We start from the raw sequence: 72,089 nt of genomic DNA on the forward strand, positions 1-72,089 counted from the left end.
ACCAGAATTCCCCTGGAATTCCTTTCCACCTCCTTTTCCTAAACACACTCTTCAAAACTTCCCTCTTTAACTGAGCTTGCTTTATTTCCTTTTCCATTACTGGGAGATTCTACAGGGATTTATAGGTTTATACAGCACCAAGACAGGCTTGTCTGCCCATCACCTCCATGCTGACCAAGATGCCTGGTTACCCTCATCCCATTTACCTACATTCGGCCCAGACCCCTCTCAACCTTTCTGATCCATTTACCTAACTTCATGTATTTTAATGATTATTATGTTTCTGTCTCTGGCACCCCTTACATCCCACCCCACCATCGTTACTAAAAAAAAACTCCCCTCAAGTCCACTTTAAATCTTTCCACTCTCACTTTATACCCTTTATACCTTCTAAATGTAATCTCCTCTACCCAGGGAAATTGGCTGACTATCTGTCCCTGGTGATTTTATAAACCTCTATAAGTCATGCCTCAGCCTCCTCCTGAATCTTTTGTGCAGCCTCTCTAGCTTAACCTTTCCTCTGGTGTGACGACCAGAACCACACAGTTGAGCTGGATCAATGAACTGTAAGATGTAACGTGACATCCCAGCTCTTCTACTCGATGTGCTGGCCAAGGAAGGCGTGTCTACCTGTGTCGGAACTTCCTCATTCTGTTGTTATGTTTAAATGTAGCTTTTTACTGAGTAAATAGACGGCTGATCACAACACCCTTATTTTCCAGTTGAATGTGGCCAGTGGAGACTAGGTGCATGATGAACATTCATTGTATAAGCTCAATCCCATCCTCCAACAGCAATGTGGTCTTGAAGCAGGAACTTCCATCTTCTCTTGAGATAGTGATGTCACTTGTTAAGGGCCTTGTGATATCTCGTTGCATTCAGGGTGCTATGTCAGCGCTGTAAATCTGACCATTATCAAGTTTTGCTTCTGCATCTGGCTTATTTGTATAAGACCGTAAGACATAGGGGCTGAATTAGGCCATTCAGCCCATCAAGTCTGCTCTACCATACAGTCACGGCTGAGTTATTATCCCTCACAACCCCCTTCTCCTGCCTTCTCCCCATGACTTTTGACACCCTGAAATCAAGAAGCTATCAACCTTTGCTTGAAATAAACCCGGTAACCTGGCCGCAGCAGTGAAGGCTCGTCAGTCATCATATGACTAGACTCTGACCGCAGTCTGCAAGGGCTATGCGGTGGCTGCTCGTGCATCACCCTTCCCATGTTGAGACAATCTGGCAACCCCTTCGGACCACATCATATTCGACTCCAGTGACCTTTGGTCTGTGGTTTTTGAATGACTTGTGTTGTAGTTTCACACAAAGCCCATTTCAAGGCACAACACCAGAGTGTCCCTGTGAATCCAAGAATCAATCATCAGCTGGATTCAAAAGCACTGACTCATTCAACACTGAACAGCCTATGTTTATTATTAGTGAAAAATTAAAATGATATGTTCCATCTTCGGTAAAGCCCTTCCTGACCAGTACAAAATGATTGGGAACTTCCCATACCACTCATTGAGTCCACAGTTCTGTCAGACTCTGACTGAGTTTATGTACTTAAATTCCATTGTGTATTTAAGTACGTGCTGACTCAAATATGAATCCTGCTGTTATCGGGAGACCTTGCTGTAGTTTTGTTCTTGGCAGGGGCAGGGGCCCTGCTGAGGCAGAAAATGTTGCCCATTTTCTCTGCTTAAGCAAACTCCATCAAGCAAATATATTGCCTTCTGTGCGAATCCTGCCCTCATTTTACAACATGGTTACGTCAATTTTCACTCATGACAGAAACTTGCAGGATCTCTTTGTCCTGTGAGATGGGAATGTGTTACTGATTGGCAAAGCCAATTGATTTTGTTTCCCATTGTGTTACTTGGCAACAGAGCCAGCTCTGCATGTTGAGGCTTGTATGAGTGACATATGCAAGCGCTAAGGACTAAGTCTGGGATCACTTCCTCAATTGCAGTTCCCATCCGGGTGACAGGAAACCTGCTGTTCGTACGCAATTGTGCTGTTACAAGGTACCCGCGTCCAGTGAAGCTTCCCTGCCATGTCCTGCTCCTGCCAGTCTGGCACAAGACATTTGCTCACTTTGTCAGTGATGGTACAGATGAGGGATTTGTTAATGAACAACCTCCACTGGAGGGGCACATTTGGCAGAGAATAAGGAGGGGGATATGGGTAAAAGGGGAGAGGAGGTCTCCTCTTAAGCTTAAACCCACTCCTCGTCTCTCACTCACTCCCACACACTTCCCCTCCTTCCTTTCTTTCCCTTCACACTCCCATTTCTCTATTCGCTCTGCTCTCTTTCTCTCCCTTCATTCTTCCTCCATATCTCACCTCTCATCCTCCCCCTCTCCTCTGTTTCTTCCCTCCTCAGTCTCCCGTCCTCCATCTCTCACTCCCTCCATTTTCTCTTCCTCACTCTGTTTCATTCTGTTCACCCCTTCACTCCCACTTCCTCCCCTCTCCTTCCCATTGCTCTCTCTCTCTATCTCCCCTTTCCCTCCTTCCTTTGCTCTCACCTTCCCTCCCCACATCTCTCTTACACACATACACACACACACGTGACCTCCCGCTATCGCAGATATTGCCTTTGGCCTATCTATCTCTCCCCCCACTTCTCTGAAAAGTAAGACCAATTTTCTTTTCCTTTCTTTTTGATGCATGTTCTTCCAGAAACACTGATGCAGTTTCTTTCCGCAGAGACCCTGCCTCCTGCTGAGTGTTTCCCACACATTCTGCTTGTTTGCGATTCAGCAGCCTGCAGGACTTTTGGTCTTCAGAGACAGAATGTTCTGTGGTGAATGTCTCACCTCCTGATCTGCCAAGGCCTTTCCACCATACAGGTGTCGGGGGGTGAGATGGGAGCCCGAGAACAGGATGGAAACGCCACTTGCCTGATTTAGTATGGCCCAGCATCTCTAATGAAGTTCAATTTTTATTCCGCCTCCACAGCAGAGAATTCCAAAGAGGCCAGATTGCAACATCCCCCCCCCCCCCCAACCTCACTACATTTCTCCGGCTCTGTCTGAAACAGACAACCTCTTATTCTGAAACCAGTTAGTTCTCTTGTTCACGGATCCAGCGAACTGGGTTCGATCCTGATCTTGGGCACTGCCTGCGTGCAGTTTGCACGCTCTTCCTTTGCCTTCTCCGAAATTCTCCAGTTTCTGCCCACATGCCAGAGACGTGTGGTGTCAGTGTGCTAATTCTTGATTGAGGGGGGGGGCTGGCGAATTGGGAGAGAAATGACTGAGAATCAGAGAGGAAATGTGGGATTAATGTCAACAGATACTCGATTGTTGGCATGGTTGAGTCATCGAGGATGAGGCTCACCTGTGCACAACACATACATGTAGGAATTTGCTGGTTAGGTCACAGCATGCTATTCAAAACAACATTCAACAATACATTCATTCATTATGTGCTGTATTATATATCACTGTTCTTGGCAAATTTTTCTGAAGTGATTTGCCATTATCTCTTCTGGGCTGTGTCTTTACAAGAGGGTGACCCCCAGCCATTATCAATACTCTTCAGAAATTGTCTGCCTGGTGTCGGTGGTCGCATAACCAGGACTTGTGACAGGCACCTGCTTCCCATATCACCTGCTTCGATGGCATCACATGACCCTGATCGGTGGGGCCAGGCCAAGCAGGTACTACGCCTTGCCCAACGGTGACCTGCAGGCTAGTGGAGGGAAGGAGCGCCTTACACCTCCTGGGTGGAGATGTATCTCCACCCCGCCACTGCATTCAACAATTATAAAGAATAAAAAAGAATTACAGAACATAATAAAGATAGAGATTAAAGACAGATATGGAATAAAATGTGCATTGAGAACTAGGGCACAGAAACAGGCCCTTTGGCCCATCTAGTCTGTGCTAGCCTGGTCTTCTGCCTTATCCCATTTACCTGCACCTGGACATTATCCCTCCAACCCCTTCCCATGTACTTGTCCAAACTTCTCTAAATGTTACAACTGAACCCGCATCTGCCAATTCCACTAGCAGTTCCTTCTACACTCACACCGCCCTCTGAGCGAAGAAGTTCCCCCACAGATTTCCTCTTCAAATATTTCGTCTTTCACCCAAAGTCTATGATTTCCAGTTCTGGTCTCGCCCACCCTGAGGGGAAATAACCTGCGAACATTCACCCGATGCACTGCCGCCTGCTATGTGTGAGAGGGAGAATCACGTGTACCTCTGCTGTGTGAAGGTATGATTGATTTTGCCTTTCACAGTTAACATAGTAAGTTATTTTCACAGCAAGTTTTGTATAATGTATGTTAATTTGTTGATGTTAACTTACATTTGCAACGTACTATGCTCCAGCTCCCTCCCCGGCATCCAGGACACCTTCATAAGGGTGTACCAAATCCTCAGAAAGGTGGCATCCGTCATTACAGACCCCCATCACCCAGGACATGCCCTCTTCTCATTGCCACCATCAGGAAGGAGGTACAGGAGCCTGAAGGCACACACTCAACACTTCAGAAACAGCTTCTTCCTCTCTGCCACCAGATTGTTGAATGGCCATGATCACTTCCTCAGTAAGTTTTTCCCCTCTCTTTTTGCACCACTTATTTTATTTTATTTTATTTTTTATTTGCTGAAACTCATAGTTTTTGTTGTGAAGTATTGCATGGTACGGCTGCCACAAAACGACGAATTTCACAGCGTATGCCGGTGATAATAAACCCGATCCTGATTCCGAAATCTATTTTTCAGGGCATTTGCACCCCGCGTATGTATGCCCACGACATTGAACTTGAATGTCAACTTAAAGCGGCCCATGAGATGGCTTGGAACCCCCCCCCCCCCACCACGAGACTGTGGTATTCGGCAGCTACCACACATCGGGCCAGCCAATCAGCTGTTTCCACCAGCCGCAACAATGGGAGATGTGATTGGGTGCTTCCAGCTTCCTACTCCGTTCCTTCGTGCTAAACCCCACTCACCCCCTGCCCATGTCAGCTCCATGCCTGCCCCCTTCACTGATTCTCCAGGCTTCCCTCATTCTCTCTGTGACATTTGGTACAACAGCATCTTCTCCATCCCATGTCCAATGTACCCATTTGTCCAACTCTGCCCTTGGGCTCTAATCTGACAAGACCTCAGTTTTAAACCCCTTGTATCCAAATCACCACGAGATCTCCTCCACTCCATCTCTACTCCTCCCTTCCCCTCTTACTTCCTCCAAAGCTTCAACACTCTAAGACCCCCCATTCTCCTCCAAAACCGGCTCACCCACACCCTTACAGCATAATCACTCCACCCTAAGCCGAAATACCCTCCTGCAACCTCCACTTCTCCTGCGAGTCTGTTGCATTCCTACACTGTGTCTGGTGTTCCCAGTGTGGCCTCCTGTATATCAGTGAGACCTGACATAGATTGGGAGACCGCTTCACTGAGCATCAACGCTCCGTCCACCACAAAAAGCGGGATCTCCCAGTGGCCATCCATTTTAATTCCACTTCCCATTCCCATTCCAACACGTCAGTCCATGGCCTCCTCTACTGTTGCGATAAGGCCACACACAAATTGGAGGAGCAATATCTTATATTCCGTCTGGATTGCCTCCAACCTGATGGCATGAACATTAATTTTTCAAACATTTGGTAATGCCTCCACCCCTCCTTCACCAGTCCCCATCCCCTTTTCCCTCTCTCACCTTTTCTTCTTGCCAGCCCATCACCTCCTTCCGCTGCTCCTCCCCCCTTTCCTTTCTTCCATGTCCTTGTGTCCTCTTCTATTGGACTCCCCCTTCGGAAGCCCTGAATCTCTGTCACCAATCATAACAGGGATATCGAGGAGCAGATACGGAAACAGATTCTGGAAAGGTGTAATAATAGCAGAGTTGTTGTGATGGGAGATTTTAATTTCCCTAATATCAATTGGCATCTCCCTAGAGCAAGGGGTTTAGATGGGGTGGAGTTTGTTAGGTGTGTTCAGGAAGGTTTCCTGACACAATATGTAGATAATCCTACAAGAGGAGAGGCTGTACTTGATTTGGTATTGGGAAATGAACCTGGTCAGGTGTCAGATCTCTCAGGGGGAGAGCATTTTCGATATAGTGATCATAATTCTATCTCTTTTACAACAGCATTAGAGAGAGATAAGAACAGACAAGTTAGAAAAGCATTTAATTGGAGTAAGGGGAATTATGAGGCTATCAGGCAGAAAATTGGAAGCTTAAATTGGGAACAATTGTTCTCAGGGAAAAGTACAGAAGAAATGTGGCAAACGTTCAGGGGATATTTGTGTGGAGTTCTGCATCGGTACGTTCCAATGAAACAGAGAAGTTATGGTAGGGTACAGGAACCATGGTGTACAAAGGCTGTAATAAATCTAGTCAAGAAGAAATGAAAAGCTTACAAAAGGTTCAGAGAGCTAGGTAATGTTAGAGATCTAGAAGATTATAAGGCTAACAGGAAGGAGTTTAAAAAGGAAATTAGGAGAGCCAGAAGAGGCCATGAGAAGATCTTTGCAGGCAGGATTAAGGAAAACCCTAAGGTATTCTACAAGTATGTGAAGACAAGAGGATAGAATGTGAAAGAATAGGACCTATCAAGTGTGATGGTGGGAAAGTGTGTATGGAACCTGAGGAAATAGCTGAGGTACTTAATGAATACTTTACTTCAGTATTCACTATGGAAAAGGATCTTGGTGATTGTAATGATGACACAGCAGACTGTAAAGCTTGAGCATGTAGATATTAAGAAAGAGGATGTGCTGGAGCTTTTGGAAAGCATCAAGTTGGATAAGTCACTGGGACCAAATGATATGTACCCCAGGCTACTGTGGGAGGCGAGGGATGAGATTGCTGAGCCTCTGGCAATGATCTTTGAATCATCAATGGGGATGAGGAGGTTCCAGAGGATTGGAGGATTGAGGATATTGTTCCTTTATTCAAGAGAGGGAGTAGAGATAGCCCAGAAAATTATAGATCAGTGAGTCTTACTTCAGTGCTTGGTAAGCTGATGGAGAAGAACCTGACAGGCAAGATTTATGAAGATCTAGCGAGGTATAATATGATTAGGAATGCTCTTGACAACCTGATAGAATTTTTTGAGGACGTGACTAAACACATTGATGAAGGAAGAGCAGTAGATATAGTGTATATGGATTTCAGCAAGGCATTCGATAAGGTACCCCATGCAAGGCTTATTGAGAAAGTAAGGAGGCATGGGATCCAGGGGGACATTGCTTTGTGGATCCAGAACTGGCTTGCCCACAGAAGGCAAAGTGTGGTTGCAGACAGGTCATATTCTGCATGAAAGTCCGTGACCAGTGGTGTACCTCAGGGATTTGTTCTGGGATCCTTACTCTTCATGATTTTTATAAATGACCTGAATGAGGAAGCGGAGCAATGGGTTAGTAAATTTGCTGATGACACAAAGGTTGGGAATGTTGTGGATAGTGTGGAGTGCTGTCAATGGTTATAGCAGGATATTGATAGGATTACTGGGCTGAGAAGTGGCAGGTGGAATTCAACCCAGATAAGTGTGAGGTGGTTCATTTCAAATATCATGGCAGAATATAGTATTAATAGTAAGGCTCTTGGCAGTGTGAAGAATCAGAAGGATCTTGGGGTCTGAATCCATAGGACACTCAAAGCTGCTGTGCAGGTTGACTCTGTTAAGAAGGCATATGGTGTATTGGCCTTCATCAATCATAGAATTGAATTTAGGAGCCAAGAGGTAATGTTACAGCTATATAGGACCCTGGTCAGACCCCACTTGGAGTACTATATTCAGTTCTGGTCAGCTCACTGCAGGAAGGATGGGGAAGCCATAGAAAGAGTGCAGAGGAGATCTACAAGGATGTTGCCTGGATTGGGGAGCATGACTTATGAAAACAGTTTGAGTGAACTCAGCCTTTTCTCCTTGGAGCGACGGAGGATGAGAGGTGACCTGATAGAGGTGTATAAGATGATGAGAGGCATTGATCGTGTGGATAGTCAGAGGCTTTTTCCCTGGGCTGAAATGGTTGCCACAAGAGGACACAGGTTTAAGGGGCTGGGGAGTAGGTACAGAGGAGAAGTCAGGGGTATGCTGAGTGGTGAGCGCATGGAATGGGCTGCCAGCAACAGTGGTGGAGGTGGATACAATAGGGTCTTTTAAGAGACTCCTGGATAGGTACATGGAGCTTAGAAAAATAGAGGGCTATGGGTAAGCTTAAGTAATTTCTAAGGTAAAGACATATTTTGCTGTAGGTTTTCTGTTTCTTTTTTTCAACACTCCCCCTCCCAGTTTCACCCTTCACCTTGTGGTTCTCCCTCCCCTCCCCATACCTTTTAACTCTACTCCTCACTTCTTTTTTTTCCAGTCCTCATGAAGGGTCTCCGCCTGAAACGCTGACTATACTCTTTTCCTAGATGCTGCCTGGCCTGCTAAGTTCCTCCAGCATTTTGTGTGTGTTGCTTGGATTTCCAGCACCCACAGATTTTCACTTGTTTGTGATTGGACCACAACCTCCCTACCTCTTTTGACCTTTTACAAGTTCCTCAAAATCTACCCCTTCCCTTAATCTGTTAAGATATTGGAGTATTGTGGTCAGTTCTGATCACCTCGTGATAGGAAGGACACGGAGTCTTTAGAGAGGGTGCAGAGGAGATTTACCATGTGATGCTGCTTGACCTGCTGAGTATTTTCCCGCGTTTGATAGCACATCGAACAGTAAACCTCCAAGAGGACCACAACCTTGCCGTGGTTTGGGGGCTTGCAAGCCTCAGCGACCCGGACAGCTACATTGGCTGGAGTCAGGACTTTGCTTCAACTCTTGGTAGGGTCACCCATGCCAAACAGGTCAAAGGGTAGAGGACAGACTAAGAGTGGTCCACCAGTCCTCCAGGTTCAGGGGTTCAGCCCGGGGCGAACAACCCTGACTGTTAAAACAAAACTGCTGCGGAAACAGCAATGAGGAATCCTTCGACGTCTTGGTGTGACGGTGTTCCTGTGTCTCCACACGTGACCTGCATGGCCGACAGTAGTGAAAACTGAGAGGGAGCTGATGAAGGAAGCCCTGGACACCACCAGAGAAGGAGGATCTCCATTGCTGCCCTGAACACCAGCAGCGTAACAGGCAGTAGGAACAATGCAGTAGAGGAGCAGGCCTTTTGTGGTGAACACGATCCCAAATCAAAATAAATCTATTCTGCCTGCACGTGATCCATATCTGTCTATTCCCTGCATATTACCCGTCTAAAAGCTTCTTGAACACCACTATCTGCTTCCACCACGTCCCTTTCCAGGCACCCAGCAGCCTCTCTGTAAAAGTGCTTTGCACTCCACATCCTCTTTAAAATTACCCCTTCTCATCATAAAATGGTATCCTCTAGTACTGTGTCGTTATGGGCTGTGTCATGTGACATAGGCAATCACGGTACCATGACCGCGACTGTTCTTGGCAAATCTTCCTACGCAAGTGGTTTGCCATTGCCTTCTTCTGAGCAGTGCCTTTACAAGATGGTCACCCCAGCCATTATCAATAATCTTCAGAGATTGTCTGCCTGGTGTCAGTGGTCACATAACCAGGACAGCTGCTCATCCCAGCATACATCACCTGCTCCCACAGCTGCACCAGGGGCTAAGGAGGTGCCACACCTTGTCCAAGGGTGACCTGCAGTGGTGGCGAGGAGCACTTTACACGCCCTTTGTTGGAGACATATCTTCACTCTGCCGCCTTACTCGTACTTGGTATCTAGTAAAATTGGAGGAGTCTCGGACTAGAGGGCACAGCCTCAAAATACTAGGACGTCCCTTAAGAACGGAGATGAGGAGAAATTTCTTCAGGCAGAGAGTGGTAAATTTGTGGAATTCATTATCAGACAGATGTGAAGGACAAGGCATTGAGCATATATAAAACGGAGGTTGATAGGTTCTTGATTAGTAAGGGAAGTCAAAGGATATGGAAAAGGCAGGAGAACGGAGTTGAGAGGTATAATAAAACATTGAATGGTGGAGCAGATTCTGCTCCTGTGGTCTTATTGGGCATTTCTTCTCTGGGAGACGGCCTCCTGGATGTGGAAGTCAGGAGGGGGTATGACAGGCATCTCCAGACAGACAGTCCCCAAATGTTCTTTTCTAGCATTACATGTGACTTTGCTGAGCTCACACGGACTGTCTCCAGTTTCCATGTTGGGAAATTGTAAAAAACTCCACCTCCTGTAGATTTACAGTAATCTGCCTGTGCCATTTCCTCTTCTGCTGCTAAGGGCTTTCCTCCTGTTTCCCACAGAGCTTCCTCAAACCAGAATGGACTATTTGTTTCGATTGTCCTCAATGTCCCCTGCTGCTGTAGACTCTGTCTCTCCCCCACCACATTCTGCACTCTGAAATCATTCCACAACCTATGGACTTGCCTAAAAGCGCTCTACAACTCATTTTCTCAGTGTTAATTATTTATTCACTTACTTATTATTTGATTTTGTAATTGCACAGTTTGTCATCTTTTGCATATCGGTTGTTTGTCGGTCTTTGCTTGTGTGTAGTTTTTCATTGATTGTGTTGTATTTCTTGGGTTACTGTGAATGCCTGCAAGAAAATTAATCTCAGGGTTTACTTACTTTGATAATAAAGTCACTTTGGACTTTTGAACTTTAAATCCCTGCCCATTTTCCTACCAATCCCAATCCAGCCCTCCCTCAGCATCCACTTCCTAACGGTATTCCCGACATGAGTTGTAAGGAATCCTGCAAAGTGAGTCTGCGGGCCATAGAATCAGTTCAGAGACGTGGTGGTTGAAGTTATCCACACCTCAATAGCTTGATGGTTTTAGGGAATACCTATTCCTGAACCTGGCGGTGTGGGACCTCTTACCCAATGGTGGTAGCGAGAAGAGGGCACGGCCTGGGTGGTGGGGGTCTTCAACTTTTCTTGTGGCAGCACTCCACCCCTCTCTCAGTGCAGATCCTGGAGTGCGGCACATTTTTCCTCCGAGACACACTGACTACAACCTACCTGGTCCTCAGAGGGGAGGGCAAGGGTCTGCCCACTTCTGATTAGAGCCCTCCGCCCATTCCTGGCATTCTACCTTACACGTTAACAGGCACAGGAACTGATGGAGCTCCCAGAACAGCTAGGGTTTCTGCACAGTTGCTAACAGCTTTGTTATGATTTACCACTGATTTGATGTTCAAAATAAATTTGCTACACTGGACAACAAAGATGTTGCTTCCTGAATACTTTTGTTATACCCTACAGATTATGGGCTGCCCATCATGAAATTAACCATGAGATTTCTCTATCGTGCACCATTTTTTGTATTTGCCTATATTTGTTGTTTCAATTCATTATTCAAGTCAATTAAAATGTGGCCCACAATGTAAGCTGAAAAGTTTTCTATTTTGTCCAGGCATGCCTGGGCATGCTTAGGCAGGATGGATGGTGCATGGCCGGGCAGGTTTCAGAAAAACAGAACATGTTGTCTAGAGGATGCAGGTGAAGATGCCGTGATGCACGAGACAGGACTGGAACATGACTCTGATTATGATACAGGTTTTGAACTCTTTATGATGAGCGAGCCTCATATGATAACTCAATCTGAGCTAAATAACCTGGTCAGAGACTTGGGTTTGTTAAAGGCAAAAGCAGAATTACTGGGAACAAGACTGCAAGGATGGAATCTGCTGTCACCAGGCACAAAAATTTCCACGAAGGATGTTTCACAGAATAACTGATGGCAAGATTAAAGATGGCATTTTTGTTGGTCCACAAGTAAACAAGTCAACGATGACAGGCAATTTGAAGAACTTCTAGTGGGACCGGAGAAAATCGCATGGGGGTTATTCAGGATGTTGTTGGGAAAATTTTCTAGGCAACTACAGAGCACCAAGCTACGAGCAGCTGGTTGACAGCACGCTTCGAGCTCACAAAACCATGAAGTGCAACATGTCACTAAAGATTCATTTTCTGCATTCCCATTCAGACTGCCCTGCAAACCTTAGCACTGTCAGTGACAAGCATGGTGAAAAGTTTCACCAAGACATTGAGGCCATGGAGAAATAGTATCAGGGCAATTGGAATCCATCAATGCTGGCTGATTATTGTTGGACACTTAAGTATTCACTACTTTTTGTGGGATTCTCCATTCAAAGGCATTCCTGGATTAACCTGACAAACAATGGAACTAGAGGTCACAGAGGGGACACAGCTCAGAAATAGGCCCTTCGGCCCAACCCATCCCTGCCGACTGTGTGTTGCTTAGCAAGCTGGTCCCATCTGTTCACAACTGGCCCTTACCCCTCCAACCCTCTCCTAGTCATGTACTTATCATGATGGTTTGTAAATATAGCCGCCTCAAACACTATTTCTGGTAGCTCATTCAAATATGTACCACCCTTTTCAGGAAGAAACTGCCCCAGATGTCCCATTTTAAATTTCTCGTCTCTTGACTTAAACTTATGCCCTCTTGTTTTGGGAAAACAAGATCCTCCTGATCTTCTATGCAGCTGTCAGGTCACTGCTCAATCTGCTCTGTTCTAGGGATAAGTTCTTTGTCTATGCAACTCCTGCATGTAATTCAGATCCCCAATCCTGGCAGCATTCTGGTAAATCTTTTCTGCACTCTTTCTAGTTTAATCACGTCTTTCCTTTAACAGGATGTACATGACTGTACGCAATACATAGAACGATACAGCGCAGTACAGGCCCTTCAGCCCACAATGTTGCGCCGACCTTTAAACTCTGCCTCCCATATATCCCCTCACCTTAAATTCCTCCATATACCTGTCTAGTAGTCTCTTCAATGTCACTGGTGTATCTGCCTCCAGCAAAGATTCAGGCAGTGCATTCCACGCACCAACAAATCCCTGAGTAAAAAACCTTCCTCTAATATCCTTCTTGAACTATCCTCCCCTTACCTTAAAGCCATGTCCTCTTGTACTGAGCAGTGGTGCCCTGGGGAAGAGGCACTGGCTGTCCACTCTGTCTATTCCTCTTAATATCTTGTATACCTCTATCATGTCTCCTCTCATCATCCTCCTCTCCAAGGAGTAAAGCCCTAGCTCCCTTAATCTCTAATCATAATGCATACTCTCTAAACCAGGCAGCATCCTGGTAAATCTCCTCTGTTACCCTCGTAAATCTCCTCTGCACCCTCGTAAATCTCCTCTGTACCCTCCAGGTGTGGCCTCACCAATGTCTTATACAAAGGCAACATTGCTTCACAACTCCTATACCTCAGTGTCCTGAGGGCTATGGTCCAGGTGCAGGTAAATGGGACAAGGTAGAAGATCAGGTTGGCATGAGCTAAATGGACCGAAGGGCCTGTTTCTATGTTATTATAAAGCATTGATAGCTGTGGGCCAAGAGCTAGAGGATGAGATTAAAGGGAGTACCCACTTGCTGGCAAGCAGGAGGTGGGATAAATGGCCTCTTTCATGCATTAATATCCCTGTTTGAACCATAAACACAATCTCTACAGATATTGTTCAATCAGTTGAATATACATTCAGTGGCCACTCTGTTAGGTATAGATGTGGAACCCGGTCTCTGCTACTGTAGCCCATCCACTTCAAGGTTTGACATGTTGTGCGTTCAAAGATGCTCTTCTGAACACCACTATTGTAACGTGTGGTTATTCAAGTTCCTGCCAGCTTGAACCAGTTTGGTCATTCTCCTCTGACCTCTCTCATTAACAAGGCATTTTTGCCCACAGAATCTCCAGGCATGGATTTTTTTTCTTTTTTCTTGCATCATTCTCTCTAAACTCTATAGATTCTCGGGTCTGAAAATACCAGGAGATGAGCAGTTTCTGATATTTACTCAAACCACCCCATCTGGCATCAACGATCATTCCACAGTCAAAGTCACTTAGATCACATTTCTTCCCCCATTCAGATGTTTGTCTGAACAACAACTGAACCTCTTGACCGTGTCTGCATGCTTTTATGCATTGCGTCGCTGCAGATGATTGGCTGATTAGATATTTGCATTAGCGAGCAGGAATACAGGTGTACCTAATAAAGTGGCTGCCAGTGTATCTGTTACATTGCATCTAAACCACTTACAACTAAGTTTTCAAGAGGCTTTTCTACGGGACAGAGCTGATCAGTGTCCAGTTACAGCAAGAAATCGACTTTATTGTCATCTGCATGAGTACATGAATGTACAGGTGTAGTGAAAAACCTACTTGCAGCAGCATCACTGGGTCATAGCATCAGACAAGCACGATTCACAAGAGAAACATAATTTAAACATAAGTTCCACAAGAAAGAACACAATTATAACAAAAAATGAAGCCCTTTAAAGTACAGATTGGGAAGTAACTGCAGGTGGTCTGGGACTTAAGGCTTCCATACCTCTTGTCTGATGGTAGCTATGAGAGGGGCTGAATGAAGGGATTACTTGTGATGGGTGTTGCCTCACACTCAATGTCAGCAAGGAGACGATTAATGACTTCAGGAGGAGGAAAATGGAGCAGTCCTCATCAGAGATCAGAGGTGGAGAAGATCAGGAGAGCTGGAAGAGGAGAGATGTGTATAGTGTTATCTTTTCAGAGATCTGTTTTTGGGATAGCAGGAACACGGCAGTGCCTCAACTTTCTTAAAAGTTTACAGAGGTTCAGCATGTGAACTAAACCCTTGACCAACTTCTATAGATGTGTGGTGGAGAGTATATTGACTGGTTGTATCACAGCCTGGTATGGAAACACCAATGCCCTGGTACGAAAAATCATTGTGGGAAAGCAGCATCCATCGTCAAGGACCTCACCATGCAAGCCGTGCTCTCTTCTCACTGCTGGCCTCAGAAAGGAGGTACAGGAGCCTCAGGACCCACACCACCAGGTACAGGAACAGTTAACCTACTTCAACCATAAGGCTCGTGAACCAGAGGGGATAACTTCAGTCACCCCGGCACTGAGCTGGACTCACTTTCATCTCGTTTTCGATGTTTATTGCTTATTTATTTATCCTCATTATTATTATTTACTTCTTCTCTTACTTTTTGTATTTGCACCTTTCATTGTCTTATGTTCACTGGTTGACTGCCCAGTTGAGTGTGGGCTTTCATTCATTCTGATTTTTTTTTTACTAATTTAGTGATAATTAGTGGTCTAGACCCCTATTCCACTAATTGCCATCCAACAACCCTGACTTCACCCTAACCCAATTATGGGACAATTTACTATGACCAATTAAGCTACCAACTGGTATGTCTTTGGAAAACCCAAGCACTCCACGGGGAGAACACACAGACTCCTTACAGAGGTCAGGGGATTGAATTCTGAACACCGACGCCCTGAGCTGATTCTACCGTGGTTGTTTGTACTGACTACGAATACACGCAAGAAAAGGAATCTCAGGGTTGTAAACCGTGACGTATACGTACTTTGATAATGAATTTGCTTTGAACTTTGCTTTCTTGAGGCTTCCTGTCGATCCTGTAGATGGTGGGTGCGATGTGTCTGATGTATTGGGCAGTGTCCACTACTCTCTGCAGATTCTTACTGTCCATCTGAATTGCCACGCAGACCAAGATGCAGCCAGTGTTCCTTCTCTGAAAACCTTTGCAGTTATTAAGATTAAATCAGGACCTCATTAAATACAGAGAGAGAAGGAAGAATACGACTGTTACAAACCTCTAGATGTCAGAAGGCACAGGGTGACTGGGTGATCGGGTAATGAGCTCAGGGCCCAAAGCTGCTGATTGTAGACTTAAGGAAGGGGAATTCAAGGGAGAACAGAAACTAGTTCTCATCAAGGGGTCAGCAGTGGAAATCATGAACAGCTTTAAATTCCTAGTTCTCAACTTGTCTGACTCTATATACAAGATCTGTCCTGGGCATTCATGAAAATGGCACAGCATCAGCTCTGCTTCTGTCAGGAGTTTTAGGAAATATGGTATGACGCCAAAGACTCCAGCAAGTTTCTACAATGTACCATGGAGAGCACTCTAACTAGTATAGAAAATCCAGTGCACAGCATCATAAAAAGCTGTAGAGGGTTATAAACTCATCCAGCTCCATCAGGGGCACAAGCCTCCCCACCATCAAGGGCATCCCCAAGAGGCAGTGGCTTGTGAAGGTGGCATCCATCATTAAGGACCCTCACCACCCCAGATACGCCTTCTCTCATGACTACTATCAGGGAGGTGCAAATGGATCCTGAAGACCCACATTTAACATTTTAGGAGCAGCTTCTTCCCCTCCTTCATCAGATTCCTAAACAGTTCATGAATACTACTACCTCCTTAATCCTATCTTTGCACTCTTTGTTTGTTTTGATATTTATAATCATTTTTATTTTGCACCGTACTACTGCTGAAATTTCACGTCCTACATGACAATGATAATAAACCCAAATCTGACTCTGATACAGGTAAAATTTCTCCCAAAAAGTATCCTGCGATCCAGCCCATGATTTTCCGAATATTTACCTTGACAACGTGACCACAAACCACAAATGACAGAGACACACACTAGCGGCTTCAGGCAAAGAAGTAACTGGCTCAACTTGTTCACCAATTCTGCCGAAGGGTCTCGGCCCAAAACGTCAACAGCACTCTTTTCCATAGACACTGCCTGGCCGACTGAGTTCCTCCAGCATTTTGAGTGTGTTGCTTGGATTTCCAGCATCTGCAGATTTTCTCTTGTTTGTAACTGGCCCAGCTGCCTGTAGGTCGGATCTCATGAGGCACGCAGTCAAAAGGTGACACAACAGATTACAGATGCTGGAATCTGAATCCCCTCACAAAGCACTGGAGGAATTCAGCAGGTCAGATGACAGTCACTCTTCCGCCTTCCTTTCCTGTCCTAGTGACGGATTTTGGCTTGAAACATCTTTTTATTCCCCTCCATAGATACAGCCTGACCTGTTGTTTTCGTCCAGTATTTTAGGTATATTGAACTGGAAGAGTTGACGTTTGGGGTTGAGACCCTTCATTGTGATGTGGAGAGCTGTTGCTGTACCATCAGCCATTAGCACCGTTGGGGCAGAAAGCCACATTGAGGTGATGCCCAAAAGGAGGGGGAAGGCTTGGGAAAGAAGGGGTTATCATTGAGGGTGGAAGAGCCTTGTCGAAGAACTAGGCATAGCAATCGAACCCTGAGACTTTAAATGCTGGTTGTCCATTTCTCTCCACATCCTGGGGCAGGTACTCAGAATGTGCACAGCACAACAGGCGGGTGTGTTTACAGACATATTTAATCTCTCCCTCTCCCAGTGCAGAGTGCTCTCCTGCTTCAAACCATCCACCATTGTCTCTGTACCAAAAAAGACCAAGGTAACATCCCTGAACGACTGGCGTCCTGTCGCACTCACCTCAATAATAAGCAAATGCTTTGAGAGGCTGCTCAAGGTCTACACCTATAACATGCTACCACCCACACTGGACCCCTACAATTCACCTGCTGACACAACCGATAGATGGATGATACAATAGCCACTGCTCTACACATCGTCCTTACACATCTGGAGAAGAAGGATGCTTATGTGAGAATGCTGTTCTTGGACTACAGTTCAGCATTCAACACCATAGTTCCATCCAAGCTCAGCAAGAAGCTCAGAAACTTCTGCCTTCACCCTGCCTTGTGTAGCTGGATTCTGGACTTCCTGTCAGATTACCAGCAGGTGATGAGAGTGGGCTCCCTCACCTCCAACCCTCTGACTCTCAACACAGGAGCCCCTCAGGGCTGGGTTCTAAATCCCCTCCTTTATTCCCTATATACCCATGACTGTGTTCCCCTGACTTCAATCTGCTAATTAAATTTTCCCACGTCACTACATTGATTGGCCTTATCTAAGAGCAATAACGAGGTGGCCTACAGGGAACAAGTTATCTCTCCAACATAAGGGTGTCAAGAAAACAACCTCTCCCTCAATGTCGCAAAAACGAAGGAGCTGGTTGTCATGGACAGGAGGAATGGAGACGGGCTAACCCCTATTGTCATCAATGGATCTGGGCTTGAGAGGGTGAACAGCTTCAAGTTCCTCTGCATACACCTCACGTGGTCTGTACATACCGGCTGTGTGGTGAAAAAGACAGATGCACTGAAGTAGAAGTGAAATCAACAGAAGAAGCTTTTGAAGTCTTTCGGAAAGGCCAGAAGAAACCGTGTATTGCTAACAACATTAAATCGAAAATCGAGCCGTTCACAGTGTTTTTATTATCAAGTGAACCGCCTCTTTCACCTCAGGCGGTTGAGGAAGTTTGGTATGGGCACCCAAATTCTAACAACTTTCTACAGGGGCCAAACTCAGAGCATCCTGACTGGCTGCATCACTGCCTGTTATGGGAACTGTACTTCCCTTAATCGCAGGACTCTGCAGAGAGTGGTGCGGACAGCCCAGCGCATCTGCAGATGTGAACTTCTCATGATTCAGGACATTTACAAAGCCAGGTGTGAAAACAGGGCCCGAATCATTATTGGGGACCCGAGTCACCCCAATCACAGTTTATTCCAGCTGCTACCATCTGGGAAGCGGTACCGCAACATAAAGGCCAGGACCAACAGGCTCTGGGACAGCTTCTTCCACCAGACCATCAGAATGATTTGAGTGTATTTCTATGCTACATTGACTGCTCTATTTATTGTAAATTGCTGTGATTGCACATTTAGGTGGAGACATAACGTAAAGATGTTTACACCTCATGTATGTGAAGGATGTAAGAAATATTAATTCAAGTGCTGCTTGACCCTCTGGGTTGCTGCAGCAGTTTGTGGACCGCACAAAACCAAACGGGGCTCCCGTGGACAGGGAGGCAGGTGTGTGTGTGGGGGGGGGGGAGGGGGGAGGGGGGAGGGGGGAGGGCGGTCACACACCTTTCTCACATCTTGGAATTTCTCAGACCGGTCGGAATTCCCACTCAAAGGAACTGACTCAGCAGCTTCCCCATTGTAAGCCGAAGGGAACTGGTTGTCTTTCCCTTGAAGCAGACATCGGGAAATGCGTTCGGGAAAGTCCCGGGATCTATTTCAGTTCTGAGGCAGTCGGCGGCTCCAGACTCTGCTGTCTGCTCGCGTGGGCCGCCCAAAATAAAAACACGGGAATTGTGCAGTCTGAAGTCCCATCCCTCTGCAAGAGTGCGGGGTGTGTTTGACGACGGAGCGGAGTAATGCCGAGGCGTGGGTGACGGGAAGGGGGCAAGGTTTGGCCGGGCACTGTTGTGGGGCGATTGGCTGTGTCTGGGAATAGGGGAGACGGAAACAGCGGAGTCTGTGTGCGGGACACTCGGAGGGAGGGTGTGCGGTTAAGCATGCGGGCGCCCTGGGCCGGCATTTGTTCCTCTCTGCGTCCCCCGAAGTTATGACCGTGTTTGTTGGGCAAGCAGAAGTGGGTATTTACGCTAATATGCGAACATACACACACACACACACATATACTTACATGCAAACACACACACACTCGCACATATAAACACACACACGCGCGCGCAATGCCCATGCCCACACTTGTGTGTACAAGTGTCTAATCATGACCTGGTACAAACACAGATAGAATCGGGGTGGGCTGAGTGTGCCTGTGTGTTCTGTATCTGTGTCTCTGCGTGTGTATGTGTGTGTATTTGTCTGTGTGGGTGTGTGAACGTGTATGTCTGAATGCGTATGTACAGTATGTGTGGGTGTGTCTGTATATGTGGAGTTGGACTGATTAAATTGTCTGATTGAATATCCAGATGCCGATATGCTCTCCCTGTAAACACCGAATGTGTTTCACAGGGAGAGGTTATGGGAAAAGACTAGTCTGTGGATCTTATTGAATGGGAGAGCAGGCTCGATGGGCCAAATAGCATTCTTGTGCTCTTACTTCTTATGCTAACTATCAAATTCGAGGCTTGCCACCTCGTTTACTTGCGTGGTCACTTTCAGGGCTCTATGGACTTCCTTCCAACGATCCCTCTGTAGATCAGTGAGGTCAACGTTTAGACGCCAATCAGGACACACACACACACACACGCAGTATTGGTGATACAGGCTGTCGGGTGAGCTTATCTAGTATTATCAATCCTTAATGCGCCGATACTGAGAGTCTGTACCACAGGTGTTAGGGGCGAGTTGAAGGACGTGTCTGAATCTGAACCCAGCATGTGCGGTCTCTTGTGCATCTGGGCAGGGCGAAAAGCATTATCAATGATGCATCTCACCCTAACCATGGATTTTTTAACTCTCCTCCCATCCGGTAGGCGCCTCAGGAGCCTCCTCTCCCGCACCAGCAGACACAGAAAGAGCTTCTTCCCTGAGGCTGTGACCCTGCTGAACCTCACATCACAGCGCTAAGCAGTATCGCACCCATATTGTACTCTCAGTACTTTTATGTTTTGTGTGCTGTAGCACTTAATTTTTATTCACAGTTATTTTGTAAATAACACTACTCTGCATTTCTGGTTAGAAGCTAACTGCATTTCATTGGCTTTGTATCTGTACTCGGCACAATGATAGTAAAGTTGAATCTAATCTAATCTAATCTAAACCGGCAAACTAATGAACGCGCCTCTGTCATACCTCTCCAGTGGGTGCTGGATCCACACCCTTTGTTAGTCATCTAATTCTTGCTCCAATCTGCTTTTTCCTGGCCCCTTGACAACACTTTACGCCCAGTGAAAAGCATTTACGTATCCTGTATGTTGTCGTGGAATTTCCCTGACAACGATCCAGTCGCATCTGGGAATCCTCCGAGTTTAACCTGGTGCCTGAGGTCGTTCACCAGGGGGTGAATCGACCGCACCAACCAGCGGCAGTGCCTAGCACCTGACCGCCATCTAGTGTTTCCATACAGAACTGCAGGCATTATGATTTAGATAGATTTATCCACATGTACACGGAAACGCACAGCGAGATGCGTCATTTGCGTCTGCAACCTAAGGATGTGCCTGCAAGTGTCGACCCACACTCCGGGGCTTTCATAGCACGTTCAGCAGAACAACACAAGCAGCAAAATAACTACAGCGAAATGTTGCCCTGCCCTTTCTTCCCTCCCACTCAAACACAGGTCAGGACTGTCTCCAAGCCAGTGGACTCGCAGACTAGTGTCCGACTTCAGCAGGACACTGGTAAACCTCTCTGGTCCGCTTTCAAGACCTCTACATCTTTCCAGAACTACACACAATACTAAGTTTCATAAAACTGCCAACTGATTTCCTGACTCCTTTACTAATTGTCTCAACTGATAAAGGTAAGCACCTGTCTTGTTTACCTTCCTGTTTACTTGCGTGGCCACCTTCAACCCTCGTTATGGAAACGTAGAAAACCTACAGCGCAATACAGGCTTTTCGGCCCACAAAGCTGTGCCGAACATGTCCCTACCATAGAAATTACCTAGGGTTACCCATAGCCCTCTATGTTTTGGAGCTCCATGTACCTGTCCAGGAGTCTTTTAAAAGACCCTATCGTATTCGTTGCTGACAGCCAATTCCACGCACTCACCACTCTCTGCGTAAAAAACTTATCCCGACATCTCCTCTGTACATACATCCAAGCACCTTAAACCTGTGCCCTCTCGTGCTAGCCATTTCATCCTTGGGGAAAATGCCTCTGACTATCAATGCCTCTCATCATCTTATACACCACTATCAGATCACCTCTCATCCTCCGTCGCTCCAAGGAGAAAAGGCCGAGTACACTCAACCTATTCTCATAAGGCATGCTCCCCAATCCAGGCAACATCCTTGTAAATCTCCTCTGTACGCTTTCTATGGTTTCCACTTCCTTCCTGTAGTGAGGCAAACAGAACTGAACACAATGCTCCAAGTGGGGTCTGATCAGGTCTGAGCTGCAACATTACCTCTGTTCTAAACTCAATCCCTTGATTGATGAAGGCCAATGCACCGTATGTCTTCTTAACCATAGCGTCAACCTGCGCAGCAGCTTTGAGTGTCCTATGGACTCCGACCACAAGATCCCTCTGATCCTCCCCACAGCCAATAATCTTACCATTAATACTATATTCTGCCATCATATTTGACCTACCAAAATGAACCTCACACTTATTTGGGTTGAACTCCATCTGCTACTTCTCAGATGCATCAGTTTTGCATCATATTGATGTCCCACTGTAACCTTTGATAACGCTCCACACTATCCACAACACCCCCAACTTTTGTAACCCAGCCCTCTACTTCCTTATCCAGGTCATTTATAAAAATCACAAAGAGTAGGGTTCCCAGAACAGATCCCTGAGGCACACCACTGGTCACCAGCCTCCATTCAGAACATGACCCATCTACAACCACTCTTTGCTTTCTGTGGGCAAGCCAGTTCTGGATCCACAAAGCAAAGTCCCCTTGGATCCCATGCCTCCTTACTTTCTCAATAAGCCTTGCATGGGGTATCTTATCAAGTCTCTGTAATGGCCACAACACCATAGCTCCATGAACACATCAGTGCTGCTAAGCTGAGAAGGGTAAAGTGTAGGGTAAGATTTGTTTCATACACAGTTGCACTTAGCATCATGCTCGGCGCAGACATCGGGTGGGGTCTGAACGGCCTTGCTTTGTTGCTGGACTGTACCACTTAATGTGCTATCCACACACACAGCGCCGGAGGCGAGTATTGAACCCACTGTGAGGTCATGCTTCTACCGACTGCACCACCGAAGCAATGGTTAAAGAAAAGGAACACAAAACAGGAAATGCTAAACCAGGACGGGGTGTGGCAGTGCAAGAAGATTAAAAAAAACTGAGCCAGCATTTAATTGCCATTTATTGTGTAATTTCCCATTACATTTGATCTCCAAAGTACAACACCTCACCCATGTTCGGAATTAACTCCATATCTGAGATTGGTCTTGGCCCAAAATGTTAACTCGTTATTCCTCTCCATAGATGCTGCCTGACCTGCTGAGTTTCTCCAGCATTTTCTTTGTTGCTGTAGATTGCCAGTATGTGCAGAATCTCATGTTGTTTATGATCTGTATTCTGCTGTATCCTCTGAAAGCCCCCTACGCAGCCCACAACGCCACCAACAATCTACTCTTAGTCCATCCCTTAGCTAATAAAGCCAAGAATCCCAAATTCCTTCTTCACCACTCTATCTCCTGGAATACATGGACTTGTGTACAGTCCCCCAATCAAGACTGAGCTTCATTGCTGGCAGTGGGAGCTCGCTACACTGCTCTGTGATCTACCTCACCTATATAACATTATCATTTGACTGCAAATTTTCTTCCATTTCCAACCAGAAGCTGGACAAAAGGCACTGCATAAATTGTATCTGTCTCTTGTAAAATCATCTCTCTGTTTTGCCCTTGGGTAGAGTGTTTATTCATTCCTTTTGTGCCATGTCAGATAGAGTTATCAACAATAGGCTATTCAGCCTGGTGTACATCTAATGAAATTATGACCAGCCCTTGACCTTAGCCCATTTCCCCCCTTTAACCCTATGCTTAACCATCTAAAGTTGTATTAACCTGTGTTTTGAATTAATTCAGTGACCAGTCATAAAACACTACAACACAGAAACAGGTCGTTTGGTCCATCCCACTTAGTCCCTCCTACCTCAACCATAGCCTCGAACCCCCTCCTATCCGTGTTCCTATTCAATCTTCTGTTAAGTGTTGCAATTGAACCTGCATCCATCCCTTCCACTGGCAACTCAATCGGCATTCTCACCACCCTCGGAAGTTGTCCCCCTAACCATTTCACTTTTCACCCTTAACCTATGACCCCTAAAACCAGTCTCATCCAAGCTCAGTGGAAAAGGCCTGCTTGCATTAACGCCATTTATAACCCCCAATTTTGTATACCAAGCCTCTACCACATTCTGGCTGGCAGATTCAAAAGAATATCCGCTGGGAGAAGGAATTTCTCTTCTCAGACTGACCTACAGTATTCATTTTGAGATTGTGACTGCCAGTTCTCAATAAGCCAAGTGAGGAACCATCTTCCTGTTAAGCTCCTTGAGAAGTTTATACATTTCAAATAGTCCATATCCCATAGATATGCATTCACTTATATTGTGTAATGTTCTCCTAATGGGTCACTTTTAATAGAGGATGTCAGTGCTTGACATCTATTTTCTATGTTTCCACTTGACTTTGTTTCATGTGGAGAGGCTGATGCACAGGTAGCCATCATTCAGTCAGGATCCAATGACATGGAATGCAAAACTGGGGACCCTTCACTCCTGGAGCTTTCCTCCACCTTCACTGCCATTGTGATGTGTCATTATCTTCTGCCAGCTCCAACGCTGAAGTCTTGGTCAGATCACTTTGTCTGGAACCTCTCCCCTTGACCTTACTGCCACAGGTGACCCCATCAGGAGCTAAGCTCCAGACGGCATTGCTCTAGGGATCTCAGGAGGTCATAAACCTCTCCACCACAAGTTGGCAATCCTAGAAGAGCTTCACTACATTCCTGCTATCACAAGCATAGAGGTAAGCAGACAAGACCCTCACACAAATTCCAGATGCGGTCTCAACAGGATTTGATGGGACAAATGGCCCGATTCTGTTGCTATGTCTATGTTTTGTACCTTATGAACCTGTGTTACTGAGACGATGCATTTCCACTGTTGAATTCAAATCCTTTGACAATAAAAGTGAACTTATTATTTCCTTCCTTTACCCACATGTTAACAGCTCCATTCTGAGGATTCTACCCCTTGGGAAGCTATTAAGTATCAATCATTGGGGCTATGCCTGTTTTTAATTCAGTGTACCATAGAAAGTATCCTGTCTGGATGCATCACAGCTTGGCCACTGCTCTACCTGTGACCGCAAGATGTGGACACAGTTCAACACATCGCGGAAACCAGGCTCCCCTTCATGAACTAGAGTTCCCACTGACTCAGTAAAGCAGCCAGCGTAATCACAGACCCCACGGACCAAGAACATTCTCTTCTCAATAGTTCCATTTAATAGCAGAGAAATATATGCATATGCAACCTGAAATGCTTGTTCTTCACAGACATCCACAGAAACACTAGAGTGTCCCAAAGTTGTTAGGTGCATGCAACCCTGGGGAAGGGACCACTTACATGCACGCAACACTAAAAAGCTTCAGCAGCAATGGAACACACCTGGAGTCTGGTTTTGCTGGTAACAAAACACTATTTTATTCGTAACTATGTCATATAGTAACTTAAACCAGGTAAATCAACAGTCAATGGTGTTCTGCATATATAGGTGTAAATATATAAATCCCCAAACTTCAAGCTTAGCTGGTAAGTGATACGGTGGTATGTAAGATAGAACCCCAAAACGCCCCCCACACACTCACAAGCAGCAAACCCCATTGAGCAGAAGATGCAAAGCCTGAAAACGTGCATCACCAGCCTCAAGAACAGCTTCTATTCCACAGTCCAAAAATCAGAGTAAATGTATTATGAAAGGACATATGCCACCCTGAGATTCATTTTCTCGTGAGCATACTCAATGAGTCCACAACAGAATAATAACCATAATAGAATCAATGAAATACTGCACCAACTTGGGTGTTCAACCAGTGTGCAAAATATATTAAACGGTGCAAATACTAAAATAAAGAAATAATAATAAATAAGCAATAAATATCAAGAACACAAGTTGAAGAGTCCTTGAAAGTGAGTCCATAAGCTGTGGGAGCATTTCAATGAGGTCAAGTGAAGTTTTCCCCTTTGGTTCAACAGCCTGTTGGTTGAGGGGTAGTGACTGTTCCAAAACCTGATGGTGAGAGTCCTGAGGCTCCCATACTTTCATCCTGATGACAGCAGTGAGAAGAGAGCAATTCTTAGGCAGTGGAGGTCCCTGATGATGGATGCTGCTATCCCACTGTTAAAGAATATTAAGTAATTCTCTAGTGCAATAAGACAGACTCATGACATCACAAACTACCTCATGATCTTACACCTTATTGCTTACCTCTGACTCTCTCTCTGTAGCTGTTTTGTTTTATTCTGTATCTGTCACTGTTTTACCCTATTTTAGCTCAATGCACTGTGTAAAGATTTGATCTGTATGAACAGTATGCAAGACAAGCTTTTCACTTTATCTAATAAACCAGTGTCAATAACATGATAAACATGGTTAAAATATATATTTTCTCCCCCCCAAGGACTTTCTTTAAATAAAAGATATTTTATTGATAAATTACAATTTCTAAAAATAAAATCAAGTCCATTCTCCAGAAACACACAAACATGAGTCAATCCTGTAAGCAGCATATTCCCAAAAGTATTTCACAGAAACATTCTTAACATGGGATCTCCACAACCCTCTGCCCCACGTGGAGGGCTTTAGAGTATAAACCCAGGTCGGTGTAAAGGGGCTGTGATTTCTAGATCCTCAGCAACGGTCCTAAAAAGGAAGAGATTATACAACAAGGGGGAGAACAAAAGATCAAGAACACAACAGTTCAACAGGCAAATGATATCACTGGCCACCTCACCTTTCCCCCTCCATATTCCACCCTTACACAAAAAGTTAGCTGCTCAGTGTTTGTTTAAGAGGACTCTGCCCCTAAGGATGGAAAGTCCCATATTATCTCCAAGAGGTGGGAATAAACAGATAATTATTTCTCTCCTTCAATTGGATTGTTGGCTTTTATATTTTTAAAAAATGTATTCAACAAGTTAATGACTCATAAATACTTCAGATAACGGATACTATCTGGATCACTGATCATTGGCAAGAACCAAACTCCAAACAACAATATGCCGAGGAGCACAGGATCTCCAGTCCCACTAAGTAATTATCCCTAAAGTTTCCATACAGATTTTTTTTTAAATTGTGAATCTCAAATGCTTAGACAAGGGAGGTGTAGTATTCCATCAGCCACTTCTTTACAAATTTTCCCTGCGAACAAACTGTCATTCAATTGTCTTCTTTCCCTAAATTCTGTCCAAGTAAGGAGGGAGATCCAAACCTGACGCATCTTTTCCCAAGGTGGCATCAACGGGGCTTGCAGCCTTGGACAGGAAGCACCCAGGGAGGAGGACAGATGTAGAACAGCCCCTGCCTCCTCATCCCAAATTAGTTAAATGTTTGCTCACAAATATTTCTTCTCTCTCTCTGTCACCACCCTTAAGAAGGGGCAAGTCGAACTCCCCTCTTCCTTTCTTCATACCCTGTCATGAATGAGCTCAGGACAATTCCGTTCTCATTGGAAAGATCCCATTCTCCTTCACCAATCCACTGGGATCAGGACTAAATGTAGAACAGAAAACAGCAGCAGAAGTTGATAATCCTCCGAGAATAATCCTGGAACTTTTGGGGATTTTCCTGGAGTCACAAGGAATCCAAAAATTTGCACATTTCTGCAATTAAGAACTTATTCCCATCTTCCTTGAAACAAACTGATCAGAAATGGGAAATGGCAGGTGGATGGTGAATAAAAGAGAGAAAAGGGGACACCTTGTCTGGTACGTAACCAGCAGGAAACTCCAAAGTTTAGGCTACTCGTCTTTAGGTTATTAAATCCCTTTCCCATCAATCACGAGGCATGAAAGTCACCCAGCTTTAACAGGACAGTTGGCTTAAGGGCGCCCTTGCTCCTCAGCACTAATAGGAATCGGGCAAGGTGGAATCGCAAAACAAGACAACCATCCCCAATCTCAAGAAATCCACAAATCTTTAAAAAACCATGAGCATCTAAAAATAATAACCCTTTCTTCATTTAATAGCTTGAACACACCCGACTCTTTAAAACTCTGTCTCAGACAATCAGATGAACTGAAGCTGGTCTGCTTCCTATCAGGGTGGGGAGTCACACAAGGATAGAGCTCGAGATGGTGGGGAAGTCTTGGTCAGAGGTGCCATCCTCACTGTTCTGATGAGACTCGTGACCCGGTTGGGGGAGTGGGTAATGGAGGGAGAGATGTTGGTATTAGAAAGTGGAGGGGGGGCTCGTTGCTATTAATATGCATCACGAACCTTGACAGTGCAACCACTCTGAAATTTAGCACTGACTGCTCCCCATATGCACCCTAAAACCCAGGTCATTAGAACCAATCCTCAAGCATTACATTAGACCATGAAGTTAGGGTGCCCTTTACCAAGTCTCATTACCATTGGCCAGAGAGGAAGAGTTAACAATTCCGATCCAGTGGAGATAATTCCTCACAGAAACATGGGGTGCTGTTCATGGATTTTGTAATTGTTCATGTTTATCACAAATGCACCATCCAGATTCCAAATCTTCACTCTCCAGCAGGTGACCTGAGGTAGGGTCGACACCAACACCCCAAACCCCAAAATCTCCACCGTTTCCTGCTGCTTCCTCCTTCCCGTCATTTACTGCTGGATATTGTTCACTGCCCTTTAAGGTAAAATGCCCATCGAGCTCCGCAGCAGAAATTACAGGTCCTGGCAAGATTGTGGTTGACAAGAGCAGCAGAAAACAGGAAGGTTGATCCGAGATCATTGGTGTGTTTGGCTCAGTGTGTTTCGATCACCACGGGCTTGTAGTCACACCACCTGTGGACAAATGAAGGAGAGCCATGGGGGTTTTTGCTTTCACCAGTGAAGGCATACACAAGGCAGCCAAATTACTGACAGCAAGTGCTGCTTTACACAATGTATTAAGAGATGTACAACAGGCAAACAGGCCATTTGGCCCAACTCATCTGTGCTGACCAAGTGGCATATAGAAGCTAGTCTTGCTTACCAGCATTTCATCTATATCCCTCGAAACCAAGGGTTCCCAACTTGGGGTCCATGACCCCTCGGTAATGGCAAGGTTCATTGGCATAAAGGTTAGGAACCCCTGCTCTAAACCCTTTCAATTCATCTAGCTGCCCAACTGTTAATTGGATGATCCTCCCATGAAAGGTTGGGCAGGTTAATGATGTCGGTTAATGATCCAGGGAGTCTAAATCCCTAAGAGGGAAAAATTAAAGGATTATTCCAGAGGATCCTGTTTGGAAGGGGCAACAATCTTTTCTGAAAGTTACTAAAGTCAGTGGTAAAATGCTCACTGATAAATTAACAAGCATTTATAAGTGTGCTCATTTATGTAGGACATGCTCCATTCTTCATGTGACTTTGCAAAAATAATGCTGCTAAATCTGTGGTTGCACCTTCCTGCAGAACATATAGAACAAAAAAAAAATCAGAGCAGTACAGGCCCTTCAGCCCACATTGTTGTGCCGACCCTTTAACCTAGTCTACAATAAGGTGACAATTCCATTCCTATAATAAGACATTTATCCAGAAACCCATGCAGGGTTTAAACAACCTCCACACTCCTGTTGTGCATTTCCCCTGACTGCATCTGTTCCAAGTCGACACTCTCAAGTTCCTACATCATATAATCTGAATGGTCTAATTCATCTCAGAGTTAAAATATTTATGAAGAAAAATATTCTTTCAATATCTGAGAGTTCATGATCTCTTGCTACATTTCTATTCATCCCAAACAGCCCTCACACCCTGGGAGAGAGAATGTAACCTCTCATTTAATGTCCTTTCAGACACCAAATGGATAACTGTCCTGCAAGCCTCCAATTAATGTCGATAAAGGAAGACCCCACTCACCCCTGATCTTCTTGCACTATTTGAGACATGCCCTCTTCTTGTTACTAGCATCAGGGAGGAGATACAGGAGCCTGAGGTCAAACTCTCAGCAATTCAAAAACAGCTTCTTCCTCTCCTCCATCAAATCTCAATGGTCCACGAACACGACCTCATTACTCCTTTTGTTGTTGTTCAGTTGAGTCCAACTCTTCATGACCTCATGGACCATAGGGTCCATAGGGCTTTCATGGCAAGATACAGAAGGCCTTTCTTCCTCACAGATACTGCTGCTGCCCAGGTTGGGACCCAGCTGGATCTGAGCTCAGAACCATCTGCCTTGAAGTCCAGTGCTGATGCCACTACACCACCAGCCGGCCCTATTTTTCCTTCAGGTTTGTACAATTTATTTAGTAATTTTATGTCTTTGCACTGTACTGCTGCCGTAGAAGGACTATTTTCACGTAATCTAAACCAGCGATAATCAGTCGGATTCTGATTGTCTTCCCCTCTCTCCCATCCGACACAAGATCCAAAACATGAAAACACGTCCCACCAGGCTCAAGGGTAGCTTCTATCCCACTGTGACTGAGGATTAGCTTCATTTGTCGCATACGTCAAACATACAGTGAGATGCATCAGTTGTAATAAATCAAATCAGCGAGGCATGCTGGGGGCAGCCCACAAGTGCCGCCATGTTTCCGGCACCAACAGCTCACCAACTCTAACCATGTGTGTTTGGAAACAGGAACACTGCGAGAAAACCCACAGTCGCAGCACAAACTCCTTACAGACGGGGCGGGGTGGGAATTGAACCCCGATCTCACAACTAGAGAGGTAAAACACTGGGCCAACTGCTACACTATCCTGCTGTACCATGCCAAATAAATCAATTACTAGCTTTCCGTCATCCAAGTCATGCAATAAATGCAATGCTGGATTTACCTCACTGTCACAGTCCGTTAGTAGGACAAGATAGACTCTTGACCTCATGATCTACTTGCACCTTATTAGCTGTCTACTCTGCCCCTTCTCTAACTGTGGCACTTTATTCTGCATTGTTATTGCCTTCCCCCATATGACCTCAGTGTATTGTCATCATGAAATTATCTGTATGGGTGGCAGGCAAATACTTTCTCCCCCCACTGTATCTCAGTACATGCGGCAATAAGAAACCAATTTACCACCCCTGCACTTTTGAGCAGGACAATACGACACAGACATGGGGAGTTTTGGCCATGAAACGGTGACTTGAGCGAGGGCAGACTTATCAAGGCAACAGGATTCTCCTTAGCAATTCAGAGATTGGTTTTGCAATTTGTTTTTGTAAATGATGATGCTGGGGCAGGTTTAACTTTAGGTTCAGCCTCCTGGAAATTCTTTATGGTCTCAGCTCTCTGATTCTCCATTGTGGAAGTTGAGACAGTTTGATACATCTTTTGAATTTGAGCAAACCTGGCAACCTTTCATTCAATATTTTCATATGATTTAAATTTTTTTTTTTTTACTTTTTTTCCCCCCACTTTTTCAGGTAATCTTTTTTCTTTTTCTCCATGATTTTTCAGATTTGACCGGAAGGATTTTTCCCCTTTGTTTTTGTAATTATATCCCCAGTCTTCTCTTTTTTTTTTGTTTTAGGTTAGTTTAGTGGGTTTTTTTTTCTTTTTCTTAATAATGGCAATTTTTGATCTTTTTTTTTGAATTGGTAGGAGGAGTTGCGGATATTGAGGAGCTCAATACTATACCATATATGATTTTGACAGTGTACACTCCTTTTTTGTTGTTTGTACTTCTATTGGAATATGTATTTGATATAACTTCTACTGATTTGTATTTGTCTTTATATATTTTTAAAATCAATAGAAAAGGATTAGAAATTAAAATGAAGCAGTGGACCACTCCAAACCTGTCCATGTTGCTTCACCTCGATGGAGGCAAATGGGATTAACTGTAGATGGGCAGAAAGGCCATTTGGGACGCCGGGCCTGTGTCTGTGCTGTACAAGTCTACGGTTCCTACAACATTGGAGCTGGTGCACAGCGTTGCAGTGGGTGGAGCCGCAGTCTCATGGCGCTGGAGACCCAGGTTTGATCCTGGTGGTAACAGTTGGTAGCATAACGTGTAGCAGCTAGCATAATGCTTTGAAGTGCCGGTAATCACCCAACAGACACAATTACAAAGAAGGCACGCCAGAAGCTAGATTTCATTTGGAATTTGAGATATGGCACATCACCAAGGTCTCGAGCAAGTGTCTGCAGATGTACCATGGAGTGTACTCTGACGGGCTGCATCACCGTCTGGTCTGCGCAGGATTGGAAAAGGCTGCAGAGGGTTGCAAACTATGTCAGCAACATCAGCCTCTCCACTGATGAGCACATCTTCAAAAAACAATGCTTCATAAAGGCAAATCTGTCTTTAAGGACCTTTCACACAAGACATGCTCTCTTCTTATTACTACCCGAGAGGAGCTACAGGAGCCTGAAGTCACAGACTCTTTAGGAACATCATCTTCCCTATTATCATCAGATTTCTGAACCAACCCGTGAACAATACCTCACGATTTTTGCACTACATATTTGATTTAATTTTTGTATATTTCTTACTGCTATGTTTAGTTTATGTATTGCTCTGCCAGAAAGCAGATTTTGACATTCTCTGTATCAGTGATATTAACCCTGATTCGGGTGCTATTCCCAGCACTGTCTGTAAGGAGTTTGTACATTCGCCCCATGGCCATGCAGCGTTCCTCCACCTGCTTTGCTTTCCTCCCACATTTCAGTAAGCTGGGGTCAGTAAGTTGTACTGTAAGGCATGCTACACTTCCATCACCAACATAGCAAACACTTGTCCCCAGCACATCCTCAGTCACAAACAATACACTTCACCAACAAGACAAAGTCTGCAGAGGCTGGAAATCAAGTAATACACACAAAATGCTGGACGAACTCATCAGACCAGGCAGCATCAATGCAAAAGAGTAAACAGGCAAAAACTAATTCCCATTCCCAACCTACATGTCTGTCGTGTCTGTCTCTACTGTCATGAGGAGGCCACACTCAGAATGGAGGAGCAACACTTTGTATTCTGTCTGGGTAGCCTCCAACCTGATGAAATAAACACCAATTTCTCAAACTTCCAGTAATTGTCCCCCCCACCTTCTCCTTCACCATTCCCCATTTCCCCCTCTCACTTCATCTTGCCTGCCCCTCACCTTCCTCTGGTGCTTCTCCCTCTTCCCTTTCTTCCATGGCCTCTTCTATCAGATTCCCCTTTTTCCACTTGTATCTCTTTCATAGTCTACTTCCCGGCTCTTTACTTCACCCCTCTTCCTCTCCCGGTCTCTCACATTACCTTGTGCTTCTTCCTCTCCTCCCCTCATCTTCTTACTCTGACTTCTAATCCCTTTTTTCCAGTCCAGATGAAGGGTTTTGGCCCGAAACGTCAACTGTTCACTCGTTTTCATAGATGCTGCCTGGCCTGCTGAGTTCCTCCAGTGTTTTGTGTGTGTTACATTTCACTGTAAGTTACAAATAAATGTTATGTTTGGTGATCCAGCTTCCTCCCACAACCCAGTGGGTTAATAGCCCCAGTGCGTAGGTGAGTGATGGGCTTTGAGTGGAGAAGGGGGAAATTGATGGGAATGTGAGGAGAACGAAGGACTAGAACAGGATCGGTGTAAATAGGTGCTTGATGTTCAGCACGGACTCAGTGGGCCGAAGGGCCAGTTTCAGTACTAAATACCTGTGACTGCGACCCTACCCACTGATCTGCAGCCTGCCTTTACCTGTTATCTGTCTGTACGTTGCCCAGTCGGACTGTCCCATCTCGTCCCACGTACAGCTGTAGTCCGCCATCTGGAAGAGAAGGAGACAGATTAGGGCAATGAAATGCAAAATCAAGTCACACTACTGCAGAGATGGTAAACGTAGGAACTTCAAACAACACAGTTTTGGTAGCAAGTGAAATACTGGAGTGGAAGGCAGTGAACAAGAACAAGACCATAGCAGCCAGCATCTTGACTTGAGAGGTTTACCCTTGTCTACTGTTTCAGACCTCGACAGATGTACAGCGGAAAGCACGCTGACGGGGTCCATCACGGAAACACCTATGCACAAGATCGCAAGAAGCTACAGAGAGTGGTGGGCTCAGCTAGTTCCATCATGGGCACGGCTCTCTCCAACATCAGGGCCACCTAAAGTGGGGATGTCCATCAGGGGCCCCCACCATGCGGAATGCACCCGCTTCTCAACACCGCCATCAGACAGCAGGCACAGGAGTCTGCACTGCCATCAAGTTCAAGAACAACCATTTCCTTTCAACCATTTGGCTCCTGAACCGACATGCACAACCCTAATCACTGCCTCTAACACTATAACCAATCTGCACTACAACTGACTTCTTCACTCTAATTACAGTCTTTCTTGTAAAGTGTGTTTAATTTATGTTTTTCTTGGGAATGTTGTGTCAGATGCTATGTGCCTGTGATGCAAGTCTCTATTTGCTCCCACACGCACATGTACTTCTGCCAAAAGGACAACATCCTTGTCGTAGGGTTTGGGGGCCTGCATGCCTAACTGACCCGGAGAGCTACGCTGGTCAGCGTCCGGGGTTTGTGCTTTCCCTCTTGATAGGGTCACCCATGCCAAACAGATCAAAGGGTAGAGGCCAGACTGGGTAGACCGCCAGTCCCTCCATGTTCGGGGTTCAACTCAGGGCTAGCAACCCCGATTGGTCAAATAAAACTGTTCAGTAAACAGCAAAGAAGAATCCTTCTACATCTGTGCGTGATGGTATTCCTGAGTCTCTAACCTGGGCTTGCATGGCTGACAGTAGTGAAAAGTCAAGAGGAAGCTACTGGTATGATGAAGGAAGCCCTGAACCCTGCAGAGACTAGGCACACTAAGAGCCTCCAGAAGATCCTCCTGGCCAAAGAATACCCTCCAACCACCCCATACCCCTTCAGCCAAAAGGACATGACCACATCATCGTGAGGAGATGTTGGAGATGGATTGGGCACGTGATGAGAAGAGAGGCCAACTCCAAGACAGAACTTCACTGGATCCCTGAAGTGCAGAAGAAATGGTGGAAGACTAAAGACAACTTGGCTCATTTCGTAGGGACAGAAAGGAGGACCCCAAGCCACACCTGGGGCACAACGGTGGAGATGGCCATGGACAGAAAGAGATGGAGGACCTCCATTGCTGTCCTTAAACACCAGCAAGCATAATGGGAAATAAGTACTTGTGCAACTGACAGTCAACTCAGCTTTGAGTCTGGCCCGAGAAACGCTAACACCATCTCAGACCAGCCCTTTTCACCTTTCTCAATCTTCCACTCGGCTCATAGTTCATTTTTCACACATACAACTTGGGTATAATTTATGTTATTTTCTATCTGTAAATTTATATTTGTTCTTGTCTTGTAACATACGGGGCTGTTGCCTTCTTAAAAGTTGATGTTCATGCCCTTATATGGTTGTTGAGTGATGGGGGGGATACACCTCTACCAAAGGAGATGTGAGGCACTCCATCTCTCTGCTAGCCTATGGGCAAGGTGTAGCACCTGCTTAGCCCCCGGTCAGGGTCCCATGAAGCCAGGGGAGCAGGTGGTGGTTGCACAAGAAGCTGGTGAATATCACAAGTCCTGGTTATGCAAACACAGATTGAAAAGTATTCACAATGGCTGGGGTCATTGGGAATAGCAAATCACTTCTGTCAAAAAATTTGCCAATAATTATGGTCATGAGACCATGGTTGCCCAAGTCATATGACATGGCACAAGATGAAGATGATTAAGAATGAATCTAACAACAAAAAAGCTTCATAACACATTGATCAAACAACATTTGCAACATTGTGAGCAATTTAGGACCCCATATCTAAGAAAGGATTTGCTGAAGAGCATCCAGAGGCACTTCACAAATAACCTCAGGAATGAAAGGCTTAACATTTGAAGAATGTTTGATGTCTCTGGACCCATTCTCACTGGAACTCAGAGATAGGAACATAGAAAAACCACAGCACATACAGGCCCTTAGGCCCACAATGCTGTGCTGAACATGTCCTTTCTTTAGAAATTACTTAAGGTTATCCATCACCCTCTATTTTTCTAAGATCAATGACCCTATCCAGGAGTCTCCTTAAAGACCCTATCGTTTCCACTTCCACTGCCACCAGCAGCTCATTCCATGCACTCTCTACTCTGCATTTTTTTTTAAACTTATCCCTGACATCTCCTCTACATCTACTTCCAAGCACCTTAAAACTGTGCCCTCTCCTGTTAGCCATTGCAGCCCTGGGAAAAGCTTCTGACTATCCACATGATCAATGCCTCTCAACATCTTATACACCTCAATCAGGTCTCCTCTCATCCTCTGTCTCTCCAAGGAGAAAAGGCCAAGTTCACTCAACCTATTTTCATAAGGCATGCTCCCCAACCCAGGCAAGATGTTGATGGTGTTGGAAGGGGTGGGGGTGGTTGGTGACGAAGGAGATGATCTTATTCAAACCTGCCAAATACTTAAAGTTCTGGTTTGAGTGAATGTGGAAAGGATGTTTCCTTTCTTAGGATCTAAGGGCACAGCCTCAGAATAAAGAGACATCCCTTTAGAACAGAGATGAGCAGGAACTTCTTCAGCCGGAGTATGGTGAATCTATGAAATGCATTGCACACAGGACCACGGAGAATGACCCCGTTATATTCCCAGGTGGTATGGTCTTACCTTGTGGTCTAAGAAGTTTTCATGCACTCCCTGCAGACCCTATAATTCCCCCACCCCACTCCAACCCCCTCACCTTCAGAGCCACTGGACTGGCTGAAGTCTTGTCCCTGGAGAATCTGCTCCACAATGTCGTCTGCGTTCACCCGCGTGTCGTCCACCTGCGTCGGCCGGCTCTCCGATCCCTCATTTTTCCGCCTGCAATGGTGGAGGGAGAGCAGATGTTCAACACGGAGAGCTCCATCCCAGTCCACCCTCGACCGAGAGAGGCAGAGTCAAGTTGGCATGCACTCCCTCCCTTCCTCCATGATTTGGCTGACCCTCCACCTTGTCAAGGGAGTGGGACCCCAGAAATGGGCAAGGACCTTCCCAGGTGTTCCCAGCAGGGTCCAGTGATGAAGCCATCTTCTTCCCCCCCACACCCACGGGAAGCTACGCCCTTTACCTCAACTGCCGCTCCATGCGGAAGGGGAGCCCACGTAACGGGGCCACAGTCTCCGGAGACATTTCCTTCCCTGTCGCCGTGTTTGGCAGGTCAGCCATGCTGCCAATCCCCGAGGAGAGGTTGCTACTGATAGATCCTTCCCGCCGGTGGGCCGGCTCAAAGCGGAGGGTGTAAACTGAGCCCTCTGAGCTGTAACCTGCAAAGGGAGGGTGGGGGTGCGCGGGGGGGAGAAGAAGAGGGAGAGAAGCAGAGTTATTATCATGTGCACATCGGTGTAGCACAAATGCAATGAAAAAACTTACAATTTCCCTCCTCTCACACAGCGCAGTTAGTTTAACCCTTAACACTGCTAGTAATCTGGGTTCAGCTCTAGAAGGAGTTTGTAGCTCTCCCCATGGCTCTGTGGATTTCCTCCTGGTGCTCCAGTTTCCTCCCACATTCAAAGATTATGGTTAGGGTTAGTAAGTTGTGGGTATAAGTTGGCACTGGAAGTGTTGCAATATTTATGGGCTGCCCCAAGTGCATAATTGGACTGTGTCAGTTATTTACGCAAACAACACATTTCGGTGCATGTGACAAATAAATATAATCTTTATAATCACATTAACCCAACTCCATCCTCTGCGCACCTTCCCCGTGCATTTGTGGTGAGACTGACAAATCTCTACAGGTGAAGTGGAAGTGATTCCAACTGACTGCATCACAGTACGATACGGCAACTCAAATGCACAGGATTGCAAGAGAGTGGTGGACTCAACAGGGACCCCCACCATCCAGGCCATGCCCTCTTCTCAATGTGGCCAGTAGTCTTCAGGCCTCTGTTCCTTCTCCTTGATGGTAGCAATGAGAAGAGAGCACATCCCGGGTGGTGGGGATCCTCAATGGTCTGTGCCTCCGTTTCGAGGCACCGCCTTTTGAAGTCGTCCTGATGGTGGGGAAGTTAGAGCTCATGATGGAGCTGGCTGTATACTAATGCTATGTATATTTTGTCATGCAGGCTATGGATTATTTATATATATTTATGTTTGTGATTGCAAAGAGCTCATTTCCAAGCCATTAATAGCCCTGGTATGCGTGGCAGTGACAACGAATGTGACCTTGGGACACCCACTCACCTGAGAATCGAGATAGTTGACTGGAGGCGCTGGAATTTCGTGAATGCCGATTCCAGATCACCTGCTCTGGTGGGCGGTCACTGCCTTCGGGGCTTCCTGCTGAGAGAGAGGGGACCAGGCGATAGGTAAAGTAGCAGCACAGGAGGAAGAGCCACTCCCACCTCCCTCCATCCCATCATTCATAGATCTAGAAGCTTGACACAATGGGTTAGGGGGAAGAACTTCAGACATCAAAGGGACTGTGGAATTTGGGGAGCAGTTAGGAAATAGATGAGGGAGAGGAATTAGTCCTGATCTTGTGATAGCACAGACTTTCTGGGCTGAATGGTCTCCTGTTTCTTAAATTCCTAATGGATAGAGCATTGGCCGGCAATTCCCAGAAGGAACATCAATTTATAAATAAAAGTCCATCCAAGCAGGAAGCTGATGTCCAGTCTTCCATTTCCTCCCGAAGTTCAGATCCTGTTTAAACCCAGTGTCAGGAACGTCCGTCTGGAAAATCATCCCTGGACCCAGATTCAATCCACTGCTGGTGGCAGCAGCACTTACACCAAAGCAACTTCTTGATGGAACTACAGAACTGTTGGGAGCTAGGGAGGCTATTCAGCCCACTGCCTCTGTGCTAGCATCTCTCAGCCCCATCTAATTTTGGACTGAAAGCCTACTGCATCAGATTGCCGGCTCATCATCGAGTCAGATTATTCACGGAAGTGTTTAGGGTGACCAGGGTGTGCAGGATGCTCACCTGTCCCCATGGAGGACCTGACACTCCTCTGCTTGCACATGTCCAGCCGGAGGATTTCCGTCTCCAGGTCAGAATTCCCCGTCCCATCATCACCTTTACAATCCAGCGCCAAGGAGCTCCCAGAGCCCAGGACCTCGATGGGCTTGGCCGTGGACTGGGGACTGCAGGGAGAAAAGTGTAAGTCAGTTCAAGGTGGCAGTGGGGGCAATGCAGTGAGCGGCTGGAAGCACAAAGCTGGTCAGTCGGCAGCCCGAGGGAGAGAATCTGAATGAGCATTTGGGGTCAGTGACCCTTACTCAGAATCCACAACCTTCTGGACTCTCCCCCTGCACAGATGCTGCCTGCCCTGATGTGTACTTCACTATTTTCTGATCTAACTTTCAGGCATCGTTCCAAATGAAACACCGAGAGACCCTTTAGACCAACTGGCCCATGCTGACCATGATAACCACCTGCCTTTTCTTGGTCTGTATGCCTCTAATTTGTTCCCACCTATGTACCTGTGCAGGTGTCTTTCAAATGCTGTGATATACCTGCCTCAACCACACCCTCTGGCAGCTCGCTCCATACACGCACCATCCTCTGGGTGAAAAAGCAGCCCACGAGTTCCTATTAGATCTCCCCCCCCCCACCCAAAACCTGTGCCCTCTAGTTCTTCATTCCCCAATGCTGTGTGCATTCATCCTGCAATCCTCGAGAATTTGTGCACCTCCACGTTCTCCAGCACTGAAGTCCCAACTTGCTCAACCTCTCTCTCCCTCTGTAACTCAGTCCAGGTCCTGGCAGCATCCTCACCATTCTCCTCTGCACTCTTTCCAGCTCAGTAGCAGGGTGATCAAAACTGAACACTAATATTTTCCCAGCTCTTATCTTCTTCTATACAACACTGTCTAAAACCTCTGATTACTGGAGGCGAGAGGCTGCAAAGGCCGGAATCTGGAGCAACAAACATTCTACTGGAGGAAATCGGCAGGACGAGCAGCGTCTGTTTTAGGAAATGACGCCAACATTTCTGGTCAAAACCCAGCATCAGGACTGATTAAGGGTTTTGTCCTAAAAACTTACCAGTTCCTTTCCTCCCACTGATATTGTTTGAGCCACTGAGTTTCGCAAGACCATAAAACATAGGATTGCTCCCAGCCTGGTAACTGTGCTTCCCACCCCTGTTCATGACCTCTCAACGTCTGACCCGCCCAACACGGGGGGCAGCCCCCAGCACATCCTTGGGTTGTATCTCTTGTTAGCACGAATGACACATTTTACTGTCTGCCTTGATGTAAATGTAACACGTAAATAAATCTGGAAAAAAACTCAGCCCAGGAAGTAGCCTGATGAATCTCCTTCGGACTGCTTCCAATGCCAGCCTTTTCTTTCTTAAATACAGGGCCTCACGCTATCTGACCCACTCGCAGCATCCAGCTCCTCCTCTTGGAGTGAGCGTGCAATGTGTGGAATCAGCTTAGTGCTCCCTCAAAACAATAGCTTCTCCACAACTCATCCAGACAGCAGCCAATCACGTCAGGGTGCACTTAAAGATGTGACATTCTTATAGCAACAATAACCTCCTGACCCCATAAATACCCAGACCACAATCCCCCTCCTCCCAGCCGTCATACTTACGTCTTGAAGCAGGGATCGCCAGAGAGTAGCTGCATACTGATGGATACCTGGGTGGAGAGAGAGGGTGTAGAGCCATTCAGACACACATTCAAGAGGGGACAGGATTATATTAGCAAGAGGAAATCTGCAGATGCTGGAAATCAAAGTAGTGCACATGTGGTGAACTATGTGCCTGTCGGGACACGCCCCCTGCTGACTGCTCCTGTGGCTCCTCCCACAGGCCCCTGTATAAAGGCGATCTGAGGCCTGACGCTCGGCCTCAGTCTCCAGGACATAGTATGATGGACACTCACTCCTGGTTCCTTCTTCCAGTCAATAAAAGCCGATATCTCGCCTTACGTCTCAGTGTGAGTTATTGATGGTGCATCAGCACACAAACTGCTGGAGGAACTCAATAGGCCAGGCCACATCGAGGGAAAAGAGAACAGTCGATTCTTTGGGCCGAGACCCTTCAGCACGATTGTACGAGGCACTTCCCCCTTCCTTCCCAATCACGAAGGAAGATCTAGGCCTGGAATGTCAACTGTTTATTCATTACCATAAACACTGCCTGACCTGCTGAGTTCCTCCAGCACTTCGTGTGCGTTGCTCTGGGTTTCCAGCATCTGCAGAATCTTTTGTTTACAGTAGGTAGTACCTGTTCAACTAACATGTGAAACCAACAAACGAATCCTCCTCAGTGCCTTGGTAAAGCAGCCAGCATGATTAAAGTCTCCACCGACCCTGGACATTCCCTCTTCTCCCCTCTCTGGGATGAAGATTCCCCCCCACCCCCCCACCAAACACCCATTTACACACAACCTTAATTTTATTCATCAACTTCTTCTTACAGAGAGGACAGGGAATTTCTTTGGCCAGAGGCTGGTGAATCTGTTGAGTTAATTGCCAGAGAGGGTTGTGGAGGCCAAGTCAGTGGGTTTATCTAAAGCGGAAATTGGTAGGTTTTTGATTAATCAGATTACAGGGATAAGGCAGGACAATGCAGTTGAAGGGGATAATAAATTAGCCATGCTGAAATAGCAGAGCAGACTCGATTCTGCTCCTATGCCTTATGGTCCCCTCCCCCAGATTCCACTCCTCCCCTACCCATGGGGTGTTGCGATTTACAGCAGCCTATTAACCCATGAAACTGTGGGATATGGGAGGAAACCAGAGCACATGGGAGAAACCTGCATGCTCACCACAAGGATCATACATCTCAGAGATAAACAGGCAGAATGATGGAGCTGAGCTCTCATGGAAAGGCGGGACGTGTGCCAGGGGCCTGCTGCCAAAGTATCCCGGAAATCGTCTCCAAACCAGCTCCGGCGTGGCCACGGCCGCACTTTAAACCCAACTTTCCCGGGAGCCGCTGCATACCTTGAGGATGGAGTTGTCCTGCCGCGTGTTCTTGGTGTCGTAGCCCTCCAGGAGGCAGCAGCGAGCAGTGGAGCCGGCACCGGCAAACTCGGCCAGGTTCAGGTCTACGAAGCCCAGCTACAGGAGGGGAGGAGGAGGAGGAGGAGGAAGGTGGAGATAAATTCACAGTCAACAGCAAGAAATGAAACACAAACCTACACAGTTCCCTGCACTGTTTTTACACGTTACTTGCATTGTTATTATTTTACCTCCATCTATCTCAATGCACCACATAATGATCTGATCGGTATGAACAGTGTACAAAACAAGCTCTTCACTGTATCTTGGTATGGTATATATGGCAACAATAAACCAACAGCAATTTATTCGGGAGATAACACCAATAGTAAATGAAATTGGTGTGGGCCACTTGGCCCTTCAAATGTGCCCTGCTGTTCAATAAGGTCATGGCTGATCCAACCAGCCTTCCTGTTCAGTCGCTTGAACCCTCGAAGCTTTAGTTACGTATACAAGGGCAGGACCAGAGCACAGTGGGCACAATGATGCTGCTCCAGCATCACAGGTTCAATCCCAACCTCTGGTGCACAGTCTCCCTCACGATGCTCCAATTTCCTCCCACGTCCCAAAGACGTGCAGGTTGCCCCCTCTCAATTGCCCCTTTTGTGGGGGCAAGGGGTAGATTCTGGGGAGATGCGTCAGGTGTAAAATGGTACCAATTAGCGGAAATGGGTGGTCGATGGTCAGCACAGATTCAATGGGCCAAAGGGCCTGTTACAGTACTGCTTGAATCCACGGTGCTGAAAACCTTGCATTGCCATTCCTGTTAAATCCATTACACCATGGATATGGTTTGGTTTACAATCTAAACCAAACAGTGAATGCAAAGGGTATTTGTATTTTCAAGGAACCAACCAGCTGGTGTATCTTGCAGACACATGACAATGGAAGGTTTTCCTACCAGTCTCTGACCCATCAATGTCTCCCACTACTGAGCCAATCTGCCCCCCACCTACCCCCAGGCCCGTCTCAGCCATACCAAGCCAATCTCTGCTCCCCACCCACCCCCGCAGCCATCTCCTTCGCTTCATCCCCCACCCGGCAGAGACTCACAGATGCATACCCTCTCACCCACACTTGTGCATAAACCTCGTTTGCCCTGCATCCCCCCCCCATTTCCTCATTACCCCAGACGGAACTTGGCCTCCACCCTCCCCATCACCGCCCCTCCCCACCCACTTTCTCCTTGCCCTGCCGCTAAAATCTGCCACCCGCCCTGCTTCCTCATTCCCCTCCACCCTGCTTACTGCTCCTCCCATACATCCTGCCCACTGCTAGCCCTTCACCTCTCTCTCATTGTCCCGTCACCTTCTCAAACCAACCTCCTCAAACCCCCACCCCATGTGCTCACCCCTCCCTTTCCTAATCTCCCATCACTCCCATGTCTCCCCTCTCCCTACCCAACTCACCCCATCTACCCAAGCATCCCTCCGCCTTCCCAAACCCCTCCACCCCAACTCTTCCTTTCCACTTTCTCACTTCTGACCTCATCACCCATCCAACCTCTGCTCCCTCCTAACCCCTTCACTCCCACCTCCCAACACTTCCTCTTGCTTCCGAAGTCTTCCCCATCTTCTCACCAACCCTGACCCCCTCCACCCCACCCCAACTCCTCTCTTTCCTCCTGCCTTCCACCCTCCATCGTCCCACCCTTCCACCCCTCCCTGCTGAACTCTACCCAACGTCCATAACCCCTTCTCTTTTCCAGCCCTCCAACCCACTCCCCGACTCAAGGCCCACCAGATGAGGACGGGGCGTTGTGTATTTAATATTTTAATTATATCTTGCATATATATTGTGTGATTAAGCATTCTTGTTCATTTAGGTAACTCATTAAGGGTTTTATGTATAAATACGCGAATTGCATACGTCATCACACTACCACATGATCGGCGTGCCCTCACTAAATAAACACAAAGTTAGATCCTCACTTTTGGACCCCCGTGCCTTCTGTCTAAATAATGTTTTACGGTTACAAAACATAATATAGAGAAGTGGCCCCTACCTTCATAAACGACTTCCCGCCTTTCAGCTCCTGTGGGAGGGGAGAAAGCAGACAACAGGTCAGGCCCTGTGGTTTGGGGTGGCCCCCGCAGCTCAGCATCCGACCCCTCTCTTGGTGGGCCAAAGTTCATGTGAAAAGGCTCACATGCCGAGACAGATGTCCTCTGGGAGTTTAGACATTCCCATCACAGTCTTGCACAATCCCAGGATGTCTCAACACTTGGCAACCAAGGCAGGTCGTTAGTTTACAAAACACTTCCTGTTGTCAAGTAGGAAGTAACTTACAATTTATAGCAGTGCATTAATTGCAGCATCACTGTGTTTGACATGCTGAATATAGATCGGCAACATCCCTTGTGTTATTTTCATAGACAGGATATCCTTAGAGACATGTACTGCAGCTCAGAAAGAGGCCCTTTGGCCCACCATATCCGTGGCAACCCACCTACCCATCTACACTAATCCCATCTGGTATTGTTGTCACATCTCTCAAGATACAATAAAAAGCTTGTCTTGCAGACTGTTCATACAGATCAAATCATGACACCATGTATTGAGCTAACATTGCAGACAGAAGTGTAACAGCTACAGAGAAAGTGTGGTGCAGGTGGACAATAGGTGCAAAATCACAATGAGATAGACTGAGAGGTAAGGAGCCCACCTTATTCAAGAATCTGGTAACAGGAATATCCTTGAGCCTGGTGGCACATGTATCGTCTGCCTAATGGGAAAGGGGAAAAAAAGAATTTCCAGGGCGGTTGGGGCCTTTGATTATGTTTGGCTGTTACTGAGGCAGCGGGAAGTACAGACAGAGCCCATGGAGGTGAGACTGGTTTTCATAAAGTCATAAGACATAGAAGCAGAATTAGGCCATTCGGCCCATTGAGTCCACTCTGCCATTCAGTCATAGCTGTTGTATCATCCCACTCAACCCCATTCTCCTGCCACGATCTACTGAGTTCCTCTTTCTATGGCTTGCCTCCAAGTGCCAAACAGCCTCCTTAGTGACTATATCTGACTCCTCCACCTCCTCTGGCAGCTCATCCCAATATCAACCAATCTCTGTGACAAAAGAAACTCGAGTGAAGTTCATTGTCAAATGCACAAGTACAGCTCTAAAGAAAATGTTGTTTACAGAAGCATTCCAGGCACGTAGGCACAGAAAACACACAGAATATAAACCCTCAACTCCCTTAACTCTACTTCTTCTCCCCTTAAACCTATGTCCTTTTGCTTTTGATACCCCAACAGTGGGACCCTCTATCCTGTTTTTGTCTCTCCCAATCTTATACACTTCTATCAGGTCTCCCTTTGGCCTCCTCTGCTGCAGGGAAGTCAACACCAGCCTGCTCAGCCTTTCCCCATGACTGAAGTCCTTCAGGCCGGGAAGCATCCTCTGCACTCCCTAGGTTGCGTCAGTGCTAAGGAAGGAAATGCATCGTTAGCATTAATTTCGAAAGGATTCAAACACACGAGCAAGATGTAATGCTGAGGCTTTAAAAGGCATTGGTCAGACCACATTTGGAGTACTAGACACAAGGAAATCTGCAGATGCCGGAAATTCAAGCAACACACACAAAATGCTGGTGGAACGCAGCAGGCCAGGCACAAAGGGTCTCGGCCCAAAACATCAACAGTGCTTCTTCCTATAGAGGCTGCCTGGCCTGCTGCGTTCTACCAGCATTTTGTGTTTGGAGTACCAGGAACAGTTTGGGGCTCCATTTCTAAGAAAGAACACACTGGCATTGGAGAGGGTGCAGATGAGGTTCATGAGAAGATCCCGAATGAAAGGGTTAACATACAAAGAACATTTGATGGCTCTGAGCCTGTACTTGCTGGAGAAGAGAAGCTTGAGGGAAAACCCACTAAATATTGAAAGGCCTAGATAGAGTGGATGCGGAGAAGGTGTTTCCACTGGTGGAAGACTCTGGGACCTGAGGGCACAGCCCTTTAGAACAGAAATGAGGAGGAATTTCTTTAACCAGGGGGTAGTGAAGCTGTGGAAATTTAGATGTTCGACCACAGGGAAATTTCCCTTTTGGTGGATGGAATGGAGGTGCTCGATGAAGCAATTCACCATGTTACAACGGGTTTCCATGTAGATATGATAAATAAATTTATCTGGATCTGATTTGTACGAACAATATGCAAGATAAGTTTTTCACTGCATCTCAGTACATGACAATATTAAACTAATACCAATTGGCTACACCATTTATCCAAATGTTGAATTTGGTTTCACCAGCCGAGTTGGTCTGGACACTGTCTGACCACGGCTCTCACCTGTGCAGACAGCAAAAAGCAAACTAACCTTGCGGACAGACACTCGACAGATGCTCGGATCCAGGACCCCCGTGACAGGGCTGGCGTTCGTCTTGCACATGAAGCGAAATTCCTTCTGCCAGTGGACACAGTTTTCCTGCACTTCTTCCCTGGGAAGAGCGGTGGGAGGGAGGCAAACACGTTAGTCACTCACACGTCAAGTAGAATGGGCAGGGGTGGGGAAAACGGGTGCAGAGGGGGTGGGGCAGATTGAAGTGCAAATGTATAGAAAGACTCACAAAAGTCTGGAATTATCATAGTCACCACCTCAAATCAAGCTTCTGATGACCAAGGTATCGACAACCAGGGGTCAGAGATAGAGTGCCAAGGTTGCATAACAAGGTTGATCGATTTTGTGTGGTTGCGTGAATTCTGATTGCAAGGACATGGGTGTTAATTCAGCATCATGGGATCCAGATAAGTACCAAAAGGGGAAAATGCAATCAGTGGGATAGGGCGTGCGCATAGTGGAATTTCCTGTGCAACCACATCTCAGATTTGCTATCTGGGCCCAATGCATTGATGCAATTATAAAGAAGTTATGCTTCATTTGGAGTTTGAGGAGATTTGGTATGTCACCTCCACCTGTTTGGAGGCTCCAATACTCAGGATTGACAAAGAAAGCTGCAGAGGACTGTGGTCTCAACTAGTTCCACCATGGGCAAAACCTGGGAGTGCACATCTCACATAATCACTCATGGTCTCAGAACACAATCGGGAATGCTCACCAACGCCTCTGCTTTCTGAGAAAGCTTCAGAGAGCTGGACTGAGTACATCAATACTCATGACCTTCTACAGATGCACGGTAGAGGACAGCCCAACGAGCCGCGTCACTGCACGATACGGAATCCACACTGCAGCCAACAGGAAGGCTCAACCGACACCAGCCAACCCACCATCAGAGGGGCTGGAAAATGACACGTAACATCATGAAGGATCCCACTCACCCTGCTCATGGACTGTTTGCGCCACTCCCATCAGGAAGGAGGCTATATAGCATCTATGCTAGGACCACCAGACCCAAAAACAATTACTTTCCCCAAGCAGCAACACCCTGAACCTCTATCCCACCACTGCTTTATCATCTCATTGCCACTATCAGGGAGGAAGTACAGGAGCCTAAAAGACCCAGAGTCAACATTTTACAAACAGCTTCTTCCCCTCCATCATCAGATTTCTAAACGGTCCATGAACAATTTTTTTCCTCGAGTCCTGCTGAAGGGCATCGGCCCGCAACATCAACAATCCTCTTTTCCATAGACGCTGCCTGCCCTGCTGAGTTCCTCCAGCATTTTCTATTCTTCTATTCCTCTTGTGCATCATTTCTTATTTGAACTTAGTGATATTTCTGAAAACAAGTTTCATGACATTATATCAGTGATAATAAACCAGATTCTGATTCTGTGGTCATGAGGAGGGGGTGGAATTTGGGGCCAATAATAGCCCCTCACACACATCTTGCACAGCGCCCAGGAGCCTGACGTGTCAAGAAACCGCAACCACAGAAGCACAATGACTCATGAACGCCTCCCTTATTCCAACTGTCATGACCGGATCTGCCTACAACTTGTTAGAGCACAGCACAACTGGCCTTCTTTTTAATCTGCCCTCACCCAGAGCTGCTTACATCTAGTGACATCATTCGCTGAGTGAGGTCACGTCGTTAGGGCAAACATCAAGAAACTCTGTAAACACGAACTGCTCCTCTTTCAGCCTCCAGCTTCAGAGTATGGAAGCTGTAGTGTGGTGGTGAGGTGAGCTCTGGAATGCAGGCAGACCCAAACCTGACACTCTTCCCACTCCTCACCGGTGAGCAAGCTGGCTCGAGCTCTTCACACCCGTCCATGCTCCACAGCATGGTGGTAGAGCCACTGCCCCAAGCCCAGAAGACCTGGGTTCAATCCCAGCCTCGGACGCTGCCAGCGCACTGTTTGACCGTGTGGGGGACTAGGAGTGCAGGGCTGTTCCTTAGCTATATGACATGAAAACAGACCTCAATACTGCCTGCGGCCCCTGTACCCCTGCCACTCTTTCAGAACGGGAGGAAGAAAGCTGAAGGAGAGAGATCAGGAAGGCTGCAGCACCTGCTATCCCAGCCTCAGGATATCCCTGTTCACTTCCCAGAAACACTTCCTTAGAAGTGCCTCCCTCTTGGTGAGGGAGATTGAGCATTCTAGCCAAGAGGCAAGTGTTGAAATTGCAGAGTAGCTTTCCAGCTTAGTAGTTGGGAAGTCTGACAACACCAGATGAAACAAAATGGTCACATTTCATTTAGAGAAGCTGGTCACAGGCCGCTCCAGTCCTGCTCTGCCATCGGCTGACTCAATGGAACCTCAACTCTATACTCTTGCCTCTCCCCCCAGTAACCTTTCACCCATCACCTCTCAGCCCCCACTGCCTTGGGAGCAAGACCAGCGTCCCAAGAGAGGGAATTTCAACTCTGGAAAAACCTGCCTGCCCCTTAGGTCCCTTTTAAAGTTACCCCTCTCTCCTTAAACCAGTGCCGTCTAGTGTTAGACTCCCCTACCCTGAAAAAAAATGTCTATTCCCCTATCTAAACCTACTCATAAGTCTACACACCATCATCAGGTCACCCCCAGCCTCCTTCACTCCAGGGAAAACAGTCCAGCCCGACAAGTCTCTCCTTATAACTCCTGATTTTTGGAATTTCAGTAGATAAGTATCATAGAGAAGTACAACACAGAAACAGGCCATTCAGCCCATCTAGTCCATGCAGAACTGCTCACTCCCCTTGACCTGCAGCCACACCAGAGACCTCCATACCCCTTCCATCCCATGTACTTTCCCAAACTTCTCTTAAACGTTGGAAACAAGCTTGCGTGCACAATTTGCACTGGCAGATCATTCTACGCTCTCATGTCCTTCTGAGTGAAGAAATTTCCCCTCATGATCCCCTTAAACTTTCCCCCTTTCACTCTTAACCCATGACCTCTAGTTTTAGTCCCTCTCAACCTCAGAGGGAAAAGCCTGCTTGCACTAACCCAATTTATACTGCTCATACTTCCATCAAATCTCTCAGTCTTTTACATTCTAAGGGATGAAGTCCCAACCTATTCAATCTTTCCTTACAACTCAGGTCCTCCAGTCCCGTCAACCTTATTTACATCTACTCAAAGCTTCATAAAGCCAATCATTCATTTTTCAGAAATCCCATTTTATTCTACACACTGCCCACTCATCCAAGTTGTTCAATATGAAGCGAGCATGTCTCTTCCACACCCCCCACATCCCACTGATATATTTCTGAGGAAAGCAGACAGATAAGACCGGAGGTTAGGATCAAACCTGGGACCCCAGAGATGCGAGGCAGTTGCTCTACCTGCAGCGCCACTGTGTCGCCACAACAGATAACCCACCCTTTCCAGGAAATAGCTAGACAGTGGTTCAACTTTGGAACTTCCTTCTGCAAAGGGCACGCCAATGCTGCTCCAATTGTTAGTTTTAATCAGAACGATAAATCTTCACTGGTCAGAAAGGGAAGTCAAAGGTCAGCCACGATCTCAAGGTGCACGCCAAGCTGGAGGCTTCAATAACACAAGAGGTTCTGCAGATGCTGGAAATCCAGAGCATAAGGCACAAAATGCTGGAGGAACTCAGCAGGTGAGACAGCATATATGAAGGGGAATAAACAGTCGAAGTTTCGGGCTGAGACCCTTCATCAGGATTGGACCAAAAGGCAAAAACTCAGGAAGAAAGGGCAGAGGGGAAGGAGTACGAGCTGGCAGGTAACAGGCGAGTCAGGTGAGGAAGGATAATATTTCCCTCACACTCTCTGCTTTCCAAAGGGATCACTCTGTCTATGACTCCCCTGTCTATTTGTCCCACCCCACTGATCTCCCCGGCAAGTGGAACAAGTGCTACATCTGCCCCTATGCCTCCTCTCTCACCACCGTTAAGTGCCCCAATTTTCAAAATAAGTTATGGTGTACATACATGTCAGCATATACAACCCTGAGATGCATTTTCTTGTGGGCATTCACAGTACATACAAAGAAACAAAACAGAATCAATGATAAACTACAAAGACAAACAACCAATGTGCAAAACACAAACTGCAAATACAAAAAAATGAGAACAGAAATTCAAAGTACATTAATTAGCAAAGTATACAACCTTTATATTCATCTTCTCAAGGACTCAACAACCTTGAGTTGTAGAGTTCTTGAAAGTGAGTCCACAGGTTGTGGAATCAGTTCAGAGTTGAGGTGAGTGAAGTTATTCACATTGGTTCAGGAGTCTGATAGTTGAAGGGTGGTAACTGTTCCTGAACAGTCTTTCAGGGCTGACACATGCAACTTTGATAGGGTCATCTACTGTGTCCAGGGTTTGAAGAGACCCAGTGGGGTGGCTTCAATAACCCACCACTCTGGATCGATTCAAAGGAGGGCCCTTCTAAAGAAAATCCTTGTGAGCTAACCTAGTGAGAAACTACGAGACTCGGATGTGTCAGCAGACTGGGCTCCCATCCAAGTTTCAAACCTAGGCTTCCGAGGAAGGCAGGTCCAGTCCCGACAGGAAAAGGGGAAGGAAAAAGGATTGACGCAAACACCACGCAGCCCACTGGCAGACGCAGCGCCATCCCCAAATCGTCCTGAGCTTTGACCCAGTCAATAGCAACATGGTCGATTTGACCTTGGCCTCAGCCCCACTTTTCTGTATCCCTCAACTCCCCGGTCTATTTACTCCAACCTCCAATTTAATCGGGGTCTCCACACATCCCGGGGGTGGAGGATTCCAGAGATCCAGTAGTGCGGTGGGTTCCAGAGACCCAGCTTCAATCCTGACCTCCAACACTGTGTGCCTGCCTCTTTCTCCTGGAATGGGTTCCCACCAGTTTCCTCACCCATACCAAAGACATGAGTTAATCGGCTGCTGTAAACTGCCCCCAATGTGTAGCTAATGGTGGAATGCTGGGGGTAGTCGATGATAATGGAGGGTGGGGGATTCTGATTGCATTAATCTAATAATGGTGTTAAATAGATGGTGGATGGTCAGCACCGACTCAGTGGGCTGAAAGGCCTGTTTCTCAAACAAGGGAAAATCTGCAGGTGTTGGAAATCCGAGCAACACACACACAAAATGCCAGAGGAACTCCAGCGTCTATGGAAAAACCAGATTTTGCCCCAAACCAGATTTTGACAACACCCACCCACCACCCCTCTCACCCATTCACACTGACTCCAGAGGATGCTGTCTGTGTGGAGTTCGTGTGTGACCATTTGGGCTTCTCCCTCCAGTCCCCAATTCCATACAGATCAGTATTTGGCCCACTGAATCCAGGCTAGTTCATGCTAACCATCAGCAATTTCCTTTGCTAAAGATTAGATTTGTAAAGATCAAGACTAGCTTTATTAAAGACAGTGTACGTACATTGAAACATACACTGAAATGCATCAGTAACCAATACAGTCCGAGGATGAGCTGCAGGGCATCTTACAAGTGTCACCCCGCTTCCGGTGCCAACAAAGCATACCCACAATGTATTAATCCTAATACAAAGGTCTGTGGAATACAGGAGGGATCTGGAGCACCCAGAAGTAACCGATCCGGTGGAGGGAAGGAACGTGCAAGTTCCTTACCGACATCAGCAGGAACTGAACCCAGATCAGTAGTGCTGCAAAATGTTGCATAAAAATTTAAACTTTGTAGTATAATTTATCGTAATTACTTTTTTAAACCTTCCTGGAGTGATCCAAGTTTTTTACTTTGGAAAAATAAAGGTATTAATTCTTTTTTGGATTTATTTAAAGAAGGCAGATTGATGTCTTTTGAACAATTAGTCGATAAATATTCTCTCTCATATTCACACTTTTTACAATACCTTCAAGTTAGACATTTTTAACAAAAATATTTAAGTAATTTTCCTTACATATTGGAGGCTGACTTGTTAGATACTATTATGAGTATGAACCCTTCGATAAAAGGTTCTATTGGAAGAGTTTATAATTTATTATTAAAATGGGATAAGCATCCATTACTTAAGATTAAACAGGATTGGGAGAAGGAACTTAATTTGACTTTTATACAGGAGGATTGGACGTGGATTCTGAAGCTGGTTAACTCTTTTTTGAAATGTGCTATTCATTCACTGATTCAGTTTAAAATTGTACATTGTTACCATTTGACAAAGGAGAGACTTTCAGTGTTGTCAAGTATTGTGATAGATGTAAAACTGAGATAGCTACACTGACACATATGTTCTGGTCATGTTCGATATTAAAACAGTTTTGGAAATCAGTCTTTTCGACAATTTCTAAAGCACTCCAAATCAACTTACAACCTAGTAAGTTGACTGTGCTTTTTGGAATAATTCCTCAAAATATCCATGCTATTTCTGTGTCTGACCAACATGTTATTGCTTTTGTTACATTGATAGCTAGGAGGGCCATCTTGTTGAAATGGAAGGATATGTCAGCTCCTACTTTGGCACAATGGTTCTCTCAAGTGATGCTGTGTCTTAGCTTGGAGAAAATTAGAAGTCGAATCTTTGAACCTTTATTTGATTTTGAGAAGAGATGGGGCTCATTTGCTCGTTACTATCATTTCAGTTAACTGATAGGTTTCCTCCACTATCTAAGTGCAATTTTTTTTTGATATATCTTTCTTTCTTGTTGGTGGTTTGATGTTTATTTTTAGAAGCTTTCTGTATGTCGCAGGGCTTTGGGGTTGTACCCCCAATGGGTTTCTTTTTTTCCTCATTTTTCTTGCTTAGTAAGGTTTTTTTAATGCACAAAAATTTTCAATCTTTAAGATAATTTTTTGAGGCATTGTAAGTGTTGTTACTTCAATGTACCTGTGTTATTTTTGAATAATAATAATAAAAAGATTTGAAAAGAAAAAATGTTGCACTACCAAACCATCTGTTACTTCCTACTAACTGCCCATTCAGCCACTGGAATTGAGGGTAGAATTGAAGGTCCTCCAACTCCAGCTGTCTTTGGTGTAGAAGGATTCTTCACTGCTGTTTTGTTTTACCGGTCAGGGTTGTTAGCCCTGAGCTGAACCCTGAACCCAGAAGACCAGACTGACCTCTACCCTTTGACCTAGTTTGGCAAGGGTGGCCCTACCTACCAAAAGCCAAAGCAGAAGGCCCTGACTCCAGCCAGCATAGCTCTCCAGGTCATTAAGGCACACAAGCCTCCATCCAGTGACGAAGTTGAGGTCCTCTTGGAGGACAGTACCACCCCTAATGCTAATTCTTTTCTGCTATTCATTCTGCTGAATGCCTAATACAATTTCCTTGGAAGGCAGCCATTGCTCCAAAACATCACTTCCCCTTTCACTATCCTCTTCCACCCCTCCCCCCCAAGCCGCCGCCAACCACAGAACATGGAGCAACATTATCATCCAATTCAATGTACCACTGCAATGTTCAGTCCACAGTCAACACATTCTGCCATGGGTCTGGAAACCCTGCCAGTTTTTAAGCTGAGCAACGCAAACAAAATGGAGGAGGAAATGCTCGGCGAGTCGGGCAGCATCTATGGACTGGAATAAACAGTCAGCATTTCAGGCCAAGGCCTTTCTGCAGGACTGGAAAGGAAATGGACAGAGCCAGGATAATGTAGAGGAGGGGAAGGAGTACAGGCTGGCAGGTAGTAGGTGAGAGTGGGTGAGGGGGAAGATGAAGTGAAGTGAGAAGCTGGGAGGGGATAGGAGAAAGAGGGAATCTGATAAGAAATGACAGTGGAGCATGGAAGAATAGGAGCCACTGGGAGGTGATGGGCAGGTGAGGAGAAGAGGAGTGAGAGGGTAGCCAGAATGGGAGAGAAATTACCAGAAGTTAGAAAAATTGATGTTCATGCCATTATATTGGAGGCTACCCAGATGGAATATGAGGTGTTGCTCCTCCACCCTGAGTTTGGCCTCATCATGGGAATAGAGGAGGTCTTGGACCGACATGTGACAACAGGAATGGGAAGTCAAATTGAAACTCATGGGTATTGAAAGGTCTTGCTTTCTGTGGTGTACAGAATGAAGGCGCTTGACAAAGCAGTTCCCCAATCTATGTTAGATCTCACCGATGTAGAGGAGACTACACTAGGAGCACCGTATAACCAAATGCTTAAATTGGGATTTTTTTTTAAATACAACAATCTAGTATCATATAGATCGCTGTGTACAGGTCTGCTTGCCAGACTACAGGAAGTAATATGATACAGAACTTAGAACAGTACAACTTAAGAACAGGCCATTCAGCCCACAACATCTGTACTGACCACAATACCAAATTAAACTAATCCTATCTGCCTGCACAGGATCTATATCCTTCTATTCCCTGTCTGTTCCTCTGCCTGCCTAAACACCATTATCATATCAGCTTCCACCACTACCCTTGGGACCCGTTCCAGGCATCCTCCACTCTGTGAAAAATAAATCCTGCCTCATACACCTCCTTTCCGTGTCTCACATGACATGAATCTCCTCCAATACTGAATACTTGTACCCAGGGAAAAGCCTATCCTATCTATGCCTCAGAATTTGATAAACTTCTGTCAGCTTCCAACTTTCCAGACAGCCCAAGCTTACACATAGAACAAAGCAGCATGGCTGCTGGCCCTTCAGCCCACAATACAGTACTAACCAGTTAATGACACCTAATCCATTCTACCAACACAATCCCCATGTCCCGCCAATGTCTGCACATTCATGTGCCTATCCAAGAGGCTTTTTCGTACCTGCATCCACCACCTCCTTAGGCAATACATTCCAGGGACCCACCATCCTCTCTGCAAAAAACCACTTGCCCTGCACAGGTCCTTTGGACTGTCCCGCTTTCACCTTCAATTTAACCCTAGCAAAAAGATATCAACCGCCTACTCTGTCTATACCTCCTGTAATAATTCATATTGAGGTTTGTCCCACTTTTCCTTAGAGTTGATACTCTAACTCAGGCGAGATGCTAGTGAACATTGTCTGCACTACTTCCACATCCTTCCTGTATCACTTGAAGTATTGTGTGCAGCCGGACTGCACGCAATACTTCAAATAGCAGCCTAACCAAAGTTTTATACAGTTTCCACATGACTTCCTAATGCTCTACCCCACTGTTAAAAGACCGAGTGGTTCCTTGTATGATAAGATGGACTCTTGATGTCAATCCACAGGACTGTGCAAAAGTCTTAGGCACTATTTACATAAGACTTCTGCACAGTCCTGTATTTGTCAATGTGGAGTGGAGAGCGAGCTTGTAAATCTGGTCGGAGCAAAGAATGTTGGAAATGGCGAGGGTGCAGCACTGTGGGGCAGGTGGCAGAGAAGGAGTTGAGGGGTGCAGCAACTGCAGACACAGCCAGCCACAGGCAGGGTCATTTAATTCCAAACAATTGGTTTATTGGTCATTACAGAATGTCTCACTGGTGCTTCCCACTCCCTTCCCCTTTCCCAACCATGATTCCCCTCTCCCTGTCCCCTTCCCACTCAGTCCACAATGGAGACCCAGATCAGAATCAGGTTTATCATCACATTATGAAATCTTTTTTTTGCAGCAGTACAGTGCAATACATAAAACTAGTTCAGTGCTCTGCATAGGTGGTCAAGAATGTTGCATAGTACTGTATCGCATTGTGACCTTGCATTTTACTGTCTACCTGCACTGCACTCTCTCAACACATTACACGTATTCAAAGTGGAGGTGGATAAGTTCTTGATTAGTCAGAGTAACAAAGGTTAGAAGGAGAATGTGTTGCAAGGACGTGGTGGTGGAACAGACCCAAGTGCTGAACATGGGCGCTGTGGCCGAGTAGGGAGACGCTGGTGTCATAGCGAGCGTGGGAAGTGTTCCAAGAGGGGCTGTACCCCAAGTCTTGGTCTTGGTAGATAATTCAGGAACAAGGCTAGACTTAGAACTGATAGTCCTAAACACCATGTAGTGAGGTTACTTGTACACGAGTTGACCAACAAACTGGCACCTTCTGGCAGTGGTCACAGGACTCTTATACTACTGGTTGATGGAATGCAGATGTTGGTAATTATTGGAACCTAGGGAATAGATTGGGAACTAAACGAGTGTTAAAGGCCCAATTCCTGAGGAAGATAGCCAGGTGGCAGAAGGGACCATAACAGAATGGGGTTGAGATGGATAATAAATCAGCCACGATGGGATGGCTGAGCAGATTCAATGGGCTGAATGCACTAATTCCATTTCTATATCTCGTGATCTTTATTCTGCATTCTGTTATTGCTTTGCCATGTACTGTGTAATGATCTGATTGTGTGGACAGTATTCTGGACTTGTTTTTTCCCCCACTGTAGTTTAGTACATTTGACAATAACAAACCATTTTACAACCTGTCCAAAGGAGGTAAGCACGTCTTTTCCCGGTTTCACAATAGAGAGTGCAGGGGAGGTTCACCAGGTGGTGGCCCGGAACGTATTATGTCATTCAACGAGAGATTGGATCGGCTGCCGGAATGCTTTATTCTTTTATCATGAAGCTTCCCAATACCAGTCAACTTTCTCAGCCATGTGTAAGCTACTAAATACCACAAGCAGATTTTGCAGGAACTTTTCTACAAAGAGCAGTGAACGTTTTAATGGCGTTTGCACTATGTATTAGAAATCCAAGATGGCAAGCTGGGGATCACTTCACACTGAACGGACCAAGTCACAAGTACTGGATAACCAGAGGGTTATAAACTGGTCTCAACTGCGACATACTTCCGTCCAATCGCTCCTCTACAGCGCAAGATCAATTTCTTATAAGAATAGTATCAGAGTGGATTCATGGTGCCAGAATACAGACAGAATCGCGTTCTTTTTATGGTCCTGCTCGAGCTCTCCGGTCGATCGGATATTGAAAGGCCTCGATAGACTGGACATGGGGGGGGGGGGGGGGTCTAGAACCAGAGGGGACAGGGGGACGTCCATTTAGAACAGAGATGAGCGGGAGTAAGAGAATCTGTGGAATTCGTTGTCTCAGACTGCTGTGGAGGTCAAGTCATTTGGAGTATTTAAGGTGGATAAGTTCTTGTTTAATCGGGGAGAAGGCGGAGAATGGAGTTGAGAGAAATAATAAACCATGAAATCGCGGAGCAGACTCGATGGGCCTAATGAGCCAATTCTGCTCCCATGGCTTATGGATATCTTCAAAAGGCGATGCCTCAGGGAGGCGGCATTCATCATTAAAGACCCTCACCACCCGGGACACATCAGGGTCGTCAAGGATGAGGTGGGCCAAAATGGCCCGTTTCGGTGCTGCACAGTTCTTTAAATAAATAAAACTAATTTAAACGCTGGGATTTGAACTCGGCGTTTCGTGGAATTTCCACAAAGTCAAGCTGACCCGCCGAGTAAAGCAGAGACCCTCCGGTGCGGTCTATGTGTGGAGTTTCCACGTTCTAAATTTAGTTGCCCTTTGATATGCAGGTCGGGGCAGGAAAGGGACAGCATCGATAAGATGGGTTGAATGGCCTGTTCTAAGGATTCTATGGAACGAGCACGATATCCGAAACATTAAGGCTAGTCCTTCAATGGGTGGCGGGGGAATTCTCCTCTTGGAAGGGCTAGGATGAACGCTAGGGGAGAACGAATAGCCTCTTTGAACCGGGCGTGCGTTGCTTGCTCACCTCGAGGTCAGTTCACTAAAGCCTCCGCCTTGCAGGAGGCGGATTTTGCAGAAGAGGATCCCGTTCACGAACGGCACGGCGGACAGGTTCACCACCGTCAGCCTCACCAGAAACTTAAACCTCTTCCTCTTCGTCAAGAAAGCCATCGAGACCCTGTCGAAAGGCAAAGTGAGCAGAGGATGAAAGTGTCAGTCTCAAAACTAAAGAAAACCCGCCTTTAAAAGAAAATAAATTTGGAAAACATTAACCGCAATATCAATTTAGCAAAACGTCTATTGTACAGCATATCAAATGCTCTGTCCATTGAAATTTAAGTTTAATCAGTTATAATTACCTGGTTTAAAGACTGTGTTAAAGGGATGGTTGTACTTCCTGGAGCTAGCGAGTTCCACTCTCGTGGTCGTTTTCAGAGAAAAGTTCACACTGGCCGTGAAGAAGCAGAAACTGTTTCGCAAGTTCCAGATTCGCGTCCACTCCCTCTTCCCCGTAACTGTCTGTCCGTTAGATCCCAATTAAAGAAACAGCCTCGACTGCACTGAGCCCTATCTCGCTCGGGCTCTGCTCCCCCGTTTCAGGTATCATGTGAGCATATAGGCTCAGGAAGACAGCCTCCTTGTTTTGTAATTGGGTCGGAAGGTGTGTGCTTTGGAGAGGGTGTTCCCTCTTTTGGCAGAGTCAATAACTGAAGGGGTACGGGTTTTTTTTAAAAAAGGCGTCAACGGTCTAATTCTGCATTCGAGAGTTAGTCATAAACCACAGACAGGACCTTCAGCCTAATTCAAAGTAAATTTATTATTAAAGTACTGTAATTCATTCAACCCTGAGATTCATTTTCTCGCGGGCATTCACAGTCGATACAAACAAACACAATAGAATCCATGAAGAAACACAGACGACAAACAATAACTGTGCAAATCCTTACCAGAGGTAACGTATCCAGGCAGAATGTTCTCCACTGCATAATTAGTACATTTTGAACATCAACGCCATCTCAGGGAGTCCCATTTGTCCAATATCCCTCTAAATCTTGTCTATCCTGTTTTCAGGCTTATTCTGGACTTTGGGTATATAGCAAATATTAATTTTAACAGCAGCCATTCTTCAGATTTGAACATGGATTCTAGAATGAAATTAAAACACAGCTCAGAACAATGGCTGGGGTCAATTTTAACCAAAAAAAACACTTCTTAGACCTCAGATGCCTGCATGTGTATGAATGTATCGTAGAGTCAGTGGGGATTAACATTCATTTTGGCTGTCTGGAGTGTGGGTGTGAAGGAGTTGTGTGATAACTCTTTGTAATTCAAAGGAAGCATTGTGGATAGATTGTAACTGTAGAATAGGCCTGAACAGATTAAATATGGCAAAGTTATTTCCCATGGTATGCGAGTCTAGGACAAGAGGGCACATCTTCAGAATTGAAGGATGTCCATTTAGAACAGAGATGCAGAGAAATTACTGAGGGTGATAAATATATGGAATTTGTTGCCACCAGTGGCTGTGGAGGCCAAGTCACTGGGGTGCATTTAAGGAAGAGATAGATAGGTTCTTGATAAGCCAGGGCATCAAAGGGTATGGGGAGAAGGCAGGGGAGTGGGGATGACTGGAAGAATTGGATCAGCCCATGATTGAATAGCAGAGCAGGCTTAATGGGCTGAATGGCCTACTTGTGTTCCTATATTTTATGGCCTTGTCCTGCTGTTACCTTTGTAAAGACGTCATGTGAGGCAGACTTCTTCTTCCAAGACAGTCTCAAATGCTGAGCAAAACAAAAGAGATAGTTGTTGACTTCAGGAGAGCACAGAGTGTTCACTCTCCACTGAACATTGATGGCTCCTCCATTGAGATTGTTAAGAACACCAAATTTCTTGGTGTTCACCTGGCGGAGAATCTCACCTGGTCCCTCAACACCAGCTCCATAGCAAAGAAAGCCCAGCAGCGTCTCTACTTTCTGCGAAGGCTGAGGAAAGTCCATCTCTCACCCCCCATCCTCATCACATTCTACAGAGGATGTATCGAGAGCATCCTGAGCAGCTGCATCACTACCTGGTTCGGGAATTGCAACTTCTCGGATCACAAGACCCTGCAATGGATAGTGAGGTCAGCTGAGAAGATCATTGGGGTCTCTCTTCCCGCCATTACAGACATCTACACCACACGCTTCACCCGCAAAGCTAACAGTATTGTGAAGGACCCCACGCAACCCCACACAAACACTTCTCCCTCCTGCCGTGTGGCAAAAGGTACCGAAGCATTCAGGCTCTCACGACCAGACTGTGCAACAGTTTCTTCCCCCAAGCCATCAGACTCCTCAATACTCAGAGTCCAGACTGATATCTACATCATTTATTATTATATTGTAATTTGTCCCCTACTGTGCCTATTGTCTTGTTTATTAATTATTGTACTGCCCTGCACTGTTTTGTGCACTTTGTGTAGTCCTGTGCAGGTCTGTAGTCTAGTGCAGTTTTTTTATATTGTTTTATGTAGTCTAGTGTTGCTTTGTGCTGTCTAGTATAGTTTTGTGTTTCATGTAACACCAGGGTCCTGGAGGAACGTTGTTTCGGTTTTTACTGTGTACTGTAGTTTATAGTCAAAATGACAATAAACTTGACTTGACTTGACTATATCCACTAGGTTTAGGAGGAACATTAGGGGGAACTTTTTCACTCAGAGCGTGGTGGGAGTGTGGAACAAGCTGCCATCTGATGTGGTAAATGTGGGCTCACTCTTAAGTGTTAAGAATAAATTGGATAGATAGATGGATGGGATAGGTCTGGAGGGTGATGGACTGGGTGCAGGTCAAGGGGACTATCAGAATAAAGCTTTGACACAGACTAGAAGGGACGAGTGGCCTGTTTTCTGTGCTGTAGTGCTCTATGGTTTTAAGAAGCAGGCCACTTTGCCCCTCAAACCTGCCCCACCACTTGCTATGCCTGTGGCTGATCTCTACTAGTCTCAACTCTTCTTGGCCAATTCCCCAAAGCCCTCAGTTCCTTGATTCATCAAATACTTATCTACCTCCATCCTAAATACTGTATATCTAATGATCTGCTCTCGGGAGCAGAGAACTTGAAAGATTCACCACCCTCTGAGTGAAGAAATTTCCATACACCTCAGCCTTAAATAACCAGCCCCTGATCTCATAGGTATCTCCCCAGTCTGTGACTCTCTCTATGGTGGAAACATCCCAGTATGTAACCTGTGAAGCCCCTTTAGAAGAGTACAGCATAGTGTAGACCCTTTGGCCCGTGATGTTGAGCAGGCCTTTTAACTTCTCTGAGATCAATCTAACCCTTCTCTCCTACATAACTCTCCGTTATTCTTTCATCCATGTGCCTTTCTACAGTCTCTTAAATGTATCTGCCTCCACCACCATCCTCCCATACATTCCTCCAATCACCTTAAAATTATGCATTCTCATTTGTGCCCTAGGAAAAAGACTCTAGCTATCCATTCAATCTATACCTCGTATCATCTTGTACACCTCTGTCAGTCTGATCAGGGGAATAGATTTAGGGCAGAGATGAAGATAAACTGTTTTTCCCAGAGAGTAGTAAATCTGTTGAATTCTCTGTCCAGGTAAGCAGTATATTTATGACATAGTTTGATAGTTTTGTTTTTTCCACAACAGAGGAATTAAGGGTTCTGGGGAGAAGGCAGGAAGGTGGAGCTGAGTCCACAGCCACATCAGCCATGATCTTATTGGACAGCGGAGCAAGCTCAACAGGCCAGGTGGCCAACTCCTGCTCCTCTTTCTTATGTGTTTATAAGGATCTATTATATCAAATAAATCTAATATACTGTAAGTCTACACCTCTATAAAGATCTCTGGTGTTTGAGTAAAACCACCTTTCATTCTTCTAAACTCTGAGGAATACAGACCCCGAGTGCCTGATTTGTTTAGATAGCCTTTGGAATTTCCGGACGACTTTGGATGTTTTTAAGGCAGGGTAAGTTAGATTCTTAAGAAGCCGATGAGTTGAAGGTTACAGGGAGTAGACAGGATTACAGGGATGAGGCTATACTGAGAATATTTGGGTTAAAGGATTACGGTCCATACCCTTCATTCACTCCTAAGAGACAGCGGCATGTTCCAAGAATGGATCATGGAATTTATTTTATTACATCAGAAGTAAGGCTGAGGATCTACATCCCTGACGTGGCTTATTTCCACACAGTCAAACCAGTTCCACATGCAGCTCGATCCATGGTACATTGCTTAAAGTGATACCACCTTATAACTGCAACCAACCAATATAACCAATATTGTGGCAGGATGGTCAGGAGGGAAGATGAGGGAGCACTGTAAATAGGAGAGTGTTGCAGAGCAAAGAGACTGATGGTCCAGGTTCTGTACCTACTTTCCTGAAATTGAGGAGGAAAGCATTTGGCATGCTTATCTTCATCGGCCAGGGCTCAGAAATGGGATATCATGTAGCAACTGTACAAACCACACACAATAGCCTCAAGATTCAGGGGCGCAGATGAGGAGGAACTGCTTTTCCCTGAAGGTGCTGAATCTGTGGAATTCTCTGCACAATGAAGCCGTGGAGGCTACCTCAGTAAATATATTTCAGATAAGGTTGGATAGATTTTTGCATGATAGGGGAATTATGGGGAAAAGGCAGGTAGGTAGAGATGAGTCTATGCTCAGATCAGCCATGATCTTATTGAATGGCAGAGCAGGCTCGACGGGCCAAATGGCCAACTCCTGCTCCTATTTCTTATGTTCTTACATTCAATGCAGGAGGAACTCAACAGGTCAGGCAGCATCTGTGGAAAAGAATCAAAAGTTGATGTTTCAGGCCGAGACCATCTGTCAGGATTGAAAAGGCAGGGGGAAGAAGCCAGAATACGGCATGAGGGGAGGGGTAGGGTATAGGTGGGACCATGTGAGGAGCAGGGTGAGTGGTGGGTGGAGTAAATAAAAAAATGGGAGAAGATAGGAGAGATAAAGACTGAAGAAGAAAAATAATAAATAGGCAAGGAGAGTGGACCACAGAAGACAGGGAAGGGGGACAGCAGGTGAAGGTGAAGGGTTAGTGAGGACCCACGCAGTCTGTGGGTTGTGTTGGGGGCAGACTGCAAATGTCACCACACTTCCAGTGCCACATAGCATGCCCTCAACTTATTACTCATAGCCTGTATATCTTCGGAATGTGGTTGGAAACCAGAGCACTGGGAAGAAAATCACTCGGTCACATGAATTACATATGGATGCCCTACCAACAGTGGCAGAATTGAACCTAAATCATAAACCATAGAATAAATTCAGCACTGGGGTGAGTAAAGCTATCCATGTTGGTTCCAGAGCCTGATGGTCGTAGGGTAATGACTGTTCCTGATCCTGGTGGTGGTGTGTAAGCCTCCTGCCAGATGGTAATAGTGAGAAGATGGCATGGCCTGGCGGATGGGGGTCTTTGATGATGGATGCTGCTTTCTTGTGGCAGTGCTCCAAGTGAATGTGGTCAAAGCGGGGAGGGATTTGCCTGTGATGGCCTGGGCTGTGTCCACCACCGTCTGTAGGCTTCCATTCCTGGGCATTGATGTTCCCATACCAGGCGGTGATGCTGGCAGCTAGGATACTCTCTGCTGTGCGTCGACAGAAGTTAGCCAAAGTTGTTGGTGACATGGTAAATCTATGTAAACTTCAAAGAAAATAGAGGTGCTGTCATGCCTTCTTATGGAGAAACGTATGTGTGATCCCAGGACAGAACCTCTGATATGTTAACACCACGAAATTTAAAGGAACTGATCCTCTCCACCTCTGTTCCCCAGTGGCTTCCGACTCCTGGATGGGCTGAAGTTCCTCTCTCCATGTCCTATCAGTTTATGGTGCAGCCCATAAACCTCATATGCTGGTGGTGCATCCATGTATGAGGCAGCCACCACACAGTCCTTGACAGACCCGGTTCGGTGTCCAGTGTCATGGAGTGCAAGACAACTGTGACCCTTTCACTGCTAAAGCCTTCCTCAGCCTTCACTGTCGTTGTGATGTGCTGTCATCTTCCACCAGCTCCACCATTGAGGTCTTCGTTGACTTGCTCCTTATCTGGAACCTCCTTCTTGACCTTACTGCCATGGGTGACCCTGCCAGCAGCTAAGAACCAGATGGGCATTGCTCTCAGGATCTCGGGAAATCACAAGCCTCTTCAACGCGACAATGTGGCAATCTTCAGATTCTGCCACTCATCCACAGGCTAGCGGCAATTTACAATGACCATTTATAAAACTGAACCACAGATAGAAACATAGAAACCCTACAGAACGATACAGGCCCTTTGGCCCACAAAGCTGTGCCAAACAGGCACTTACTTTAGAAATTACCTAGGGTTACCCATAGCCCTCTATTTTTCCAAGCTCCATGTACATATCCAAGAGACTCTTAAAAGACCCTGTCATATTTGCCTCCACCACTGTCGCCAGCAGCCCATTCCACGCTCACACCACTCTCTGCATAAAAACTTACCCCTGACACCTCCTCTGTACCTATTTCCAAGCACCTTAAAAACGTGTCCTCTCATGTTAGCCATCTCAGCCCTGGGAAAAAGCCTCTGATTATCCACACGATCAGTGCCTCTCCTCATCTTGTACACCTCTATCATGTCACCTCTCATCCTCCGTCACTCATGTTTGGGATGTGGGGGAACGAGCAGGTGCAGTCACGGGAGGCGGGGTGCTCTGTAAACTCATTTTGAGGTCATGATGAACCTTGGTCAATGTGAGTCATCAGCTCTACCAGCTGAGCATCTTGTGCTTTCTGGAGTTCTGGGAATTCCAATATGACTCTAATGACCCTGGGTTAAGTCCCTTTTCCATCAGCAGAACCTGTGTTTCTATAGCTACTCCGAGATAAGGTCTGACCAAAGCTTTAGATAAATATAGTTGTATTTATTTAGGAGGTTGAAGGCCTGGAGGTGCCCTGTCCTGGGTTTGGAGGCCTGTCTGTTTGTGTGTGTGGGTGGGTGGTAGAGAGGAAGGGTTTGTCTTGCTGCTGTGTTGTTCTGTAGAACATTGTGGGAATTGTTGTACGTTGGGTTGGGTTGATTGTGAATGCACATTGACGCTTTTCACTGTATGCTCTGATATACGGTACTGTGCAAAATTCTTGGGCACATACTGTATGTACAGCTAGGATGCCTAAGACTTTTTCACAGTACTGTGATAATTTTATGTATTGCACTGTACTACAGCCACAAGAAAAGTCAAGTTTCATGACATATGCGAATGATGATAAACCTGATTCTGGTCTGGGCCTCTTTTGTGGACTGAGAGTGGGAAGGGGGCAGAGAGAGGGGAATCATGGTTGGGAAAGGGGGAAGAGAGTGCGAAGCACCAGAGAGAAATTCTGTAATGATCAATTGTTTGGAGTCCAATGATCTTGCCTAATATCTCAGGGCTGGGTATGTCTGCACCTACGCCAATCCCCACACCTGGCACTCCTTCTCTGCTACCTGTCCCACACCCTCACCATTCCCAACATCACTTGCTCCAGCCAGATTTAGAAACTCACTCTCTGCTTCACGTTGACAAATACAGTACTGTGCAAAAGGTCTTGGGCACTATAGATATACATTCGTGCCTGAGTGTCTTGCACAGTATTGTACATGTAACAAATGAATGAATCTGAATCTGAAGGGTGGGATCAGATTCAGAATCAGAATTGGTTCTTATCCGTGGCAGGTGGCATGAAAGTTATTGTTTTACAGCAGCGGTACAGTGCAATACATTAAAAACTACTACACGTTACAATAAAAAATACATTTAAAAATAGTGTAAAATGAGAGCAATGTAAGTTCGTAGCTCATGGACTTTCCAGCAATCCTATGGCAGAGGGGAAGAAGCAGTTACTAAGAAACATTGAGTGTGGGTCCTCAGGCACCTGTACCTCATTCCTGATGATAGTAATGAGAAGATGACATGTCTCGGGTGGTAAGCATCCTTCTTGAGGCATCGTCTTTTGAAGATGTCCATAAGACCTTAAGACATAGGAGCAGAATTAGGCCATTCAGCCCACGGAGTCTGCCCTACCATTCCATCATGGCCGATTTATTACCCGTCTTAATCCCAGTCTCCTGCCTTCTCTCCATAAACTTTGACTCCCTGATTAATCAAGAGCCTATTAACCTCTGCCTTAAATAGACCCAATGGCCTGACCTCCATTGCAGTCTGTGGCAATGAATTCCACAGATTCACCACCTTCTGGCTAAATAATTTTTTGTTATCCCTGTCCAAAATGGACTTCCCTCAGTTCCCCTCAATGGTGGGGAAGCTAGTTCCCATGACATTCCAGTCCCAGTACAGTGAGGTACAAGTACAATGTATTAATTGCTTGTAGTGACACCACAGGCAAGTAGGTACAGACAACACAGAATAGAATTACACCTTGATTATACAGTGAAAAAGACAGTAGCAAAACAAGACATTAGTGCATAATTAGCACGCGAGTGTAGCAGTTAGCACAACGGGGCGTTCTGAGTCTGGATCTCGATCCGGTGCTGATCTGTATGCCCTCCGCGTGGAATGTATGGGTTTCTCCAGATCCTCAAGTTTCTCCCCACGGTCCAAAGATGTACTGGGTAGGTTAATCAGTCATTGTAAATTGTCCTGAGCTTAGGTTAGGATCAATCGGGATTGTCGGGGAGGGTACGGGGTTGTTGAGTGGTGAAGCTCAAAGAGCCGGGAGGGTCTGCTCAGTGATGCATCACTAAATAAATAAATGTGATCCGATTCCATTCCAGTCCTGACAGTGTAGGAAACAGGTTGTCGGCTCCCATTGCAGAGGTAGCGTTAGGGTTGCGCACATTTGTTCGAGAACCTGATGGTCGCAGGAAAGTAGCTGTTTCTGAACCTGGTGGTGTGGAACTTCCTGACCCGGTGTGAAGAGGGTCTGGCCTCAGTGCTGGGGATCCCTGATGATCGATGCCGCTTTCTTGAGGTAGCATGTGGTGTTGATGCTGTCAGTGGTGGGGAGGGCTGTGTGTACTGCTCTCTGCAACCTATCGCCATGGGTGACCCTACTGGGATGTCTGCAACTTCTTCCATTCCTGTGCATGAGAATTGCGGTACCTGGCTGTGAAGAAGGGCCAGCCCCGTCCCCCAGGTCAGCAGGTTGGCAGCAGGATCTGCAGCTGGAGTTCCATGTGGGCAGGAGGAATGGGTTCTGAAAGTCCCCCAGGTTCACAGGTTGGGAAGACTAGTTTGAGCCCAGGTGTTCAGGATCCAGTCATTGGCAAGTTCAAAGTTTGAGGCCTTGTGCAACATAGAAAATGCTGGAAGAAGTCAGCAGATCAGGCAGCATCCATGGAAATGAATAAACAGTTGATACATTGGGCCAAAACCCTTCATCAGGACTCGAAAGGAAGGGGGAAGATGCCAGAATAAGCAGGGCGGGAGGACAAGGTAGAAGGTGATAAGTTGGAAGCCAGGTGGGTGGTGGAGGGAGTTGAAGTAAGAAACTGGGAGTTGATAGGTGGAAAAGGTAAAGGGCTAGAGAAGATGGAATCTGATAGGAGACAAGAGTGGACCATTGGAGAAAGGATGAAGGATACCGGGGAAGATGATAGACAGGTAAGGAGAAGTTGTAAGAGTACAGAGGTGAGGAATTGAAGAAGAGGGAAGGGGGAGAGGAATGCAAAACTAGTTGGAGACATCGAAATCTGAGGTGGAATACAGAAAAGGTGTTCCTCTTTAACCTGGGAGTGTCCTCGCTGTGGTAAAAGGGGATGTCTAGAACTGACATGTCATAACAGAAAAGGGGATAGGAATTAAAATGGCTGGCCCCTGGGAAATCCCACTTTTTGCCGATGGAACAGAGGTGCTCAACAGTGCGGTTCCTCAGTCTATATCGTGTCTCACCAATGTAGACGAGAACACATCTGGAGCACCACATACCAGCAGATTCACAGGCAATCTGTTGCCTCACCTGGAGGGACAATTTACAGCGCTGAATGGAGGTGAAGGAGCAGCTGAATGGGCAGTGGTGGCACTTTTGCCGCTTTGAGGCCTGGTGATCAGCACGTTCTGGGATAAGGCCCAAGGCTAGAATCCGAAGTCTGGAAGACGAGGCCAGTTGTCCAGAGCTGAGTCTGTGAGTCCAGTGAGGAGGTCAAAGCCCAGTATCCTCAAGCCTGAGCCCATGTCCAGTGGCGACTGGAGTTTGCGGCATGTCCGGGGGTTAAAGGCCTGTGTTTGTGCGTGGAGGGGAGGGAGGGAGGGAAAGGGCTTGCTTTACAGTTGTCCGTTGTTCTGCCAAGCATCGTGGGCATGCTAAGTTGGTACCGGAACATGTGGCGACACTAGTGGGCTGCCCCCACAGCACACCCCCAGTTGTGTTGGTTGTTACTCACCATATTTTTCAATGTACATGTCACAAATAAATTTGAATCTTGATGCTCCAGTGCTAGCACCTGCAGTCTTTTGTATCTCCAGTGGATAACTAGCCTAATCTGTATGTCCCTTATGTGACCATGATGGACACTTTTAAAGCAGAAACGAACCGGTATTCAGTGACATCTGCCAGCGTTTGGCCACCTCCCTCTCATCTTGCTGCTACCATCAGTCCCATGCCGCCAGGTTCGGGTGCAGTTGTTGCCCCGCAGCCATCTGACTCAGTGCTGAACTGACTCCACAGCTAATAGCAACACAGACAAAATGCTGGAGGACCTCAGCAGGCCAGGCAGCATCTACAGAAAAGAGTAAATAGTCCATATGTCAAGCCAGACTCTTCATCGTGACTCCTGATGAAGGGTCTCGGCCCAAAACGTCGACAGTGTGCACCTTTTCTGTCGATGCTGCCTGGCCTGCCAAGTTCCTCCAACATTTTGTGTGTGTTGCTTTGAATTTCCAGCATCTCAGAATTTCTCATGCTTCCACAGCTTATGGACTCACTTTCGAGGACTCTGCAGCTCACGTTCTCTGTACTACTTGTTCACCTTTTTGTTTACTATTTGCATGATTTGCCATCGGATTTTTGTCAGTCTTTGTTGTGTGGGGTTTTAGTGGATTTTACTGAGTTTCTTTGTTTTGTGGCTGTCAACAAGAAGATGAACCTCAAGATTGTATATGATAGACATACTGTAAACTTTTACTAGATAATTAGTGGGGTTTTACCTGTATGTTATTCGCTCTCCAGCGCCCAATCTATTTCCCTTTAGAATATTAAAAGTAAGGCAGAGACAGGGTTAATCGAACAGTAAGAAAGTTACGGAATCCTTAAGCAACTGGCGGATGTAATTCTTCGAACCTCTGGCCTGCCTGAAATTCCCCTTCTAGGACAATCCCTTCTTTCTCTTCAGGAGGAATCTACTTCCCCCTCAACCCGCGCTGCAGCTGACCGTGTACTGAACTGGAACTGTGCAAACCAAGCGTGTGATGGTGAAAATGACCAGTCATCTTGCTTAACTCCTTTCCCTTCTTGAAGAGTTGTATTGCGACACGCTTCATATGACTGAGTACGTCAGAGATTTTATCCTGCAGATAGTCAGGTCAAATTGGTTTGACTGAAGTTTAACCAGACTCGTTATGTCGCTTCAGACTCTGCCTTTCTCCCAGTGAAAGTATCCGAACTGGTTGCGCCACGGCCCGGTATGGCAATTGCAACGCCCAGGAATGCAAGAGGCTGCGGAAAGTTGTGCGTGCGGCTCCGTCACCCTTGATGAAGGGTTTCGACCTAAAATGTCCTTTCCGTAAATGCTGCCTGACCAGCATTTTGCATTTGCTAATTATTGATTATGGCATCTATCTTCAAATGTATCTTTGTTTTCTTTTTATACGAAGGTCTTGCTTTTGCACTTGTCTTTTTTCAAATGAATGTTATACTTGTATGCATAACTTATGAGTAATTTATATACAGTTTGTTGTTTGTACCTGCGTGCCAGTGATGCTGTTGCAAGTTTTTCACTGTGTCTGTATCTCACGGCACTTGCACGCAACACGTGACAATAAACTCGACTTGAAGTCGGTGTCCCTTCCTGAAAGTGACCACTGATGGCCACTGAAGTCATACCTTGTGGGTCGCACTTATGCACTTTTTTTAAAACGAGGCCAGCTCGACGCTCGACTAGCATGGATGGAGAGGGAGCAAGGAGCTGGCCAGACTCGAAACCATGTGCCTCAAAAGCCCGGTGCTGATGCCACGACACCACTGATCTTTTCTCTCAGGTTTGGAGCCTTCCGAGCACCCTCTAGGAACAGTGGAGGCAGAGTTCTTTCACGCTTTTAAGACCGAGGCGCATTGATTCTTGATAAGCAATAGCGTGGAATTCAACTTTCAGTCAGATCGGCCGTGATCGTATTGAATGGTGGGGTAGGCTTGAGAGGCCAAGCAGCCTTCTCCTGCTGGTCTGGCTCTGTGTTCCAGTGACAAATCAACAACTCCAGAACGAGGTGGTCTCTGAGTAAAAATGAAGGGTTTAATCCGCACCTCCAGTGCTGCCTGTGCGGAGTTAGTATTTTTATAGACAATAGGAGCAGAAGTAGACCATTCGGCCCTTCGAGTCTGCACCGCCATTTTGAGATCATGGCTGATCATCTACTATCAATACCCGGTTCCTGCCTTGTCCCCATATCCCTTGATTCCCCTATCCATACCTATCTAGCTCCTTGAAAGCATCCAGAGAACTGGCCTACACTACCTTCCAAGGCAGTGCATTCCACACCCCCACAACTCTCTGGGAGAAGAAGTTTTTCCTTAACTCTGTCCTAAATGACCTACCCCTTATTCTCAAACCCTGGACTCTCCCAGCATCTGGAACATATTTCCTGCCTCTATCTTGTCCAATTCCTTAATAATCTTATATGTTTCAATCAGATCCCCTCTCAATCTCCTTAATTCCAACGTTTACAAGCCCAGTCTCTCTAACCTCTCTGTGTAAGACAGTCCAGACATCCCAGGAATTAACCTCGTGAATCTACACTGCACTTCCTCTAGAGCCAGGATGTCCTTCCCTAACCCTGGAGACCAAAACTGCACACAATACTCCAGGTGTGGTCTCACCAGGGCTCTGTACAAATGCAAGAGGATTTCCTTGCTCTTGTACTCAATTCCCTTTGTAATAAAGGCCAACATTCCATTAGCCTTCTTCACTGCCTGCTGCACTTGCTCATTCACCTTCAGTGACTGATGAACAAGATCTCCTAGATCTCTTTGTATTTCTCCCTTACCCAACTCTACACCATTCAGATAATAATCTGCCTTCCTGTTCTTACTCCCAAAGTGGATAACCTCACACTTATTCACATTATACGTCATCTGCCAAGTATCTGCCCACTCACCCAGCCTATCCAAGTCACCCTGAATTCTCCTAACATCCTCATCACATGTCACACTGCCACACAGCTTAATATCAGCAAATTTGCTGATGTTATTCTCAAAGCCTTCATCTAAATCGTTGACGTAAATCGTAAACAGCTGTGGTCCCAATACCGAGCCCTGTGGCACCCCACTAGTCAGCACCTGCCATTCCGAGAAACACCCATTCACCAATACCCTTTGCTTTCTATCTGCCAACCGGTTTTCTATCCATGTCAATGTCTTCCCCCCAATGCCATGAGCTCTGATTTTACCCACCAATCTCCTATGTGGGACCTTATCAAATGCCTTCTGAAAATCGAGGTACAGTACATCCACTGGATCTCCCGGTCTAACTTCCTGGTTTTCTTCTGGTTATCTGCCCCCTCACCCACCCATCACAGAGGGCTCCGGTTTCTTTCCACATCGCAAAGACGTGGGTTGGTAGGTTAATTGGCTGGTCATAAACTGCTCCCCGGGGGGGGGGGGGGCACGTATTGATGGGAATGTGAGGAAATCAACATTAGATCAGTGTTACCGAGCGGCACAATAATGCAGTGGTTAGCATAACGCTAGTACAATGTGAACCAGTTCAATTCCGCCGCTGTCTGCAAGGGATTCGTATATTTTTCCATGTGGTCACTGGACCCACATTCCAAAGACATGCAAGTTACTTGGTCATGGGTAATTGTTGGGCTGGAAAGGCCTGTACTCTGTCATAATAAAATGAGTGGATGAGACTGGATTAGAGAGAGTGACTTATGAGGAAAGGTAGGGTTTTTTTCCTTTGGAGCTAAGGGGAATGAGAGGTGACTTAATAGATGCTAAGAGGCATAGGTCGAGTGGACAGCCAGAGACTTTTCCCAGGACAAAACTGTCTAATACACGAGGCCATCATTTGAAGGTGATTGGAGGAAAGTATGGAGGTGGGGTGTCCAGAGGTAGTTTTTTTAAAAATATACACAGTGTGGTGGGCATACAGAACATGCTGCCAGAATGGTGTTAGAAGCAGATACATTAGGGACATTTAAGAGACTCTTAGATAGGCACTTTGATAAAAGAAGAATGGAGGGCTATGTGGGTGGGAAAGGTTGAATTGATCTTGGAATAGGTTAAAAGGACAGCAAAGCATCATGGGCCAAAGGGCCTGCACTGTGATGTATTGTTCTATATTGATAGCACAGATTCAGAGGGCTGAAGGGCTTGTACTGTGCTGTTCAATTTTGCGGTTCAGTGAGCCAAAGCCGTTTCTATGGAGACACGAGAGAAAGCAGCTACTGGAGTGAGGAGCAACAAACAAGCCGGGAGAGGAACTTGGAGAGTCAAGAAACATCTGTGGGTTGGGGGGGGAGGGGGGAAGAGGAGGAACTGTCAACATTTCGAGTCAAAACCCTACTGAGCCTGTTTTCATGCTATGTAACTCATTGTGGGACTGAGATCACCAGTGG

The 72,089-nt window shown here is 46.1% G+C and overlaps 1 protein-coding gene across 2 annotated transcripts; it reads right to left on the reverse strand.

Moving 5' to 3' along the window:
* Positions 1-24,724: 24,724 nt before the first annotated feature.
* On the reverse strand, positions 24,725-58,017 carry LOC132394577 (early estrogen-induced gene 1 protein-like). 2 transcript variants are annotated; one of them, XM_059970882.1, is made up of 12 exons: positions 57,682-58,017; positions 57,348-57,500; positions 45,748-45,868; positions 43,438-43,467; positions 41,376-41,492; positions 40,017-40,063; positions 38,397-38,557; positions 37,652-37,747; positions 36,537-36,732; positions 36,168-36,289; positions 33,158-33,227; positions 24,725-28,338 (listed from the first exon to the last, which is right to left on the reverse strand). In XM_059970882.1, the coding sequence occupies exons 2-12, from the start codon at positions 57,491-57,493 to the stop codon at positions 28,299-28,301; spliced, it is 1,146 nt and encodes a 381-aa protein (XP_059826865.1). In that variant the 5' UTR covers positions 57,494-57,500; positions 57,682-58,017; the 3' UTR covers positions 24,725-28,298. The 2 variants fall into 2 exon arrangements, with proteins under 2 accessions (XP_059826865.1, XP_059826864.1); XM_059970881.1 differs by having other exon boundaries at positions 24,739-28,338; positions 37,652-37,750; positions 57,682-58,015.
* Positions 58,018-72,089: the final 14,072 nt, after the last annotated feature.

This window comes from Hypanus sabinus, chromosome 5 (genome assembly GCF_030144855.1).
Source record: "Hypanus sabinus isolate sHypSab1 chromosome 5, sHypSab1.hap1, whole genome shotgun sequence".
Classification (NCBI taxonomy): Eukaryota; Metazoa; Chordata; class Chondrichthyes; order Myliobatiformes; family Dasyatidae; genus Hypanus; species Hypanus sabinus.

What these genes read in the sequence shown, in the direction of transcription:
- LOC132394577 (XM_059970881.1), bottom strand. Translation starts at nt 57,493, where the DNA reads ATGGCTTTCTTGACGAAGAGGAAGAGGTTTAAGTTTCTGGTGAGGCTG. An exon ending in GGCGATCCCTGCTTCAAGAC is followed by an intron (nt 38,558 to 40,016) that starts GTAAGTATGACG and finishes TTCTCCCTGCAG; the next exon opens with TCCCCAGTCCACGGCCAAGC. An exon ending in CAGGTCCTCCATGGGGACAG is followed by an intron (nt 37,751 to 38,396) that starts GTGAGCATCCTG and finishes CCTCTCTCTCAG; the next exon opens with CAGGAAGCCCCGAAGGCAGT.